The sequence below is a fragment of the Anopheles nili genome, chromosome 3, assembly GCF_943737925.1.
Source record: "Anopheles nili chromosome 3, idAnoNiliSN_F5_01, whole genome shotgun sequence".
NCBI classification, from domain to species: Eukaryota; Metazoa; Arthropoda; class Insecta; order Diptera; family Culicidae; genus Anopheles; species Anopheles nili.
In genome coordinates, this window is record NC_071292.1 from 18,638,233 (window position 1) to 18,694,844 (window position 56,612).

The 56,612-nt window shown below is 48.3% G+C and overlaps 2 protein-coding genes across 2 annotated transcripts; one reads left to right on the forward strand and one right to left on the reverse strand.

Moving 5' to 3' along the window:
* Positions 1-9,133: 9,133 nt before the first annotated feature.
* Positions 9,134-53,401, forward strand: LOC128727200 (nephrin-like). The gene is made up of 18 exons (XM_053821080.1): positions 9,134-9,245; positions 26,449-26,572; positions 26,750-26,864; positions 29,659-29,752; positions 31,279-31,392; positions 34,132-34,335; positions 34,595-34,888; positions 34,969-35,099; positions 36,133-36,292; positions 42,511-42,646; positions 45,831-45,942; positions 48,220-48,301; positions 50,340-50,481; positions 51,017-51,201; positions 51,312-51,610; positions 51,824-51,935; positions 52,591-52,649; positions 52,722-53,401. Exons 1-18 carry the CDS (start codon positions 9,149-9,151, stop codon positions 52,971-52,973), a joined length of 2,712 nt encoding a protein of 903 aa, XP_053677055.1. The 5' UTR covers positions 9,134-9,148; the 3' UTR covers positions 52,974-53,401.
* A 130-nt stretch (positions 53,402-53,531) lies between these two features.
* LOC128723830 (uncharacterized) lies at positions 53,532-54,302 on the reverse strand. The gene has a single exon (XM_053817596.1). The coding sequence runs from the start codon at positions 54,300-54,302 to the stop codon at positions 53,655-53,657; it is 648 nt and encodes a 215-aa protein (XP_053673571.1). The 3' UTR covers positions 53,532-53,654.
* Between the last annotated feature and the right edge of the window lie 2,310 nt (positions 54,303-56,612).

The following is a 56,612-nucleotide window of genomic DNA, read 5'->3' on the forward strand; positions in this document are numbered from 1 at the left end:
AAAAGATCCACCGCCCACCCCCAAAACAAGACGGAAAGCCAACCAAGTTGACGGGCTACCGAAAAGGGCGGAGAGTCAGAGCCTGGGGAGAACCAAACAGATCACCCATCCCGCCGTGGTCCCGCCGAGTGCAGTGCCAGCTCCTGGGGAAATATTTTCGCCAGAGGGCGCGCGAGAGAGCTCAAAATTTCAATCACGTAATATCGTTTGAAATAGTGTATGTGTGTGTGTGTGTGTTTTTCTTTTGCGCTCACCGTGCGGCTCGTGTCGTGTCGGTTTGCTGGCACAAAAAGCGAAAGAAGCAGCGAATAAAAAAAAACCCTTTCACCGCACACCAAAACCACCGGCTTGAAGATGTGAGGCGTGCGATCGTGTGGGCGGAGGAGGCGATGTCCTGCCGCCAATTCACTCGCTCCCCGCCACCCCTTCGATCGGTCTTTTGCGGCCCCCGGAAATATTTATTAAACCTTTTCCGAGCCAATGGTCCATTAAATATCGAACGAAATTGGTCCGAAAAGATTCCCCCACCCCCCCAAACCGACGACACACGCGCCTCTGCGGTTGCCCACCTCCACCTTTCGATAGTCCTTTCTCTTTCTGTCTCTCTCACTCTCTCTCTCTCTCTTCCCCGCAAACGCCGCTTTCCCCAGAGATCTCTACCACACCGCGGGGACCCTGCAAAGTACAGAGCAAATGACCCACAACACAGCCCAGCCCGGTCGTGGTGGCGCAAACGTGTGACGTGCGGTGGTGGCCCTTCTGCCTTTAATCGTGGGATGATGATGGCGCCAGCGAAAGTAGGTGGAAAATAGCTCCGAAAATGGCGCTAGTGGCTTGGCAGGAGCCCGTCAGCAGGGCTCCACCAGTGGGAGTGTGTCTCGTTTCTTTTTTTTTATGATGATTACTGCTGTCGTTATTTGCGGTCTCGGCTCGGTCGCTGTCGGTCGGGCTGTCGGTGAGGATCTGATTTGGCAGAATTTGATCGATCATAATGGTCGACGATGGCGGGGGTGGTCCGACGCCAGAACGGGTGGAAATCAAAGCCAGCTTGCGTTCGCTCGATTTGGCGGTATTTTTGGGCACCAGCGGACGGTTAATTAATGATTCACCCGAACGGTAACTGGCGGTGAATCTGGCTCACGGACGGCAAAACTCGTCGGCGACGGTGACGAACCTGGCACAGGGTCCTTTTTTTGGTTTTTTTTTTTGGGGGGGAGGTCGACACGGCACGTTGTTTTATGATGGGTGGAACATTTCGAGACGCTGCCCAAGGGCTCTGGGTATACACTCCATCGAGAAGGAGTAGCGTTGGTCCATTTTTCACCCGGATGGACGTGTTTGAGTATTAATTATGGCACCGCAGCGCGAGTTTGTGTTGGAGTTTCAACTTTGAATGGAGAAATTGTTCAAATTTAATTGAATTATAATGATTCTTGTGTTGATGTTGAAGGAGTGATTCGATAAAGTAGCTCGATTTATACACTTATCGCAAGAAGTTTATGAGACATTTTCTTGTGTGTCTTATCCGGTGACTATTTTCTTAAAGGTACATGAATCTTTCTACGGAATTTGTTTACAACACTTAGAGAAATCTCACAATAGGTTTTTTTGCGATTTCAAATAAGGTTCACAAGGAAAAGTCTGAATTATTCTGTTTCCTAGTAATAAAATCAAAAGATTGATTTGAAAATCAAAACAACACTGAAATTATAACAATAGCCTTTTATGTTTTCGATTTTCGATGAACTCGTAACGCTTTGATACTGGCTTTGATACACGAATAATTGAATAGTTACAGCCTGAATGTAATGAGTTGCAAGAAGTTTAATTATAATTTAAAGAAGAACAACCCTCAAGTTAAATTAAACCAGGTAAATTAAAGCAAAATTTTCCATCGATGAAATTGCTCCGTACGAGACACGATACGAGACGGTCAGGAAATATCCGATCGATAAAATCATATCACATTATCGCTCGCTGTTTCCATCCCGTTCTGCTTCACCAACCACCCCCTCGGGCCTACAATCATTCCGCTCTTCCAATTATTGCTGCGCGCTCTTCACGCATCGCCGATGGCAAATGCAAAGTTATAACAATAATACCACTAATGGTTGCCGAAAGCGAGCCCAGAGGAAAGCACCAAGGCACCGGGAAATCGGTGCGCTTCCAAGCTTCCCCATTCCACATTTCCCAGAAACAAACACACACACACACGCTGTCCGAACCCAGCTTCCACGAACGACCAGGACGGAAAATTGATTTTGAAGATTTTATTCCACGTCTGTCACCCGAACACAGAACAAACAAATGGCACGTGCTGGCGTGTTCTAGAGAATGGTCGTCCGCCGTCATGAAGGGAGTGTTCCGAAGGTAGAAGTATTTTATTTTTTCCACTTGGGGGAAATCAAACGAAATTTAAAATTTAAAAATTTAAAGCAGGACCTACTACGGTTGGGAGATATAAAAGCAGTAGCTTTATATTCTCACCTCACCAATTGAACATTTATTTTCATAGTGGCTAAGAATTTGCTATAGTCTATAATAATGAAAAGACCCACCATTTTGTCACCATTTTTTGAAGCGAGCGACACCCACCATTTTGCCTACCCAAGACATTTTGCATAAAGACAAAGTTATCTTAATGAACAAATTAAATTATAAAAAACATCATAGAAGCTGACTGAAAATTATACATCCTAGTTTATTTTATGTGATATTGCGTGACATTTGCGAAGTTTCTTCATATGACGGAGGTTTCAATTCCCAAAGAACACATGACATCCACGCACAGAATTTATAGAGGTGATCCCAGAATGCTTCCATGTAAATAATTCAACAATATTTTATGCCTTTCTACGCTAGTTTAATAAAAAAAGCCGCATTCTAACAAACATTCTACAGGAATTTAAGCGCACTTTTAGCTTTCTCTAACGACGTATTTCATATGATTGCAGGGCTTGGCCAACAGGAAAAAAATTATATTTCGAACCGAGGCAAAAATAGCCACTCTAACCGTGCATTAAAAATCGGCTTCAAGCGCCAATTGCCGGTGCCGCGTGGCGTATGCAAAATGACGGGCTTATTAACTGAGCCGATTAAGGGATTAAAGTTTGTAAGCCTCCAATATTAGCGCACGGCACCCCCAGCACACGCAAAAGAGGGAGAGAAGGAAAACAGGCAAAATGCGCCACGTGCGTGCTGTGTTTTAAGCCCGGCAAAGGGATGGTGAGTTCTAGTTACCATGGGGCAAGCTGGTTTTAAAACTGCAAGCTCACGGAAGGACGGTGCCACCAAAACACCAAAAAGAAACCCTCACACACATACACACATAAAGCGTACCACAAAGCGGTCCAATTACACTTTCGTCGATAACAATGGCCAGCGAGTGCTTTAAATATCAACACAAAACGCAACAAACTGTTGATACGTTGACGATCGACTTGTTGGTACTGTGCGCAAGATTGGAGGAGCAGGGTATCGAGACTAAAAAGCGAAAAAAAAGAGGAAAAGCTCCACGCGAGCAAGGGAAAACGTTTTGAAAAACAATATAACTCCCTCTCGAGCTTCACCCAACGGAACGGCTAAACGGGGGAAGGAAATAATCACCAACGTATCGAGACCGAAGCAACCGTGGAGGAGCAGCGAAGAGGTAGGGCAAAAAATAAATTACCACCACTTAGAGGGCCGGGCTCGGTTGTGCGTGTGCCGGTCCGGCTATTTCCGTCCCCCGGATCGATTCCGGACGGACGGTCGAATCCACTTTCAATGCGCTGCCGCGTCGACTTCAAAGCCCCGACGATCGCCAGGACGCACCGCACGGTAAACGGGCGGATGAGCAAGGGGTGGGGTGGATTGCGGGGCCAATGAGTCCACCAATCAATGTGTCCACCGGTTCCATTCCCTCCGACCGTTCCTTGCAGCGCACGGTGACCCCGGGATGTCGAGCGGCTCTTGAGAGCTGCATAAAAACAGGACCATGATGAATTCTAAGCCGTACACGACCTAATCGCCCGTGACGGCACGCAGTCGAGCGTCGTCGTCGTCGTCGTCCTCGTTCTCGTTCTCGTTCTCGCTATGGTCATCTCACTCTCCACCCCTTTTGCCGCTTGACCCTTGCCCTTTTCCCACCGTTCGAGGCCGGTAATTGATATGCCCGAAGGATGCACTTGCACCGTTCGATTGTAATGGAAATTAATCCTTTTGGGTTCGCATCCGGTCACGAGCGATGGATGGAAGGGAACACGGAACACGGAGTAGGTTAGGGTTTGTTGGGAGCGACCCATTCCCATATTGTCGTCACACACAAAAGGGCGAGCTTTGGACGCCGTTGTGACGATTGCAGCGCCCCCTGCAGGAAGCTTACGCGACTTCGCGAGCACGGATGTCGCCGCGGGAGTTTTCCGCGGAGTAAAGGAGCACGAACGCCGTGGTCAACGGGGTGTCGGACTTTTTTCGGAGCCCCCTCCTCTCCACTCACTCCCTTCCAACCCCTTCCGGCCACACACCGCATACCAGCGAAACGGTTGGTGGTAATTCGATTCGGGGAGCGATTTTCCGGCACAACCCGGCCACCGTCCGGTCACGTAGGTGGTTCATTATGATTTACAATTACCTTTGCACCTGGACTGAACCGAAACCGAGGACACGGTAGAAAGGGACCGCTTTTCCTCTACCTTCTTTCCCTCTCTTCGACTCCACGTCATTTAAATTGCCGCTCGCTGGCGAAGCCGAAGGAAATTAATCGTGGTGTCGGGAAAGAATGGTTGGCAATTTCCGGCTGGCCGAAGGTCAGCGGCCCTTACCCAACTACACCGTGGCCGGGACCGAGTCATTTAAATGCTACCGTGGTTCGAGAACCCCGAACAAGCGCAGCACGGCCAGTGGCGTGTGAATAACCGGGACGAGAAGCAGGGCAGTTGAAAAAAAAAGAGGCGGAACCTCACAAACCATTATTCGACCGAATGGGCTCCGGACCGCAATGGGCGATTAAAGCAATCCCGTGGACGACGGAGATGTGCCCCGGCAGAAGGACGAAGTGGGCGCGCTGTTTGGCGAACACGTTCTAACGAGGACGACGACAAACTACCGCTTTCTGGCTGGCTCGATACCATTAAAATCGCATCGAGAAAATAAGCTGCAGTTTTTTTTTGCTCGGAACGTTCGGAGGGCAAAGATGAACGGAGCGTTCAGTTTGCAATTTTCATTCGACGTCTGTTGAAGCGTCTCGTTGAGAGACGAAGACTAGCTAAGCGAAGACGGAAGGATATTATTTCATATCGTACTAAGCTGCCATCGCTCGACCATCGACTTCGACCATCGGCATGGCATGATCGACGTAGTGTCAGATCGGTAATCCACAGAATTGTGGACAGAAATCGAGAAGAAACATGCCGAAGGATGTTGACTTTTATTCTTCTCGTGAGAGCTGTTTGGCTACACGTGTAAATAAATATAAGTCTGATCGACAGGCAGCGCAGATAAGCGAAACTAAAAAAATAGAATATGCCCGAGAACTTGACCTGGCCTTCTATTCATTAATATGCCATTCTATGCCAGAATCTTTGTTCAAAATAGTAATTCAGCATCAAAGCTCCGTGCTCGAATAAATTGATCATTTCATCACCGGAAGAATGCCGAAATATATATTCAAAATAATACCTGGACAGCAATCCACTTTGTTCGAAATTCAAAGAAAACTAAATTGATCATTTGGACACCGAAATACTTAACGAACGCATATTTTATAGAAAATTCAGTGGAACTTTATAATTATTCAGCCTACATACCAGGTAGGTTTGTTCCTGCCAACAATAGTAAGCCACTTGGTTGCATGGAGCTAGTGATGTTAAATACAATGCACGTTATTATAAAACGGACCATAAAAACCTACAACTGCTGGAACACTGCAGCATGCATGGTGAAAAAAAAGACCATCGTTGCGACTACTAGCGCCACCGATAATTAAACAACTGTACAAAAGCCTAACTGGAAAAGCTCACCAAACCGGTTTTGTGTATTTTATAAATGTTATTGTGCCATTGCTTTACTTGTGCCGTTTTTTTTTCTTGTTTTGCTTATTGCTATCATGTTTTACTCCCCTCCACGCTGATGCTCTAATTGGCGTGTTACAACGCGCCGATCATTTGGCAGCCGTAACGAGGAAAAACAAAATAGCACAGCACAAAACCAGCGAGCAAAAAAAAAACCATCCCACCCAACCTCGCCATCAATATTGACTGTTTTTATTGTCGCTCATTTTAATCAACCAGCGCCAGGCGACAATGCAAGGCACCGACGGGGGCTGCCGACGACCAATCACAATTATCGGACCCCGGGGCATCCTGTAGGTTCCCCTGCAGGGTCGCTTCCGTTCCGGGAACGGAAAGCTCCACTCACCGATGGAATTCGATTTGCACCCGGGCGAGCAGCTTCTGAAGGCCTCGCGAGTGTGCAGCCACCGGCCTCCATCATACACACATGGTCGATTTCGCATAATGAGTAAATTTTCAATTCATGAAAATAATGAAATAATGATTTAATGCGCACCGTACACATAATCAAGCCTTTGTGCCCGTCGATCCGATCCCTAGGGCGCGTCCTGTACCGCGGCCGACCAACCGACCGTCCGCACGGCATTCGTCCTAGTTTGGGGGATTGTAAAAGTGGGATTTTCCGCCGATGCTTTTTTTTTCCTGCGCGCTCGAAGTTGCGCTTTCTACACTCCACCCAACAATCGGAGCGCTTCAGCAACTGCGCTGAATGGACACGACGCACTCGGGCGAGTTTGATCATCCTCTTGTGCGGGGGTTTTGCTTTTTTTTTTGTTCTCATCCCAACCGATGCGCTTTATCTCATGCATACCACCCCTACAAATGGCCGATTATTGGCTGCTCCATCGAGCGTACCCCAGGCGAGGTGATTTATTTTTTCCTCATTTTTTGCCCCCCATCTTTCGACATTGATTTTCCCGTCCACAGCTGCTTCCCTTCGGTGCCGCTGTGTGTTATTGCAATCAGGCATTTGTGAGCAATTGATTTCGTGTGCATGTAAATTAGTTTTGGATTAAAATATAATTTCATCCATAAATTGATGCAACCGCTGCTTCGGGCATGGTGGTGAGCGAGTGGTTAGCTGTTGATGCGAGCCTCGATTTGCCCACGATATGCCGGAGAAAATATTATTGAACGTGAATTATTAAGCGAAACATTATTTTCGAAAGCTCAGTTCATGTCTTGTGTAGCTTTCCCATGGAAATTTATTTGCACAGTGACCTTGTCGCCCTGTGGTTGCGAATGGACGATGCTGGGAATGAAATCTTCGAGCCAGGCAGGAGAGAGTGAAAAAAGCCAACAGCGCCTGGAAGTTATGCAACCAATATTTACTGCCAGAACGTGGGCCGGTGCTTGCATATCGATTGCAGCTGTGCACCGAACGGGAGCTGCATAATCGATACCATTCTCGGCATTGACCCACCGCACCCGCTGGTGGAGTGGGTTTTGCCTTCTTGATATGCTTTCCAACCCATCGGCACCGTAATTAGCCCTGGCGATAATGGCTTCGGCAGGAAACCTTCTACCCAACAGCCCCCAAACACATACACACACTCACTCGAGCTGGTTTCGTGAGAAAGATCGGTTTCCGGTCGACCAGGGATTTGATGCGAGAGGAAACGCTCAAGAGCACAGTTTTAATTAAAAGCTTCCTTTCTTTTCCTTTCAATTTTCTGCAAACACCACCCGCCCGGCAAGGACGAAGATTGTGACATCCTAGCACGATAATGGAAAGAGGCAGACGAATGCTAGCCGTCGTTACGACGTCGGGCTTAGACCGAGCAGAAAATAGATCGAACAAATGGCAATTAATTATTTTTCCACTCAGCACATGCGCTCACATGCGGTTGTAGTAGCAGGTTTTCTGCTTGAATTTACGTTGAGCTTTGTTTACGATGCAATTCGGAGCAGTCAAGGAGACCGTCAGCTGAATTGGGCGTAAAAGATTTCTCGGTTTGTGATATGAAAATACCTTTTTCTGGTATGAAATTGTAATAAAAAAGCCAGCCCAATGCGGCGCGCTTACACACTAAGGGTAGCTTTATATTCCCCACATTGCGCCACGGTGGTCATGGCACTATGAAGTGTTCTTGGCATCTGTCTCGGCATTCGCACACACACGCGCATACGAGCTATCTGTGTCCTATTGTCAAGTGTCGTTATGAATAAATTCGACGCAACTCGCTGCACGAGCTGCGCCACTAGATGCAAGTGTACCAACGCCCGGGCGGTTTAATAAAAGCCCTCACCATTGCATCGCTGGAAGCCACGAAATTTTCCATTAAATGCACCAGGCTCACACCGCACAAGGCAACGGCGGGAGTTGGCGACTGTAAAGTGCATCCCTTTGTCGTTTGTTCGCCCAGCTCTACTAGACAACACTCAACCACCGCTTTGTCGGTCTATTCCATTCCTGCATAGACTCGTCTCTCCCTCTCGCTATCTATCTCTCTCTCTCTCTCTCTCTCTCTCTCTCATTCATGTCACGGGAATGCAACCGGCCCTTCACCGCGGTTTCGGTGTACAGGCAATTGAAGATAAAATTCATGACGCCGACTCAAAAGCTCGTGCGGCTGAGAAGCACTCCGTCAACCGTACTAACCGAACCGTTTCCATCGTTCCCGTCGTTCGCAGGTAACCGCATCAGTCTTCGGCAGCATCATTCGTCTTGCAGCAAGCAAACACCGCTCGACGTCAGCCAGCCCATTAAAGCCATCACATGCGGTGGCTTCTTGGTGGTCCTTGTAGCGGAACGCGGGACATGTTGACGCAACGAGCCAACATCGGCCAACAACGACGCCGAGCGTCATTAAATTGAACAGAGCCCGGATCCCGGACCGGAAACGGCGTCCAGGATTCTGGCCCATCGACGACGGGTCCCGGGGCGATCACGCTGCCATAACACGCCGATCATTATTTTCCGGAAGAATAACAAAATCTTAGCTACGCGAGACGCTGACCGGAGTGCGTGTCAAGGAAGGAGGTGCGAAAGGATTCGAGGGGAGCAAAAGAGCACGGGCAAAAAGCCTTACAGACACACAGAAACTTGAAGAACGCTCAACCGGCGAAGAAGAAAAAACGCACAATCGCTCCTAAACATGAAAGCCGAGGGTTTCGTACGCGCGCTGTGGTGGAATTTGGTGCTAATTATAAATTTAATAGATGGAAAATCGATGCACGAAAAGGACAAACACGGTAAGTTGACGGGAGGTTGCTATTTTTTATCTTCATGTTGCAATATTCTTGAGCAGCTTTGCACCTTTCCCAAGGTGAGCTTCACAACCAGAGCTCAATCGAGCAAGGGTAATTGTATACTCCTTCCCAGAAGCTTGGCTTTGTTTGCATCGTGTGACGCAAGGTGCTGGTTCATTAAAAGTTGTAAGAGATGTACCGAGTTTCCCGAACCTGTGAAAGGCAATCGTCGGAAAGCACAACATTTCCGTTCCGTATCCTGGAAATGGTCCATTGACGGTTATCAATATTAGGATAGCTGTGCTTCATAAGCCTTTTCTATCGAAATTTGTACAATTTCTGTTACGTAGAGCCTTGTGCAAGTGGAAACAAAGCGTTTTGTTTGAACAAGCCGCTGCTGCAATGCATGCAATCTTATAAAAAGCGAGCTACTGATATTCAATAGTTAGTTATTTTAACTTCACATAACCTGCTTTGTAGTACGAGTCCGAGAATTGCTTCAACTATGTGTCAGTACATGGTTCAGATGTCTCAATGTAGGATAGGTAGACGTTTCCCAAAATACGACCACGACACGTTCAAGCAACAAAGGCGAACAAATCTAAGAACAAAATCATTAAAAAATAATAGTCGCAAGGTTGAAGCTGCACAGAAAAATACACAAATAACTCCGTCTGCAAGAATACAGCCGCATTCCAACGAATACCTTCGAATGATCGAATTCTCCCGAGACAGGGCGAAGCATGTCTTGCTTGACACAGTCGTGACTCGTCTCGTAACATCTCGCAAGTCTCGAGAGCACAGAAAATTGGACAGAATCTGGACGATTCGCTTTTTCTTACTTTGACATTTCCACTCTACTACACCTTCGCTCTCACGCCGCAATGCGATTAAGAAAGAAACCCGGACGAATTGAATGGGAATGTGTAAAAACGCGACTGAATGAGCGCGCAAGAATTTTCACCGTTTAATTGGTCGGCAAAGGTGGGTCTGCTTGCGTGGCCATGGCCGGGGGTGGATAAGGGTGAGCAGGCTTCCTGCCAAAGGGCCATTCACGAAGAAAGAGGTCAAAAAAAAATCAGCCACCCTACGCCCAGCTCCTCGCCCCCTCTTGGGCTGCTGCCCCTCGCCGATGATTATGAGATTATGCTCTTTAGAAAATGTCTTTTCAAGTCGACTGACTGGAGTCGTGAATGGGGTAGAAAAGGGAGTGTTACGCCGAAGAAGCAGCCCTCTTCTCACCTTTCTTTTTCACTCTCCCCATCTCTCATCCCCCCCCCCCTCCCCCTTCTTCCACCTGTGCACCACTTCCGGCAGCTGTGACGTGAGGCGACCCAGCCATGCTACCATAAAGTTGGTAAAATTAATGAACTCCTTGATGAGCTGTGCTTTGCTCCGGCGGTGTATCCATTACACGTCGGGGCACATCACCTGGTGCGCCGGGGTTTGATTCCCGGGCACCGGGTCTGTGCAAGCGTCCGGGTGCGATTTAACGGTCCGGGTGCCGCAAAAGTGAAACTTTTCCACAATGGCGACGGCGGTGGCAGCGGTGCTACCTAATTCAGCTAAGAGCACAACCGAAAAACCGACCCTCCAAAACCCGTACCACACGTTCTCGGGCACGCAATCCTTCATTCGTGAAGGTGGCGACCGCATTCCTTTGGCCGAGTGAGAGATCAGGCAAGTTTTCGACCCCAGGCTCGGCTTTCCGAGGAAAGATGCCAAGACGTGGAGAAGCTGGCCGGTAGCCGGATTCTTCGCTCTCCTTCACTTTTGGACCTACGGAAAGCAAAAAAGAGACGCCTTAAAACTAAATAAAGAAAGCCTACCCGGCACATGCCACCATGGTTCTTGTGGTGAGCCGTGGGGGAAAACTTTTGCGCTTCGTTCCACTGCGATCCCGATGAAAACTGTCAAGTGAGCCACACCGGGTGATCGTGCCGCTTTGTTGGCACAAGACTTGGTAAGTTTTCCCACAACTGTCCGGTTCAATTCCGACCACCGTCCGACCGGACCATTGTGCGCTCTGGGATGCTGTGGCGCTCAACAATGCACTCGTCAGCGCTGTTGACACGCCGAAAAAGGAGCCGCGTGTGTCCGTCCTGAGTGATGGAGGTCCTGCCACTCGTCGAGTGCTTTCTTGGAGCAGCTTCTTTTTTTTCTTCAAAAGCCGAGTAATACGATAAATTAAACTTTAAATATCTATGAACCGTTCGCAACAACTTTGCCAGCGTTCTTTTATTCCGCCATTGCGACAATTGTGTGAATTCTGTTTTTAAAATTACCCCTGCTTGTGCATGAAAATGACAGAAATAGGTCCCCGTTAGGTCGCGCCCACAAAAAAGGGCAACCAGCTACGATTTGAAGCGCTTTCCTCACCCGGAAACCCCGGTACACGCACATATCACACATAACGAATTAATCTTTTGTTGTAATCACATCCGCCACCCGTGTTACCAAATTGGGAGCGCGATTTTCCTCCCACCAAGCGTCTTCATCAACGGCGCAAATGTGACTTCCAGCCCTTAATTCAACCCCGTACAACAAGCGGCTAGAAACCGGATGCGGTTCGAAAGCCACGCAAAACGACGCCCACAGCAGGAGCCACAGTCTGCTGCCGTTGACTTAAGCTCCTCTCGGCTTCGAGCTTAAAACCGATGTAAACTTTCACCAAATGGCGTTCGGTGTTACATCACCCGAACACACGCGCTCGCACCCGGCGTGGAATTAGTTTCGTGGTACCACCGGGCTACCGGGAAAACCTCCTGCGCGTGTCGCGACCACGGCTTGCGACAATTGATACGCGAGGTGACCTGTGGTGGAACGCCAGGCACGGTTTAATCTCGCCGGCAATCGTTATTTACGTACCCGTATTAAAGCCCACCACTGCCGGATGCATAAATAAATCGCAATGGAATGGTAGGAAATGGGAAAAGCAGCAGAAGAAACATGAGCGCAAGAAAGCGATGAAAAAAAAAAGAAACAAGCGGTAAGGTATACACACCGAACACCGAAACACTCTGAATAATTATTAAACCATTTGGGCGTAGTGCGCGAAATTCATGCGCGAGCACTGTAACCCCTAATCTTTGGTTGGAATCTGCGGTAATATCCTGGCGGTGGGTTTCGAAAACGGGAGAAGGAAATTGTCGCACCGCGCCTGGAAATCCGGTCCCCAGCTCCAGCCACGCCATTTTGCACGGCCTCAAAATAACGACATCCATACCACGCACGCGAGAGTTACCGCCGTAATGGGTGCTCAAGATAAATAAATTTATCTCAACGTTTTCCGCTGGAATTTGTCAGCGGCTTCCCCTCTCCGGGCTGGGAAGGACACGGGAAGGTTGGGATGGGGCGAGAGAAATGACGGGAGGAGAAAACGATGGGGACGAGCGTACGGCGGAACGGAGGCGGAACCGTTTCGTTCCGTCGGGGTATGATCCTTTCGCAGGCGGAAATTGATACCATGGAGCTGGCTTTTGGGGTGGGTTGGGGGTTGTTTGTGGGTCGCGGGGAGTACGGGATGGTTTATGTTCTTCAATTTTTAAATAACACCCCGCCCGATGAAGCAATTGTAGCATTTATCATATGGCACCGCTCAACCATCTAGAGAGAAAGAGAAAGAGAGAGAGAGAGTGGCGAAAGCGTATGCGTGAAACATAAAACAGCGACAAACCTCCCTTCAAGCGGTGGCCTTTTTTTTGATCACGTTGAACAAATGTCCTGCTGTGGCTGGGCCACTTCTATTGCCAAATAAATACGACCACTTGGTGGTTGTAAACGTAACGGCGAGGTCATTGAACGAACGAGTTGAGTTGGAATGAGTCGGACGTTGAACGTACAACAAGTTTTTAAATTATTCACAAATTGGATTTTGGCACAATTTAAATCATTTAAATAGACAAAATATGATGAAAAGCATTAGATCGTGCTTTAAACACTGCTCGTAAAGCGTGTTGCATACCTTTTCTACCGAAAAGTGCGTGAAAAAGGTTTCTTGAAAGCTTTCCCACCCACAGTTCAATTGTGAACTTTCTATCGATTTCTCTCCGTGGTATTCGCGAGTAAAACAAAAAAAAATCTTTCAAATATTTCAACATTATTTCAACCTCCCCTGCAATAAATCCATTTCTTCCCACAACCACCGGTCCCGTTCAGCAGAGCCACCGTGCCTTCTCGCGCCATGATTCACGAGAGCTATGCTAATCGGCATCATCATTTTCGTCGTTAATGTTTTCTCCGCGCTTTCGCGATCGATACGAGCGTACGTTCACCGCCCCCAGCAGGGGTGGTTTGAAGCTCGAGCCACACGAGTAAAGTCCGTGGCCCACTCGTACGAATATAGAGCAGCATTGACATTGAAACACCGGTGCTGCAAAGAAGCGCGAAAGTTTTCGCAAAAATCATTCGCAAAGCGGAAAACAGCACCACCAAATGCCGTTCTACTTCGTAAGCCAAGATACGCGTGTGAGTGTGTGAGTGAGTTTGCGGGAAAATTCGCTTCACCCGAAATTGGATTCAATGTTTTTAAAGGTCGCTCCACCGGCAACGTGCGAGTATAAAACCAAAAAAAAAAAGCCCAAATTTCATCGCACCGAGCCGGCCTAATTCCGTATGACAAACTTTCCCATTAACCCACGCGAGTGCAGAACGCAAAATCGAAACGGCAACGCAAAGAGCACAAGGAAAACCGTACGCTCGTGCAGGCCGTGGATTAAATAAACCCACCACCGTAAAAGTACGAACCGTTGGAGCTGTTTTAGGAAGATTTTTGGTCGCGTGCCCGGTTCCACCCGGTGCCACTGGCCAGAAGAAGGAGGATGTGTATCTGTGCCGTGGTGCGTCGCGTGAGCCAAAAGTTTTGCCCGTGCCACCGTGGCACGATCTTTGCCGGAGTCAGAATTCATTACCGCCCCGAAGGCTGAAGGCTCGGCTTGTTCCGCAGCGGGCGTGCAACATGATACATGTCAGGACCTCGGGCGGTGGCTCGTCTCCCGGAGTTTTCCCTCGAGAGGTCGCCACGTATCGCGGCTGGGCTTGGGCTTAAGAATGATATCTTCATTAGGTAAACAGGCACTCCCCTCCCAGGAGGGGAGGCTGTCGCAAAGCGGTGTGTGGGAGCGCTTGCTTAGCCACCAGGCGCCTCCACCGGGCGTCCCCACCAGGCGTCTCCATCAGGCCAGATCCGCCGTTCCGGTGCGGGAATTTCCCACCCACTGGGGGGAGATAAGGCTTGCCGCGTCGTCCCGTCAATCGTCTAGTTATTTCTTTTAAAAGCTTCGGCAAATTAATGTCTCTGCGCTCTTATGACTTTTCGCAACTTTTCCGGCCGTCATTTTTCATTCCCCGACTGGTGTGGTAGGGTGGCGTGGCTGGTGGCGTGGCTGAGTTTCGCGAACGCATTCGAACTTGTTCCTCTGCATCGTTTTACCGGAGGATGGAGGTGACGCTTTCGAGAAGCGAAAATGACGACCCCAGAACGGATTTCAAGCGTCAGGGTGTTTAGCTATTTTCGATAAAATTAGACCCTCACGAGAGAACTCAGCGCTTGGGAAATAAGAGAACTACACTTCTCATATGTCTTATGTGGTATTGGAGTACTCGCAATTCCCTTTGCGCTAGATTAGCACAAACTCAATAGCGGTTGAAATTACAACCCCTAACAATTTTACATTTAATAAGCGATTCAATAGGGACCTTCACACGCTGCGTTTGATGTTGCACGAATAGCTTGCCCGTTAATTGAACAATGCCATCCATCATTCTAAGAATAATTCCAATCTCATATCCTAACGCATCCATCAGCTACGAGCATTAATTTAGGTGAAAATGTGTCCATCTTTTTCTCGCCCACTTGTCTGGGTTTCTAATATCTCAGAATCTTCATTAGCCCGGTTGACGCATGCAACGGACGCACGGGAAATATGTTCCTTTCTTCCCCAGCGCTTATCCAATTCCAAGGGCTGTGCTTTTCACCGGCCTGCTCCTAGAATTTTGAGGCATTTAGCGTTCCGAACATTTTTACCCGAGCTTCTTTGATGTAACTGGAAGAGCGTTTTCAATTTTCCAACCCACAAGCACACATACACACAAGAATGTGCGCATTTTGCATATGCTCGCATTACCCACGCACCGGCAACCAAATGTCACGCCTGGAAAATTCGACCGTAAAGCGTGTCACAAGCGCCCATCCATCTCGGGGATCCGCCCGGGGGCGTCTTATCTCGTTTCACTTCCACGTATAGATCGCATTAAAATGATAAGTATCGATTCGCCTTTCGTTTCGCATACCCCGGGCTGCGGATGGCTTCTCTACGGGAAGGACGACTCGGATGGGTCGGCTTTCACCGGGGACATAAATTAAGAAAAAGAAAAAAATGGAAAATAAAAAAAGAACACCATCCCACATGTGAAAAGAACTCGGGCTTGCGCGCATGTGTGTCGTGTTAAGAGCAATGATTAAATTAACATTTTGGAAAGGCATGGGATGAAAAATGAAACCGCTGCGCTGGAAACAGTATTAATTCTCGTAATTTTGCGACAAAGGCGCATCGAATGTAAGCAGATGCTGTAAACTGTTAATGAAGTTGTTTAAAATGAGCTCAAAAAATTATTGGAATAAAAGTTTGGTATATATTGTTTCACTGAATTTGATGGTTGGGTATTGCAAATATCTCAAGCAAAATTGTTACCCACAAAATTTAATTTTAAAATCTCCAGCACCTGCCTTCAGTTCTTTTGGCAGCTCCCATTGTGTACGTTAAGCATAGTTCCTACCTTTTTTGTAACTGCTCACCACAAGTGAGCATCGAAAAGCGCCTCCATTGCCCTCCTGCGAGCATTTACCAGCAACAAACATGCAAATCGATCGGCACTCCTTCCCCAGGGTATCCCCTTCTTTTTTCGAATAGATTTACGAAGCTTATGCGATGGAAATTAAAATCCTCCCACCGTCCACCGTCCATCCCAAGCCTTAATTATACCCAACTCAATTATGTCAAAACGTTAAGTGTTTGCTAGCACCGACCTGAAAACGGCGCCCGCCCAATTGAACCATTTCGGGAAGATTGTCCCATTTTAAGTTAACGCTTTAATAGCTTCCGGTGGCCACCCACACCCCCGGCTCAGTAGGGCGCTTTCCGATTCCTCCATCGATTGGCCGAGTGTAAACAAACAACCAGGTAGGAACTGCGTCCAACTGGGTGTAGTGTACGTTCTAGAAGCACCATCGGAAACGGGAAAAGCCCAGCGCGGGAACCAGAAGAGTGGGCAATAGTTTCGATTTCAACGCCTAATGAGCCCGGCATCCTGGTTCGGCCATGGACGTTCTCTGGAAGGGAAATAGTTTTTCCCCCCCACTGTCATCCGATCAAGCGGTTAGGAAATTGCTAATTAACTGCTTCTGCTTCCCGGGCTTGTAGGGGCGAGTGCCATCCGGGCGCCTTCTGCTCGCCTAATGACTTATGGGTGTGAAAATTTCCCTCCTACCTGCGCCCGTTCGCTGCCGTTCATCAAGCACTATCAGCCCACCCCATCGGTGACATAAGGGCTGGAAATGGATTAAAATAGCAAATGGCGCTGTTGGTGACCCTCTGGGCCATTGTTTAATTGGGCGTCTCATGGGAGGAGTGAAAAAAGAAGCAGACGAGGGTCTTGGTAAACAAACAGACCGGAATGGGCGCGTTGATTGGCTCGGATTTCAAAGGATAAGCCGTTTGATTATTACATAGGGCCTTTTTTTTTAATGAAAAGCAGATAATTTGATTGCTCTCTGCAATCGACAAATGACGTACGTGTCATGTATGTGTATTTTGTGGAATTTTACGCCCATAAAAACCGACATTCCGTGGGTTTGCGCGTGAATGTAATTAACGGTCCGGCCGCACATGCACATGTTCGTGGCACGACAGCTCATCATCGCACCCAATGAATAGGGTAACGCAAAAACGGACCTCCGGTTTCCCGATTTAGCTGTCGAAAGCAATTCGATTTTATTTTCCATCACGGTAAGCGCGGTAAGCTTTTCCTAGAAATATTATTTATTTCTCTTCCCGCACCACAACTCGTTCGTATTCGTTCCACCGTGCAACGGCTCGCTCTCGCAGCAGAAACGAGAAACAGAAAACAGCTCGCAAGAATGCCATTAAAACATCCATCCAGCATAATTTTCCAGCTCACGCGCGCGCTACACTGCGGCTAGCCATCCGAAAATCACCCTCCACCCGCGATAACTCGCTCGCTATCAAAGGAAACACCGGAAACGACGGTCCGTCCGGAACCAGGGCCCCGAGCCGAGCGCGGGTCGCGGTAGAAGAGTAAAATTAAAACAAAAATAAAAATTAAATAATACAGCCCGTTAAATTTTATCGCCACCACAGCGCACATCGCTTAAAAAAAACTCCTCAACACTCCTTCTCCGCACACAACTGTCCGAGCGGGCGAGCTGCCGTGAATTGATGCCGGACCGGAATTGATGGTCCATAGTTATGACAGCAGCCGCAGAATAATTAATGTGGCCCCCTCGGGTGTGAGGCTAGCTGCAGAAACCGCAACCACTCGGCACCTCGGCACCCGTTCGCAGGGTTTGGTTTCGTGGCGGAAAGTGGTTCTGCTCATCAAACCCCCTGCCTAATGCCGAACGCGTCACACCACGGTGTCTCGGAAGCTGCCCGCCGGGACCAGCCAGCCAGCCAGCCAGCGTGAGAGTGTGAGATAAAACACAAAGAAGAGGAAACGAAACAGGAAAAAAAAACACCAGCAAACTACCCCCCGGCGAGTCCGGCGGTATTATGTTGTAAAATCCGGCGCAACCGCACGCAACGTGTCGCAAAACTGCAGCATGCGTTTACCGTCGGCCTGAGGCCACGGAACCACTTCCGATCGCACCACACGGTCGACCGGGCACGTGATGATGATAAATTATCGTCACCCGTATCGGCGCCACATCTCGTCCGGCGCAACCGTTTGGCTGGCAGGATAACGGCGTTGTCCGCTTCCCGGGCGCTTCTCCGAGCCGACAGGACGCGTCGCTCAAATTTGCCAACGGATGATCTGCTCGTTATGATGACTACTACTGGCCGGTTGGTCTAGTGGCCGGTCACGCTGCGGGTCCCCATCGTTCGGTGGGGACTTTTACGAGGCAACAATTAATCACTCGGATTTTTGCCCCCGCAACGTTGCCTCGGTTGCCCGGTTCACCGTTCCGGGCGCTTTGATTGCATGTGCAGCAACGTCGTGTGTGTGTGTGTGCGTGTGTGGCGAGCTAAACCCGGTCCTCATCATCAACAGCAGTAGCAGCTGGTTGGGACCAAGCTCGGATGGATTCTCTAGCTAGGGGCGTATATTGCACGTCCCAATATTTGGCCACCGCGTGTGTGGTGAGGCTGTATTAATTGAAGTGCCACCAAATTTATCGTCGTATCTTTCCTCCAAGGAAGGACAGTAAAGCGTCTCTGATGAGCGAACTCGTTCGTTTGCCTTTGAGCGGCTTAGAAAATATCCGTTAAATACCGGCTGAAGTGCAACAAGCTTCTGGTTGTACATTTTCGGACGTCAGAATGACAGTGCTTAACCAGGATATCAACGGTAGAAGAGTTATGTAGATGGATTTATGGGGAAATATAACCGTAAACGGGACCATATTTTTCTCAAAAACGATAAAAAATAGTTTAATCGAAAATCAATCACATGAGATTCAATTGACCGTTAAATTTCAATTTTTATCAATTATGATTCTCATGAAACAGGATTTCAACACCTATGATGAGTACATAATAGATTATTAAAAACAAATTTTCTGAGCAGCTCCTTAAATGAGAAACTCAATTCGATGGAATGCATTTTTTAAACAACTTGTTGGAAAACATTAAATGGGGTCTGTATTGAATAAAATGCATTTATATCAAACAAGCAACGGTTGCACATAATAAGGCGGTGTGAATTTTCTCCAGCCCAAACCTCGTTCGCACAAGCATAAGCACCAATTGTACTACTTCAGTTACCACTCGAATGTATCTTCCGACATAATTTTAAATGCTTCCTCTTTCACATCGAACCCCACGTGCGTGTAAACAGTACCGCAATCACCCACAACCCGAATATCGGGCACTGAATAAATCATCCCGAAATCAGTGGGTTGCGCATCATGGTTGGTTGGAAGTAACAATCACACACACACACACGCTCACAGTAAAATAACATTAAACTCGATAGTTCACGAAAATAATAACATACTGCAACGGGTCGCTGCACCATCCGGCTCCGCATCGAAAGCGCTTCATAAATGCACCGAATTGTTCATAACGCCCGGTGCAACGATGGGTATTCGCGTGGGCTGGCAATTGCAGCAATAGCACATGCAATTGCAACCAGCAGATCCGACGGGAACGATCACCGAAGCCTCGAAATACGCACCGTCTTCTGCGTGCATCACGTGCCCTCCAGGGCTCCGCACGGTCGGTAGTGCTGTTTTATTTTTAATTTTATTTTCACAAGCGTTAATGAATTATTATTGAAATAATACCGTACCACCGGGGATTACCGGCAGAGTCCGCTGTCCTACTTCGATTTTCCCCGAGCGCGACCGTACTGAATCATTGATCAAAAATTAAAACCACCCCAACCAACCAAGCGGCCGTGCTTGAGAGAGATTTTCATTATACTCACGCACACACACCCGCGGCATCATCACCGGTATCATCACCGTCATCATCAGTTCGCCCACCGTGGCGGGGTCTCTTTTTTCGATTTCGATCGAGGTACGCCGAGCGATTTGGCTCCTTGCGGGATTTGGCCCGTTGTTTCGTCCCGAACAGCGTCGAGAGCGAAGGGATGAAACCGCGTGCAGAGGGAGCTTATTGTTTGGTGATTTTTCATCCCACCGGCTATGGGGCGTTTCCGTTATTTTATTGTCATGCTCATGCAAATGAAAAATGTATTTATGAAGAAGGAGAAATTGTTCGCAGCATCCGAAGCCCGCGTGGTGCCTCATAAAGAGGGCCTTAAAGCGAATGAAAACGCATCAGCATTTTACTATCATGAGGCATTGAGTGTTATTGGGGGTATTCTTTCCGTGGCGCGTTTTCATCGCAACAACCAAAAGGGGCGGAAAATGCCAGTGAAATAGTGAAAACAGGAAATGCTACTATGATTTGTGTCACACATTTCAAAGCTTTGCTGAACGAAAAATCAAGCCCCCTGCGTGTTATGGGCTTTCCCTTTGTTCTATAGTGACATAATCCGATTGGTTTATAGGCTTATCAATCCAACATCCCAGCTGCTGAATATAGGTACGAAGGAACGGGTTCGGTTGTCTACTAGACTAACAAACGCGCGCGCGTGACCGAAAAAAAAACATCATATTTTCTTCGTAACTTCATGGCCTTCAAGCACGGCAAACGGATGAAAAATGTGTGAAATAGTGAAACTAAGGCAACCTCCCCCAAAAATACCCCACAAATGCCCCTAATCGCCAAGACAAAACGTTACAATTTTCCGGCTTAATCGCGCACAATTACAGTGACGAATGGAAGCACATCCCGCACACTGCACCGTTCATAACCGCCTGCCGGGGGCCACTTCGCTCAACACAGCCAGTTGCCACGTTCCATTTTAATCCTCTTAAGAGCCACCGGTGCTAGATATTGATTAAACAATCTAAGAAATGCACACTAGCCGCATGCTCGCACACCACGCCTTTGGGCAATCGTTGCCACCCGAAGGTTCGCCTGCGGTTCTGCGCGCTCGCTGCGTGGCAGATAAATTCATTTCATTACGCCCCAACCCAACCCTGACACCGTGGCCGGCTCGCTAAGCTACTTTCCCACCGGTGGAAGGTAGAAAGTTAACAGGTGTGCTCCGGCTCGTACGCCAGCGGCGATGGCAGAAAATAATGCAGCCCACGGCTCGCTCCGGTACGCCACGGGGTTTGCCGCTTTGGCAATAAATGTAGATTGCAATGTCGTTTCCGACAATTTTCCTTCCTTTCGCGGAGAGTGGGAAAAAAAAGCGCCCGCACCGTTGCACGGTCGCTATCCGGTGCATCTTTCTAAGATGCATTTCTCTCGCACACTGCACGATGCGGGCCCGGTTTCGGTGCAACTCAGGACGGCCGGTTGGGAGAGAGGCGGCACTTCAATGAAAAATTTTACTTTTTAATATTGTAAAACACACCCAAATGTACTTGTGTATGTGTGTATGGTGTGCTTGCTTGTGTGTTCCCAGTATGCAAGCACAGGAACGCTTCATGGCGCACACTGGCCAGTTGCAGCGCGGTTGCATCGTACCGTTTGGTCGCTTCCATTTCCACGAAATGCAGCCGGCGTATTTGCAAGCACACCGTGCGTATCGGATGCACTCGCCCCCATCATCTGGCCAGCTCACGGTACGGCAGTGGATTGTGCCCGTTTGCAACCAGCGGGCCGATAACGGGGGAAGATGGTTTTCACTTGATTATAGTGCATCTTTCCTTCGGCCGTTTGTATTTGGTTTGTGTCTGTGTGTGTGTGTGTGCGTTTATGTGTGCCTGTGGCTTTTTTTCGCTCCTTAATAATCTTCCATTCTGTTTTCCCGTGCTCGGGCTTCGTTCTGTCAACATTCCGCGGAAACGAAACGCCCGCGAGTCCTGCCGCGGCCTTGAGCTCGGTGCCGTGGACTGGTCTATTGTGAGAGGTAGAGGGGGGAGGAGAGGGCGTGCCTTTCCACCGTCGTTTCGATCGGCAGTGGCAAAGTGCTAGGCAACCGAGGAAAAATGAAAATGAAACACAACCGAAACAACAAACAGCAGACCTCGAATGCATCCGTGCACTGACAATGGGGCTTCCTTGCAGGAGGAGAACGTGTTTGGTTGGAAACATAAAACCACACTCGCGCCCGCACACACACACATACACACACCCGGATCCACCATCGCCCCATAACGCGCTCGCATCCGGTGGAGAGAGCGAAAGAAGCAATACAAAAAAGGCGCACAATCCTAGTTTCAAATAATCAGACACCGGGCGCAAAGGCGCTACTGAAACAAAAGCATTGCCATGGGGGGTGGCGAAAGCGGGTGCTAAGGATGGTGGACGGCAAAAAAGGAGCTACACATCGCAACCGAAATCACGCCAGCCTTCAGCGCCACAATGGGTTGGGAGAAATTATCAACCCAAACACAGCCGGGCACATAAATCTTGGTCCCGGCATCCAATCACGGCGCGGCGGATGTGCGATGTGGCGCGTTCCGGAACATTCCGTGCAAGGCGCGTGCGGCCGCCCCTTCACATCGGGTTCGGTTTGTTTGCGGCCCTGGGCCTGCCTGCGTCTTCCGAACCAGCGCGTACTCCCGGGTGACCGCTGGAACCGGTGGTGGCAAATTAAAAACTGTCAACGGGTCGGACAGGGCGAGAACGAACCGATCCGGTGGCGCGCCGTTCATCATCGTGAGGTCGGAGCTATCGGTTGGGCCAGCCCGGAAGACATCACAGCTGGGGCCGTTTGTTTTATTATTTTTCGCTCAACTCGCGCATTGTTGCTGCTGGTTGACGGCCCGAAACCGCATCCGACACGGTGAGAACCACCAGTGGTGCTTGGGTGTTATTGGAACTTTTTTTTAATAAGTTCGCATCAGTTTGCCTCAAATATTTACGTCAAATTGAAACCTCTCCACACAGCAGATCAGTGCAGCTATGAGGTGGTTAGGAGGGGGGGGGAGCTATTCCTTAATCTTTCGATCGTAGTGTAAACAATAAGGTAATTGGTTTTTGGACTTACCAACGCATTATCGGGAGCACCACAGGCGATTGTTAAGAAAACTGGGCACAACACTAAAGTTCACTTTAAAACACTACACACAATAACTTTTCGTAGTACAAGCGTACACAATGTAAGATAAGATTACACGCGCAAAAACACTCACTTGTAGTCCAGCATTGTTTACTTTAGAAGACAGGACACAACACCACGGTTTTCTTTGCCACAACACACAAAATATCACAAAGTCTTTTCGAAACACCAGCTTAAACAACGTAAAATAAAACCACACGCACGAAAATACCATTTTGTAATCTAGAATCGTTTACTTCTGTCAACGTAGTAGCGCATGTCACTGACAGTACTCAAGAACCGGTGAAACCGGTTCGGTCAACCGGCTTAGTGAACCGGTTGTTAAGAAACCAAGAAAGCTTTCAAAACAAAGGATTTAAACAAAAACCTCACCAAAGCAAGCTTTAAGGTTTTTTAATGCATTGTAAGGTCCTTGATTTTCTCTTGTGTAGCTCTATTCTCATCCTTTTACTGTTTTAAAAGCTGTGTACATCCATTACCTTGATGAACTCTGTCGCGCTCTATTCATATCGATAGCTTTCAAGCGGTTCTAAAACTTAACCGTTGTTTCATAGGGATTGTTTCATGTTCTCATATCACAAACTATTTCCATTAAAAATTTCCCGTGTGCGGAGGTTTCTTGTCCATTGCCGACATCCCCCACCAAGCTCCGGTGAGTATTTCGAAAGCGCACCGTCGTTATAATTGGTGCCCATGCCGTGCTAACCGCGCTGGCCGAGCTGTAGTAAACATATTTCATCGTTTCTCGCTCTTTTTCTTTTTTTTTATCACATCCCTTCAACCGCAGCTGCAAAGGTGCATGAACGCACCAGGACGAGTTTTATTTTCGAAAGCCCCTCAATCACTTTCGACCCACCCCGAGGGAGGTGGGCACCGTATGGCGTGGAAACATATTTTCCAGCCCAATCACAAACAAAAGCCCTTCCAACTGCTGGGCCGCTTTCCACACCGGTGCCAGTGCTCGGGCCGACATTGAGCGCGTAGCCGAAAAAGCGCTGCATCTGCGCTGTCGAAACGGGATTGATTTGAATGTTGGTATGCCGGTGAAATTAGATTACTGTCAGCGCCAAATGCCCTATCTGCGTTTCGTCCCTGCAATCGATGGCATCCGGGCAGCGTGATAGGCACGAGGTGGGAGGAAAAATCGCATTCCCATCGACCGACGACCGGCACACAGCACCACCGTGATGACGAGCCAAACGCAAGCTCTCGTGCGGCTAGTATGTTTGGTCCTGTTTTTTTTTGTTGCTTTTTCAACCCACGAGCTGGCCCATACGCACCGGTCACGCGAACCACCATTTCATGCGCATCGATGGAACACGTGATTGCTGTTTTCGAGATCATCAAATATCTCATTCGAGGTTTTAGTGTGCTTCCTTTCTGACGCAGCTTTTCCGCAGTTGCACTCCAGTCACCCTGGCGTTCCACGATAAACGGGATTTCCACAATTTGAATGATTCCGTTGGGCTCGGATAGTCCGCAGGACTTCAACTGCAGCGAGCCGGGGTGTCCTGTTTCCGGTTCCATTCATCGTCTCTTTCTCTCACACGAAGCTGAAACGTTTTTCACCCTTTTTTAAACACTTTAACACCGGCCCGGAATCACCGGAAAGCCATCCGGCGAATGGAATGGGGACGATTTTTCGTGGCACCCTTTTTCCCGCTTTTCATCGGCATAGTCTAGGACCGTGGCACACCGACCTGGACGGGGGTTCGATTTATCGTTTTCATCATTTCGGTTTGTTTTAATCCCGGTTCCCGGGACCGGTTCGGGTGGCGTTGGTTCACCCGCCTTGTTTTTTTTTTCTTTGCTCGCTTGTTCGTCTATTTGCATGCGCGTATTTATCAAATTCACTCGCCACGATTGCGGTACCAGATCGCCGCTATGGCCCCGTTTTCAAACGCCCTCTTGCCGCATTCACACACAAAAACACACGCACGCTATCCAAAAACGTGCTGCCATGTGGTGGAGATGGCATCAAAATTCGCCCCCCACACGGTATTAGCGATCGCGCACACTAATTGGATACGTGGAATTTATTTAAACCGTCCAACGGAAAACGTGTAATCCTGGGGTTTTGCGCAAGCTCGGTGGGATAGATTTCATCCCTTTCACAAAGCAGGGAAACGAGCCGGGTGGGTGCTAATAAATATGGATATTGATGTAGGAGTGTTTGAGGTCACGCACCCGAAACCTGCCAGGAGGTTTTAGGAGTCCCAGGCAACGGGGTGGCCACCTCATTTCCACCCAATAGCGTGACCACTTTTGAGCGTGCTCCTGATGCCGATTCTTTCACCGACGTCATGGACGAAACGCGAGAGATTTAAGCACGTCATCCGGTGGCGATCCTCGGCATGGGCTTCCCACGGTAAACTCATTTTTTTTTCACTTCGCGTGCCACCCAAACTAAATCATCACCCCACTCGATGGGAGGGATGGGCACGCTACATAAACATACACACACAGACCATTGCCATGATAATGATGGTGCCACTGATAAGCACCGCTGATGAGGTGCGTGCCGAAGTGACGCGAGTAAATGGGAATGATACTTCCGGTAGATTTAAAGCCCAACCACAAACTCTAGCCCCGGGCGGGCAACAAGTTTACGGCACCCTCGATCGGTTACATCGGAAGGGCCATTAAAGGGTGACGCCTCGGTCTTCGGCGGGCGATGGCCTTCAAGCGATGGCCATAAATTTGTGACCGCACGTGGCCGACCGATTCTTAGGCGCATGGAAATGTTACCCCACATCCGAGGAAAGTTGGCCTACCGGTGATATATGGCATATGAAAAGGGTAAGCCTATAAAGGGTCACCACCATTGTGCTCTATGAATTTACAATACATCTGAAGCGGATCGATTTACTTGTACTCAAAAATGTGTAGAAGCTGCTAACGAATTTTCAACGAACCGGAATGTAGAACTGACTCTGTCGCTAATCATAGCCTGGCAAATGTCTCCCATTTTCTCAATCGTGCCTCAAAAAGCCTGTCCAGTAATGCGATTGGTTTATATTTATAAAATGTTTCAAGAAATAGACTTGAAGAGCTCTCGATTATCATAATTTTGATGAATTCTATGAACGACTCGCTTCCTAAATCGCCCATCAAAAGAAGTATCCTTTCCGAGTTCCATCGAACTGTACTTTTAACTTAAGATAAGAGACCATCTCTGATCGCTTTCAATCCACTCGCTGCCAAACTCCGCCCGATGGAAATGCTCAATCGCCATTAAGCTCACCTAATAGACCCCTTTTTTGTCGTTTTCCGCTTAAAGACTCGTTACGTTAAGAGCCCACCATTTCGGGGGCAACTTTTCCGCGATAGTAATAATAGTAATATATATCGCAATTTTCCCCCCAAAAACTTCCATTTGCAGATGTGTTCAGCGTCGAGGGCGTCGAGGGACGGAGCATCGAGCTGCAGTGTCCCATCACGGTGCCCCTGTCCCAGGTGTACATGGTCCTGTGGTTCAAGGATAAAGCCGGCATCCCTCTCTACAGGTACGGTACCACCGCTCAACTAGCCGCCACATCTCGCGGCCAGTTTATCATATCTTTTTCCCTCTTTTCCCTTTCCACGGACGCCACCGACGGAAAAACGACTACGATGACGACGGCGACGACGACGATGGCGTGGAAACGACCTTCTTCGGTTGGTACCGCACCGGTGGAAAACAGTGTCGATGTACGTGACAAAATTTCCCGCCAACCGGCGCACTGGTCAGCACCGGAGGTATTTGGATCACGTGCCAAATTCAATATTGATAAATCACCGGCGTCTTTGCTGATCAAGGTACGGTCCCGGGTGGCCCGGGTGTCTTTATCACATTCCTGTCCAAATTTTAATTGCCGTTACACGCGTCGGGGATGGTCGCGATCCTTTCGCACGATAAAGAATCCACCGGCCTGAGAAGCATGATTATTTGAGTTGGAGTGGCGTACGAGTTGGTTATTACGCAAGCCTAAGCAGTAAATAATCACGTATTATGTTTGTTCTTCGCACTTCGTTTTAGAAGTTTTTTAACTAAACGGTTGATGGAAAAACTTTTGCAATATTCTATACAAACATTCAGCGTTAGTAAACCGCTTCCAGAAGTAAAACATGTTGAATAAACATTATATTTGTTTGCTTCGCATCATGTAGCGTTGTAATGCGGCCATATTTATCGACCAGAGTGCATCGGTTGTTTGGCTATACTAATCAATTTGCTAATGGAACCACTTTCAGATCATGAATTTTAGATTACGTAAACAAAACAGTACTACCTATTTTATTCTATCTATTACGATCAAATCAGCACGATGTTACATGTAATAAATGACCCACAAAGTGAACGGTGACGGTTTAAAAAATGGGAAACAAGTTAACTATTCAAACCCCTTTTCCATAACGATGCATTTGCTAAAAATGCACAAAACAGATAACCACGTCCATGAGCAAAAGGTGAACGCGTTTCGCATCCTCCATGACGTAGAATATTTCAATTAAAATACACACCGAATCCGCTGACCAACAGCCGTGACGCAAATAGTCACAGAACAAGCGCACATTTTGCCCTTTTGCGAAACCACGCTCCACGTCACTGCAGCATGCACTTAATCATGCAACTGGCCCGGCCCAATCACCCAACCCACGCTCGCTCAATCAAACACCACGCTCCCGAAGTTTGCATGCACCTAATTCGACCCTCAACGTTCCGTGGCATAAATATCGCCCATAAATGACTCATAAACCCCCGGCATCGAGCTGGGTGAAAGTTATGACGTCTCGCAGCTGCATGGCGACGGTGGAGCGATCATGGCTTCCGGTACACCTAACCAAGACCCAACGGAACCAACCCACCGATCCACCGGTCCATGTATCACCGTTCACATGTGCCCACATGCCGTTACTGGTTTTTTTTTTCGTTTGTGGGTTTTGTTTTTACAAGACCCATAATTTGCTACAGATTGCTCACACCATTCGCAATTCGATAAGATTGTTGCCGAGGTCGAGCCGATTGGGTGAAGGACTCCACGCGACGCCTTGCGGGCTGCTAGCGCCCGCAAGAAGTTGTAAAATTAATGAGCGAAACCCGCCGGGGGAACGAGGGAGCGAATTCATTACGCCACGAATGTATATTGAAATTTTATGTCATCCCCCGGCTACAGGCCGTTGAGATTATTTCGGCCATCGGTTTTATTTGCCCCCGGTTTGGGTGGGAAAGCGTGGAAAAGCGTACGGATTGCGTGTGTGGAGCGGAGTTTTCCGACCACTGACACACACACACATGTGTGTGGGACGCACACGCCCGACATGGCGGAAACACGCTGCCAGTTCTGTCCTCACACACGCTGGCCGGACATACCCCGGAAAAGGCTCGCGGCTCGCGGCTGTAGGGGAAAATGGCCGGCATCCGGACGAGAGGTGGCGAGTAAAATCAATGTTTAACCAAAGAAAATCGTGTTTGCGGTTGTAACCCATCTGCCGGGCGCCAGGTTCTGGTGCTGGGTGTTGTAGCTGGTTTTTTTTATGTTTCATTTTCATGTTCCTTTTTCACCCACCAGCAGCCTGTCGGGCTTTGGCTTTTCGTGAGAAATATGTCGACACATGGCTTTATTTGTTGTTGGCCATGCGCCCGCGTGTATGTATCCGCCGTGTGTACACGCGTTTGTTGTTTCTTCCTTCGTCCGGCACGCTAAAAATCATTACCCACCACCGTAGCCGTGGCCATTCGCTGCGAAATGTTTTCGGAATGCGCCTCGACCTTCCCGGGGCGTACGTGCAGTAATTAGCCGCGCGCTATTCGATGGCCAAATGATGAGCCCGGGTTTTTATTTCGGTTTCCGGTGCGCGGGTTTGGCAGCTATGCGCGCTTATGTTGACCGTGGCAACGGGGGAGTATTTGCGCAGTGAAGCTTTTCTACTTAATTTAATTAAAAATACTAATTGCCGTAATGATGAGCTGGCCATTGTTGGTTTTTTTTTCTGTACCATCGGGTGTACATATTGTGTTGGAAAGTTTTTATTTCTTCCGCCATGGTTGGGAGCGATAAATGGGTGGGTTATCGTTGCATTCCATGCACTGACTAGTTCTAGGAATATACAACAAGCGCAAAACCTAAAAAACCCTTTTGTAAACGAGCCTTTGTTTTACGTAAAGCATTAGGTAAATGTGATGTTGTGTTTCTGTTAGTTCTGGATATGCTAATTATTTTAAAATAATTCGAAACAACCAGCGGTACAATGTTCGATAATTATTCAATCACTCAACAACAACAAAAGTTCCCATACAATGATCCTTTCATTCACACGACTGCAAGTCGTTAATTATGGAGCGGGTTACGTCGCTCAAACGTGAGATGATTAGCTTCGCTTCGACTTCGTTTGTGTCCACGCCAATCCGCGAAAGAACTTTTCTCAGACGAGCTTTATAAATCGCGACCGGTCGCCATTTATTATTTACATCTGATGTACTTTACCGTACTCTTCGCGTTCTCGGTACTGAATTATACACGAACGAATTGTGCTTCGCCTTCAATCATCGCTCGACCCCCATTTTGATTCGTTTTCTCGAACGCTTTTCTCGCCCGCTCTCACTCAACAGAACCTGAAGCGACACGACCAAGGCGTCTACCGGTGCCGAATCGACTTCCGTACGATCCAGACACAAACGTACCGATACAACCTGTCCGTCATCGGTAAGTAATGCATGAGATACTTCATTTCTGCTCGGTTTTGTGTTCCCCGTCAGCGTGGTTGTGATTTCGAGAAAGCGCATTTCATCGCTATCCCGTGCTCGTGTGTTTATTAACTACGCGTCGCACATCCCGACGATCTCGAGAAGAAGATGGCCGATGGGAAAGGTACTGAGAAAAATCACCACACTCGAACCGACGGAGCCAGCGAACGAGGTGCCATTGCAGGCACTTGACGTAATTGATGCACTTGCAAACAAGACAATCACCTGTCATTGGCTGCTAATGGGCGGAAATGCGCCTACCCGAGGGACGGGCATCTCATTAGGGTCTGTTCCAGCTAACGGCACCCGGCGTTAATACGTTCGAGTGGCCGTGTACCAGCGAGCCCGCGGGAAGATGAAATGAATCGTAAATCCATCGCTAACTTGCTTATTAACTATGCGGACGCCGTCGCCATCAGCAGATTGCCATCGCTGGTGCGATGATACACCTTTACCTCGCTCGGTAGCGGCATTTGTTGCTAATTGTGTTCCTTGTTGCTTCGGAATAATCACACACACACACCTAGATACGCGCCATCTTGCATTCTTGAGGGGATGAATTATTAAAATTACTCCCGCGGAAGTATCATGAAAACAAACATCCCCCAGTGGTTTAACAAGCAGGTTTTTTCCGTCTGCGTTATTTGTCTGCTGTGAAATGAGCGAGAATAGAGATTATGAAGATGGGCAGTTGTTTTAAAACATGTAATATAAATTAGAGGCATTATTTTTTTACGTTACTAATTAGTTTTAGTAGAAAAAGTATGACCACTTTTTTATAATTGAATTTTTGTTTCTATCGGTTGTTTGAATATAGACAGCTATATCTTCTATATAGCTGTATATTACACAATTTATATTATCTTTTTTGCAGTTGTGAGCATAATATGTGTATTATCCAGTTGTATTTTGTTTTGTGCAATTGTACAAAAAATTTTGTTGACCGTTAGTCGCTGGTCTCTTTTTGCTTTGTATTTTTAATTTGTTTTCATGTCTCTACGCCTTTAATTAGTTTTACGGCTTCAATCATAGGATAATATTTCCACACGTTTTCAAAACAGATGTACCTATTGCATGCCTGTAAAACATGCGATGTTTTTCATTAAATAGCATATTAATTAGCGCTGTGAATCACGCGCTTCTACCAGGAAGATTTACTTTGATCAATAAATCAATATTCCCAATCACAGGTTCGCAATAGTCTTATTGAACCGATTGGTAGTTCAGACAATTCGTCTAGAAATTTTCAATATAATTAACAATATAGTGAGCTCCAGAAAAAGGACACACATTTCCCCAACAACACGAACCCTTCGAGAGTAGTGGAAAACAGCAGCAAAAAATTAAGAAATAAAGTAAAACTCGGACACATCCATCGGCATAATGAGCCGGTGGCTTCGTCCGGTGCGTACAGACCACCGGCACCGGCAGATTAAGACACTACTTACGCCCACACTACGCTAAGCTCTCATTATCTATTTACAGTGCTGCCCGAGCAACCAGTGGTTCTGGATCGGTGGGGCCGCCACCTCAACGGTACGAAGCTGGGCCCAAAGGAGGAGGGTGACGACGTCGTCATCACCTGCCGTGTTTCGGGTGGTAAGTTCTCCCCCGCATCGTCCCACCAGCGCGTCCTCACAGGATCCCTCATCCTCCTCCGAGATGTCGCCTGGCTGTCATTAGCTGTCAAAGCCAGCGGCCAGCGGTTGGGGGATGGTTGTGTCAGCGCGGGTGCGCGGGTTCCGAGGCGTCCTTTAAATCCATTAACACCCGTCCCACCCACACCCACACGTTCAGCCTTCCCCGTCGGTCACGCGGTCGTCTCCCGGCCCGGCCATTAAGCAAATATCCGCCCCACCGGCTGCTCAGCCCATGCGACGTGCGTCCTTTGTATCAGTCAAACCTCAATCAAGGACCCGTCCGTGGCACCCGTGCATCGGGGAGGGAAAACCCGGAACACCCGGAGAGGTGGGGGCGGATGGGGTGAGGTAGCACGTAACCATGTCATAATGGACGCCACCGGAACGGTTCGCATCTGCCCGGAGACGGTGCTGCGCTTCGCTGTCTTTCTCTCTCTTTCTCTCTCTTTCTCGCTCGTCTCTGTCTTTCTCTGCATCCGCCGGAAGCTGACTAAAACCGTGCTGCAGTTCCATCCACTTCGGGGACGAGCTTTTCACTCGCTGTGGGGCCATTTTTTGTTTCTGCATTCACTTCCTCTCTTTCTTTCGCTCGCTCGCGCTCTCGTTTTTCTTCCTTTTTAATATACCGCCATCACATCGCGCCGTTCGCAGCGGAGTGTCGTGTCGAGTTGTAGCGCAGGCGAAAACGGAAAAGCTAATAATCATCACAAGACTACATCAAATATACTTCCGCTACTGCAGGCACTTTAATGCAGCCGGTCCCGGGCCCGACTGTGAGGTGAAATAAAAGCGAAACGAAAAAAAAAAACACACACACACACAGAACACGCTGCAAAACCGGAAGGCACTAAACCCCCAACCCAACCGCGCCGCAACATGCGTCAATGCGGGTCCTTGAAAGGCGCTCAGCGCTCGAAGCGCCAATCGGTTTTGAGACGTCTCCCTTACTGGATGCTGTCCCCGGTTTTCTTAGCCCACCGAAACGCTCCTTTCGCCGTCACTAGGACGAATGGGGAAGTTAAATAAACGGTGGTGCGCGGGAAACGAGTGCGAACGCGCGAGGCCAGGAACATGATGGCGAATGGGAATGGTTAATTTAAAAAGTTCGCGGATATTGGATAAGTTTGGTGCCTTTTTGCGGGTGCTGCGCTTTCGACTGCACTTCCGGTGAGTGGGGTGCGGGGTGTCGGGGGGGGTGGGGTCGAAAAACGAATGCCGGATGTGCGTTCGATTGGTGCGGTCGGCGACAGACATTTCCCGCCCGTTTGGTGATTTTCCATTTTGCTTTTGAATGATTGACAGATGGTGGGTGGATCGGGATGAAGATGTCGGGATGGTGACCAGGGCCGGGTGATGATGAATTTTTAATGGATCTTCGGCCGGATGTAGCAGTACATAATTAATTCCAACACAGCTTATCAGCGCCACGCCTTGGGGATGTGCTGCGCTTTGGCTTCGTGAAACTCATTCCTCCGGTTGTGAGCTTTCGTTCATCTCTTTTTGCGTATCAAAACTATAAAGAACCGCTTTCGTTCGGTAGGCCACATCCGGGTGTGGGTAATGGCATGAGATGGAGCAGAGATCAATATAAGAACGAATCAAATGATCCAAATTTCCGACTTCCGGTCTCAATTAGGGGGCACCGGCCGGCTTGGAAGTCGGAGGCAACACAAACTCAACTAATGGTATTTCCTTCCAATTCAAAAGAACCAAAAAACAACCAGTTACCTAATGGTAGCGTCGGGTGGTTGTGTTGAAACTTAATTAAACTTACCGCTTATGGCGATTGAATAGCTTAAACATGCAACCAGAAGGGTCTGATATAGTTCGTCTTCTTCTATTCAACTACTCCTGCGAAACGCTATGGTGGTAAAAGTTCGTTTTTTGTGCAGTTTTGATGGAGTGGTCGTAGTAAACATCTCACATAAGTTTGTGAGCGGTTAACACGAGCTGTTAGAATAATTTTCTACGCTTATAAATGCATTTTTTGATACATATTCAAAACGAGAAATAATATTCATTTGACCTATAAAAAGACACTGGTAAAAATACTAGGAATCAGTCAATTTGGATGCTTCATCAAAAAGAGTTTTTATCTACAAACAGTTCCGCCTGCTTTGTTGAGTTAAGTCATCGATACCGTGCCATTAATTTTTTTCATAAACCCAGACAGTGCTCTTGCGCAGTTGGCGGTGGAAAATGTTTCTGCATACTTTCATGCACCTGTACCTTTCGCGAACTAAGTCTACCGAACAGCTTATTCACACACCACCGGTTCCAAAACGCGCCGCACCGTAACTTCATCAAACCCCAAATTGAAGCCCCGTATCCGAGGGGCACGTACTCTGCTCGGAATACGAAACGAAACACTCACCCCTGGACATGACAGCCGACGGAATAATTAGCACCATGCTTACACAGAGCCTGGCCAGAGAGGGCAGTGAAAGAAACGTCAGGAGCACAAAAAAAGCGCTCCACCACAGGGATGAAGGTGATGAACGAGAGAGAGAGAGAGAGAGAATAGAGGTGTGCTTTCACACCGAGATGCAGATGCCTTCCGACACCGGGGGCGAAGGGTGGCAAAAAAAAACCAGGGAGCTAAGTTTTTTAATTCCATTTACCAGCTCGGCGGTTTGCCTCGGCTCATTTGTTGTGCCGGTCGGCAATTTCCTTCCCTGTTTGTTTTTTTCTCCCGCAGGCCGACCACAGCCCGAGGTGCGGTGGCTTATCAACGGTGCCATCGTCGACGACCAGTACGAGCAGAACTCGGGCGACGTCATCGAGAACCGGCTGCTCTGGCCGACGATCCAACGCAGCGACCTGAACGCCATCTTCACCTGCCAGACGATGAACACGAAGCTGGTCGAACCGAAGGAGACGAGCTACGTCCTGGACATGCACCGTAAGTATGCAGCCCTGCGGAACGGGTGATATTTATTGTAAAAATATTTGCCAAGCCCAAACCCAAGCCGCCCAAGCCTCGGGTGTAGGAAACGCGCCCAGCCTCGGGAGTGCTGTTTGTACAGCTTGTCTGACGCCCGTCCTTCTGGGTGTGTGTGGGAGAGAGCTTTAGAGAAGCTTTCCAGCTGCATTCCACCTGCCCACGTGCCACTTACCAGCACCTCCCCGTTTTCCGCTTTTTCACTCTCACACCACGCCAGTGAAACCACTGACGATAAAGGTGATCAATCCACCGGGCGCGTTGGTGGCGGACAAACGCTACGAGATCGGTTGCCAGAGCGTGGGTTCGCGCCCGAACGCCATCATCACCTGGTACAAGGGCAAACGGCAGATGCGACGAACTCGGGACGAGCTGCCGGACCACAACACCACCATGTCCACGCTCAGCTTTTCCCCGACGACCGAGGACGACGGCAAGACGCTCACCTGCCGGGCGGAAAATCCAAGCGTAAACGGGCTGTTCCTCGAGACGGACTGGAAGATGAACGTTGTGTGTAAGTCTGCTGGTGCTCCGTGCTGCCTCGCCGCTTGTCTGATCGACCTCAAACACGGCCGTTTTGTTGCTCACTTTCAGATCCACCGATAGTTTCGATCCAGCTCGGCCCAACGCTGGTCGTCGACGACATTAAGGAAGGTGACGACGTGTACTTCGAGTGTCACGTGCGAGCCAACCCGGACTGGAAGAAGCTGCAGTGGTTCCACAACGTAAGTACGCCGAGGCGTCGATCAATCAGCTGATTGTGCCATTAGCCAACGGTTTGCGGAGGAGGTGGCCTTTGGGGTTCAACTTTCTGGGCACTGATAAATGGGAGCACCAGATCGGGGATTCGGCCATCCGTTATCTGCCATCGAGGTGTCTTTTGGCTGTCGTATCACCAGCCGAACGGCGCGCATGCAAACGGGAATCGAACACACCTTAGTTCGAGTCCTTAAAGTCCTTGAATGTTACGACCGAGCGATGCAAAGTGCCGGACGGAGTGTAGGTTTTTGGACATTTCGTGGAAAGTGCTTTGGGTTGTTAAATGATGTTCCGGGGAAATATTAGCATAAGTACTAGGAAACGTTCTTTTCGTACTGTTTTTGAATTGCTGTTTGATTCTGAGGAACAGTCTATCATCTTTTTGAAGTCAAAAAAAGGGTTTTGACCTTAAAGAGTAGATAGCAATGTTCAAGCGGTCTGTTCTAGCTATTGAATTGGGTAATCTATTACAAACACACCAAAACATTAAATAGTTTAGTGTTAATATTATTTATTGAGGGATGGCTAGGCCGTATTGAGATTTATTCAATTATTTAAGGACTGAAAGGCATTTCCTCCGAACAGCCGCTGTGAGCCTTATCCCGGGCTGACTCGGTTAATAAATAGTATCTTCTATGCTTCAAAGTATATAAAAAAAGTATTACATGGGTACTATGTTTCAATTTTCTGATTTACAGATTTTTCAGTTCATTTGAGTCACTTTATGTTGCATTAAGTACGAAAGCGAAAACTGCTGCAACGGAATGCAGTAATTTGTCTTAATTGTTCGCAGAAGTAATCAAGGATTGGACATGCGAACCAAACGTTCGTGTGAAGCAATTCGATTAATTTCTTAACTTCTCAGCGCCCTTTTCTGCTCGTCTTACCACTCAAGAAAATCGCCACACACATCCACACACCCATCTAATTGCCGCTTAAACTGACCACCCGCAATCCGGTGGTTTTCTCTTCCTTTTCCGCTCGAACGCCTCACCACAGGATATCCTGCTGCAGTACAACGGATCCGCGCGCGTCATCCAAAGCGGCCAGAGCCTGGTGTTGCAGAAGGTGACGAAACAATCGGCCGGATATTACGCTTGCAGTGCAATCAACGCCGAAGGGGAAACCGTCAGCGACCAGCAGTACCTGCGAGTGAAGCGTAAGTGTGAACTTTAAGACGTTTATCGATGGCCACCGGCCGTCCCAAAAAGGACCTCCGCCACTATCGTTCGATCGCCGATTCGAGCGCCGTTCCTTTAATATGGTCCGGGTGGAAAATCGCACCGGAAATTGATAGTTGATGGATTTTTCTCAATCACCGCAACCCTTTCGGGAGGGTTGCTACCACCCCACCCCCGCAAGCACACTCCTTCCCACACTCCGAGCCACCCACCGCCCATCGAATGACCGACGGAGGCCGGCTCGTTTCTGGTTGACCGATTCCGGGAGCGGCGGAAATTGATAGTTGATAGAAATGGAATTACATTTAATTGCCGCTTCCCAAACACTTAACCAAATGGTGCGCGGGAACCGAGCAAGGCTGGCCGGAAATTTGCGGCCGGCCCATGAACGATACCCAAAGGACATCCCGTTTTTCCCCGACCCATTCGGGCGTGACGGTCCGGTGACGGTTTCCGGCTCGCTGCAAGGCTGCAGTTTGGTGCGAAAAAATGGTGGGGATGAGCTAATTTTCGAGGTACCCGTGTACCATGGTGGGAAAAGTGGGAGTCCTAGAGAGCTATAGGGGTTGATAACAATCTACCCCTCGAAACGCACACGGTCGGATCCTGCGGGCTGGGACAATAACCATTCCATAAAAGTAAATTTGCCGATGTCGAAGCAGTTTCAATTAACGAAGCACTTCGCTTCAAAGCTTTGGGAATGAAAGGAAGCTAGTAATGGGGTAATGGTTGTGTATATTTTTTTCTTCAAAAAGTGAAGACAATTTAAAACTGAATCGAATGCGATGTTTAACTATAAAGTTCGACAATGAATTTTAGTTATTACCACAGTGATTTTTCTAAGGTTGGAAGATTTATAACTAGTATTATTAGAGCCGTAGAACGAGTCACGCCGCTTTTCCTTTTAACATTCAATACAATCAAATTTAACTTCAATATTTAATCAACTCAAATGATAACATTTTAATTGTATGCGTTTTTCTCATGCATATCCGTTCCAAAAGCTCACCATTTACTAAAAGTTTGGTGTAATATTTCCCTATATTGTTCACAAACAGTAAATGACCGGATAACGATGTACGTTATGGATGACGTTACAGAGACACACTTTCTCGAAAGCAATTACTAAACGGCTCCATTTGGTTGAGAGCCCAGAGAAAAACACACTTACAAAAAAAAGCCAAACACAAAACCACCCTTCCAGATCCATCACACACAGGATCCGGGAAAGGATCTCGGCTCTCTCTTTCTCTCTCACCCTCAGGATGTCCCTTCGGGAGCCCACTGCGCCAACCGGGAAACGCGGATCTCGACACTAACGAGCGCAACCACGCTCCACGAACGAGATCCGCGCAAACACCCGCGACGATGCCGCAATAACTAATTCATTAGAAAGGCCGCTCGGTTGGGCGCTAAGCGGCGCGCCATCGCGGCACTGTTTGGAAATATGATTATACCATACGTTTTCCCGGCGATGGCTTCCCGGCGCACCCGCCCACCGACCCGGTGTTGACTGTTTACGCTCCTTCACCTCCATTCACCCAGCTGTCCCTTGGGGTGGTCCAATTACAACGCGCGAAAAACCCCGGCACAAACATATATAATTTGCGCTGCGGATTTATAATGAAACTAATTATGCATCCGAGACCGAGGCGCCCCGGAAGTGCAGCGTTTCTGGCGCGTCTCGTGTTCTAGGTTGTGAGGGGAAGAGGAAGGGTGGCGAGCTGGGGGATGCGAGGAAGGTCAGGAAGGAAGATTCCCCCGGGGATGACCTCCGGGTGGCCTCGTTTCGCGTTCGGCTGAAGCTTAAAACAAACCCGCTCTCACACCCATTTTCCGTTCATTATCCGTTTGTTCCACTTGACAGGATAATGCCCCCCCCACTGGTTTCCCACCACCCCTATCGGGGGTCCTGTTCATCCCTCGCAACCACAACCGGGAGCTGTGCGTCTTCTCGTGCCGCCACTTGAAAGCGTAGTAAATTTGACTTATCCAACAAAACGTACGATTAAATTATTTGTCAAGATAGCAAAACGCGCCATGCTGCAGTTATCCCCAGGATGCCAGGATATGCGCCTGCTGCTGCTCGAGCTGGCGTCAACGTATTGCGTGCTAATAAAGCCCCCGTTCGTTGGCATTGCGGATGATTCCAGGGGTACGCAGGTGCCGGTGTTTTCTCGGTACGTTGCGTCGGGAAAGCGACCGGGACCGTTTCGTTCCGCAAGCATGGAGAGCGGTGGTGCTTTGCGGTGACAAACGCAGAACCCCCCCCCACCCACCTTCGGGTGGTGCGCCATTTTGCAAACTAATTTGACCGCTCGCCCTACACCCTGTGACAAGGTGCAACAAATTGCGTAAATGGGGTGCTTCTCGAGAGCGAAACGGGCGCCACTAATCAAGCCGTGCGTCTGGAGCAACACAAAAAAGGGAAGTGAAAAAATCAACCCCACACAAACACACACACACCCATGCGCTAGGAGATATTACACTCCGAGTGACAGCCGGTGGACGTTTTGTTCTGGCCACGGGACACCGCAGTTGCTGCATACCTGCCGCAGTATGGACGGTGTTGCGAATCGGCACCGTGTGTGAAAACGATGCACGGAATGGGCACCTTCGCTTCGGTGCTAATATGCGGCGTTAAATTTGAGCTCGGTTGTGGTATTTTCCGGCACAATTTTGACGCCCTTTTCGAATCGGCAGCATGCCCGAGAGACTGCATCTGGCGGCGCGTGCAGCTGTCAAATGCGTGTGTACATTTTCTTTTTGGTTTATTTTTTGTTGGTGTCCTTCCTCACTCAATGGACGCAGTAGGCTGGGTGCTGCATAGTTTTAGGTCACACATTGCTCACCAACCGGCAATCCGTGGCCGGTCGAGATGCGGGATTGACTCCCCGAGTGACGAATAAAATTTGCTCCACTCGCACAAATATTTGGACGGTTTATTCGGTGCGAATATTCATGAACGTTCGCGGACCGTTTCGAGTGATTGAGCTTTTTCTATTGGGCGGTATAGGAGAGTGGCACGGGCTGCCGGTTCTCGGTTAGCGGTGTATGAAAAATGTATTGCACTTTTCGGTAAACTGTTTCGTGGCATGGAAATCGGACGGCCATTAGTTTGCGATATGAATGTTTCGCGACGGGAGAATGAAACAACTCGAAACACATTGTTAACACGCGACAGATTAGTTGAAATGCAATGTCGATTCGTTTTATGTTGCGTTTCGGTTGAATATTCATCATAAGGTCATGTTTCCGGCGATGGGATGAATTATTTTATGTTATTTTTTTTCATCTCATCATTCATTATATTCAATTTGCAAAAGGTGCGGCAGTTTTTATTTGAAAAAAATTTAAAAGCTTCGCACAATGCATTTTTAAATGGGTTTTCGCTAAAAAAATGCATTTCATGATAGTCAAGCCGATTACAATTTCCAGCCAATAAAGCTATTATTTGAATTTGCGATGGTAAAACGTATAAGCAGAAAAGCGTTTTTATTATATTTTACCGTGGTGCTGAAATTATGCTTCCACTTAAAGTACCAGCTCACAGCTTTATGACGTCGTTCTGACGGCTGGCGTTTGCCTTCGTTAAAGCAGTTTTCTCAGCACTCCACAACCATTCGCTGTTTTCGCTGCTTTCCGGTCAGCCCGATCCGATTAGTTCCAGGAGAACCGGTTCAGCAACGGTGCCGGTTAAATTCCTTGAAATATGACCATTGTGTGGGAGCTTCGGAAAGCCCTTACAGGGGCGTGCTATGAACTACTGCACGACGTTGCTGGTGCTTCAATACGGCGCCTGCACGAACAGGTCCCGACGCCATTTTGTTCAAAGCTAAGCGCAACGAAATAGCCACCCCGGAGCGGAATGGTCCAGCCACAAAAGCGCGCGAAATTTAATTCCACAACAGAGCTCCTGTAAGCCATGGGAGCGAGGAAACGGGTCGCCCCGGGTGGGCGAGAAGGAGACAGAAATATGCAAATTATATCGCGAGCGACGGGGATTTATTCTATCAAAAGTGATGAAGTGACCACTTGAATACGATAATACAAGCCGTGCAAACCGATCCGTGCTGATGAGCAGCAAAAAACATACACCAACGCACGCACACACTCAGCAAACAGCAACCCGGAGGCAGCGTTCCGATTAATTATATTTAGCATATTATTGAAATATGTCCCGGCCCGTTAGGGAAAAGCGCGCACCCCGTAATCAGATTATTGCAAATGCGCTTTTGCAATATTGTCATTTATGGTTTGGCGCACCTCCAGTGGGGTGAAAGCGGGGCCGCAAAAGGGGGGCGTAGGGGAAAAGGACGAAGCTTACGTGACCGAACGTGACCCACCGCTGCTATGTGTGTGTGTGTGTGTTCTAGTTCCGGGTGGTGGTGGGGTGGTCTGTATCGAAAAAAAAAAGAATGAAACAAAATAATTGTCCCGAAAAGTCCTTCGTCCTTCCTGCCCAGGCGCATCATTAGGCGGATGGTTGCCCGGAATGGAAAACCGAAATTTCATTCCCGATAAACGGCTTTCGCGACCAATATTGGTTTACAAATGAAAACGAACAATTGGCGTGGGCGTTTTAGATCCTGGTCAGAGGCTCAATTTTTTTGTTTGTTGTTGCTCTTGTTCTTTTTTCCACCCAACGGAACCGTGCGTTATTTAACCGGAAGACCAACCAATCACCCCTCACAGAGCCCAAAACTAATTCCGCGATTAGTTGGCCGCATACGCAACATGCCCGCGTCCGGTATCGCGTTCCGGAACCGAAATGCAATGCGGTTCGGTTTTATATTCAAACATGCACACGTTTCCTCGATACGCGAAAGTCAACGCCCGAAGCCCGTGCGGGATTGGACGCGTGGAAATGGAACCGCACGGGAATGATTGTTTTTCTCCGGTACGAAACACGAACGAAAACTAATTCCACTTTTGATGTCAAACTGACCGAACGCGATGGAATTCGTTGGTCAGCAAAGGGGTTGCTTTATTTTTCTTCATTTCTTCCTGCAAATCCCGTACCCAACGTAACCTGAACTTAAAACAAAGGGGCTGGAAAATGTGCTAAACCAGGTCAATTTCAATCATTTCTAAGCAACTGTTTGGCCATTGAATAATAGAATTCTAGATAGGTCGTGTTTAAAGAGTCGAATATTTGGTTAGTTCAAAATTAAATTTAAATTTAAAAATAATCGTTCATAACGATAGTTCAATGGATGTCACGAATGTCGATGAGAATGGAGACAGCATATTGTCTGATTTACGAATAATAAATCAGCAACATCTACAGTAAATAAGATGAATTGAGAAATTTCCTGTTTTTAATTACATACCTTTTCCATTTTATCAAAGCTCGCAAGTTTGTTCACACTAAAACTCACCAATCGACAAATTAATAGAAGGAATGTGCTTCCAACAAACGAAACTTATTTCAACAAACTTTCGATTAATTTCTGCACCTACATAGATGCCTTTCATACCAAATTTCGTGGAAACATTTGTGCCACTTCAGGAAATGCTACACCAATAAAACGTTCCGCCTCTTCAGATTAAACAGGAATAATGTACAAAACAAGCTCCAGAAACCTCCATTAGCCAAAAAACAATGCACTAACCATCTTCCCGTACTAACCAACCCACCTGGCTCCGGCAGTCGCTCCCTCATGACCGGTCATCCCTAGCCGGGTGATGCAAATAGTTTTCACCTTAAAAATCACACCCACTCGGCATGTTACCGCCCCCATTAGCCGACAGAATTAGACCCCCTCGACTGCGGCTCGATGGGCGCAATACGGAGCCACTAGCCGTGGCCAGTAAAAGAAAACTCGCACCCAAACGCTCACGCCAGGCGGCTGGGAAAATGCATACCACACGAAATGCGCACGAACTGCTCCCACAAAAAAACACACACCCACTCACCCTCACAAGCGCATACACACAACCGTGGTGCAGTGAAGTGCAGGTGCAATGATTTTTTGATTTCGTTGCGGTTCATAACCGTCCCGGATGGGTGGCCTTTTTCCCGGTGGGCTTTAATCTCTGCCCGGTGCACTTTACCTAGTGACTTTCGTCCGTCGTTCGTGCGCGCGTGTGTGTGGGTGTGCCTGAGCTCGTGTGCAAGGACGCGTGCCCGGTGGGTCGCGCGCGCGTTGATGAAAGTAATTAACGGACTCCGGTGCCGCAACTCTCATTACAGATGTTCCCGTCTGCGCCACGGATCGGGTGAACGGGAGCGAACCGGGCGGGGCCAACCGGAACGGCATACTAATTGGCGCGTCCCGGAACGAGAACGTGGAAATTCCGTGCCACATATTCGCCGACCCGCCGGCCAGGTAAGTGCATTTTATTTTCTTCCTTCCCGCATTCGACGGGGTTGCTGTTGAGGTGGACCTGAGCAGGAGGCATTCCGGGAAATGGGCATTCCCACTGCTGAGTGTGGCTGTGTGCGTGCTGTGTGCATGAAAGTGATTTTTTCTCCTTGCCGTGGCATCGGACAAGAAGCAACAAATTGTACCACGCTCCAAATGCTGCTGCTGCTGCTGGTACCGCTCGAAAGGAAGCAGATTGAAGGCGGTGCTCAGGCGGTTTACGTGTTGATGGAATAAACCAACAAACGGAGCGAAGCCAACGAAATGGCAGCACCGGCACGCGTTGGTGCTCGGGCGAGGTCATACCTGTAGCCACTCAGCCTCGCTTCCTTTCGCTCGCCCGTGTTCGTCCTCGGCGCACAGGATGCTGAAATTTTATAAACCCACACATCCGGCTGGACGCACGCCTCGGTGTGCTCGTGGTTGGAGTGACCTTATCGGGGGCAGGGATTAAGTTTATTGCGCTTGGGTGAGCTGACGAATGGGGGCAACCTTTACGCGTCCGGTGGTTGGCGTCTTAAGTGGTGCTGATGAATGGCTGTGTGGCTGCGTGACATTCGATCGAAATCGGAAAGGTAGCCTGTCTGCCTTCTTAGCAGGGAATTGGAAACACATCGCTAATTGGTGATGTAAGATGATTTTTGCCAAATGTCAAGAATAATGTGCAATAAATTTGGCAATAGGATGTATCTTGTATCACAAGCCCACATAGATTGGGTTCGTGAAATTTTGCTATTTTAAGCCACTCAGAAAGAAGGGAAAAGGAACAAATGAACAGATTTTTGTACATTTGATAGAAACACACCATAAATAATATATCATGCGTATCGTATTAAAGGTTTTTATCAGAAACTTTTACGAAATCGTAAAGAAGATTTAATACAATTTACCCATTAGGAATTTATGTTTTTTTTATGATTGAAAGCTCTAACAAATCGTTTGATTTTGTTGTTTTGGGGTTATTTTAAACATGATTGTTTTGGGGTTATTTTAAGAGTGTATCGGTCAATTTTAATATTGGTTATTCAACCCAAAGCCAATCTTTATTAGAATTTTTAATTGAAACCCCACAAACAAGAAGCTTCATTATGAAACATCATGCGCTGTACTAGTCCACCGAATGGTCCAGCCACCGAGCAAAGGTACCTTAGCACCAAATCTATTAGCACAAGCACCAAACTACTCGTAAAACTACACCAAACAAAAACCAGTTCGCTGCAAAAAACAACACAAACTAACCGAAGGAGTAGAGCATTGCCACAGAAGAGCGGCAACGAAAAAAAAATCGTCCCCAAAAAGAGCAAAACCTCCATACACACACACACACACAAATCCAGCAAATAAGCAAACTTTCATGCATCGGCTTACACGCATGATAACGTTGTTACACTGGCAGGCCCTGCAGCAAGCGGCGCGGTTGTTACCTTTTGTTTGCTACATGCCCGGCCCATTAGCCACTTGGTGGGCAACAGCGGCCTTTGGAGAAAGGGAAGGGAAAGACCGAAAATAAATAAATAAACAACAAGAATCATAATCAACCACCCGGATCATTATGAGCCCAGCGCGGGCGCTCTCGTTCGTTCTCCGGAAAGGCACCACGGCTTTTGATTCGAGTTCCACCGTCAAGCGCTCCAAAACTTGCCACCAAACTGTGCGAAGGACCTCTTTTTGCACGTGGGAAACCCCATGGCCACCCTGGGACCCCCTTCGGGAAAGCCGTCTCACCGTACAACCCAAATAATCAAAAACCGAGCCAACAAAGCAAATACCAAAACGCGTCCCTGCCACACGTGGGCTGTCGTGGCGCGATGCTGCATCTCGCGTAGCGAATCCAGCGCAGAAAAAAAAACCAAGGGCGCAAAGTAACAACCACCCAAGCAACGAAACAACAACTACAACCGGGGATGAAACACAACCAAAAAAAAAACGTAACCTTCCCCCGAACAAACCAAACTACGACGACGTACGACGTGTGGCCGCAACCGAAAGACGCGCCGGCAGTCGTCGGAAAATGCCGCCGCGCGCAAAGTTTTGCCATTTTCGCCACCGCAACCGGGTGGAAAAGCTCCCAAAAACCGACCGACCAAACGCGCGTGGTGCGAGAGTTTTCGTGTGGGAACCTCGGCACACGGCCACACGGTGATGTGCGCGCTTCCGATGGCGCGAATGCTCGTCCCAACTGCTCGGGAAAAAACCCCCCAAAAAAGGGGTTGTGGGCACGGGCTGGGCAAAGGCAAAGAAAAATCATGTATAAATAACCGAAGCGCACCGGATCCGGTGCATGTTTACTTATTAAAAAGTTGCCACATTACAAAACGGGAATGCAAACGGAAGGACGTCACGGTTCGCCGGGGGTTGCTTTCGAAGAGGGTGGTAATTTTGTTTACAATGGTCTCGTTATTTTATTAACATCCACTTTCTTTTCGTTTGCTCGCTCGCTCGCTTTGGGGTTGGCGTTTTTCTTTGCGCGATCTTCTCCGCTCGTGGCTTTTTCCCGATCGTCTACCTACTTGAGTCGCGCGTGGTTGAGTTTTCACTCGCAGAAACCCATCCCATCCCGGGGTAGAGGGTTTTTCCTGCCCCATCGAGGTCGTGGCGAACAGTCTCGCCCCAAAAACTATTTAATTATTGACCAGCTCCTATCGACAGCTTGTGACAAGGGAGGATAACAGAGATGCATATGGGCGCAAAACCGACCGACACACACACACACATACACACATGCACACGATGGAAAGTTTTCGTAAGGATGAGACACCCAAACCCGACACAGACGCTCACTTTCTTCACGTGCTTTGCGGTGTCCTTCGCATAAAAGCTTCGTAGCATCGTTCAAATCGCTAGCCTAAGTTTTCCACCAGCCAGTGTGTCCTTCTGGCATGGCAAACCAACGGGGCTAGTGGTGGTTTTAATTGCGGTGACACTTTTGAAACTCACCCGCCCCATTGTTGGAACCTCGAGACGGTTTTGAAGATCGAACCGAGACCTGGATCATGGGCACCTTGTGGTGTGGGAGATGAAATTTGCAAGAATAAATCCATGCTCCATGCTTGTCGTTTGTTTGTATCTTTGTTTATTTATTCGTGTGTTTATTCGTTGGTTTGATCACTGACTGTTTTCTTTTGCGTTTTTTATTTACCATCCCCAGATCCTTCCACTGGCGATTCAACAACTCAGCTGAAGTGCTTCAGGTCGATGCCCACCGCTTCACGAGCCATGGCAACATCAGCATACTGAACTACGCACCGGTTACGGATCAGGTGAGCACTCGTGGTGGTCGTGGCCTCTGATGTCGATTAATGTTTCACAAGGTTTACGCCGAAAAACCCACCTCACTCGACCTGGCTTCGACATTTTCCCGGCACGGTTAACCAGAAAAGGGCAAAGTTTGCATGATCGCATTTCTGTGGCACGTCGAAAATCGATTTCGCTCGTCTGCCACAAGCAGCCGGGCTGGAGAAAGTACTTCGATTGGTTCTATTTGCATACTGCAAGCATTGGTCGGGCTGCAACACATTATTCGAAACCGCGCATTGTGACGAATTTTCTTCCATCCGATGGGAACGTTTTCCACTGCATCGCATTCGCCATTTATGCAACTTTTTCGCCATTCAATCGAAGAATAGGCGCTTTCTATCGACGTTTCCACGCTAAAGCTGCTTTTCACGCAACCGGTAAAAATAAACCAATTGTACTGTGGTTCTGATTCAGCGCGTCACAACCAGGACACAACGCGTCCATCGTGCATTTAATAAAGCGAACGCGAGCGAGGAAAAACGAACCCCACGTAAGCCTTTTGCCTTTGTATTAAGAAACAGTCGCGTTAAGGTCTCGTTCTCCCCCACCGAGGTGGCGGCACTTTACGGCATCACTCATTTGGTGAAAGCACTTCGTCGAATCGAGCCCCAATCCCAACGGTGACAGTGTGTCACACAGCGCTTGAGACCGGATTTGCGGAATCCCGACCGTGTTTGTGAGCGCGTTTCATTCGCGCCCGGTGCGAAATGCGTTTGCGTACTCAACGGAGCTGTCTAGGGACAAAAAAAAAGCCGTCAAGGAAGCCCACCCCGGTTGCGCATTTGCAAGCCGTTGCGACGCGGTTCTGAATTATGTGTCCTTTTGGGGGGAAAACGGGGAGAACGGTGAATCGCAGGCAAGGCTTAACATTATCCAACCAGCACACCGAGTGCTTGAGAAATGTGAGGGAGCTGGTGAAATGAAAGAAAAAAAAAAAGCGAGAATCGACTGACACTTTTCGTTTTGAGCCAGCGTCTCTGCCACCGCAAAAGGGATGTAAATGTCCGTAAAATTGGTTTATGATGTACGGGGCAGGGGTTTTTTTTTTCGGGCAGTGCGGGTTCGTGCATAAAAGTAAACCGATTACTCTGCGGTCTCGCACGCCGGGTGTGGTGTGCCGCTTCCATCACCATCAACATCACCATCGGTGAGGGTTTCGCCGGCGGGTAAAAGCGCTGTCACTTATTTCTGTCGAACCCGTCGCGATTGCGTGGTGTTTCCTTCATTTTGTCTCTTTTGTTGTTGTTGTGGTTGTTGTTTTAGCACGGGGAAAGGGAGGATCACGTTTTGTTGCTCGGGGAAATGACGAGAAAGAGTGATTTGATATTGACGTATAAAAATATTCTACCACCGTCGCCCCGGGTAAGCCTCTCGGACCACTCGCAACCGAGGCCCTAGGCGCGTTCGCCATGCCGAGAAAATGGGAAAGGATGGCAAAGAATGCAATATTATTTATCGTTCGTCAAGGGGCTTAAAGTTGCCCCCGAGAGGCTTGATTGGAGAAGCTTATTGCATGCGAAGCGTCGTATAGTTCTGAAGAGAAGGTAAAGATAGCTTCTAGCAAAGCGTGTGCGCGACACGGCGTGTAATGAAACGTGTTTTTCTACAAACAACCAGGCGCCTCCATCAAAACGATAAAACGTCACGCCGAATGTTAGTCGTGGCCGATTTCGATGAAACCAGCTGTGAAAGTGCACACCTAAACGATGTTCTAGTACTCTTTACGACACGATCCCCACAACTTATCTGCCAACCAGTCAGATCAAACGTACCTCGTGCTTTTCCATGAGCTACCAGGCGCCTCCATGTCGCAAGAGTTCAAACATACACGAACGAATGGAGTTATAAATTAAAATCCAAATGAAGTGTTGCTCACCACTTTACTCTAGCACCTAATAGAAATGCGAAAAAACAAACCTCTCACGCCCCACATTGCACGCGTGTTTAGAGCGGTGAGCTGTTCTTGGAGCAGAACAAAAAACGTCACCTACGCCGCCTTGTGGCACAAGCGACCACCCCATGGACCACCCAAAAGCTGTGTAAATGTGCAGGCAGCTTCATCCTTTCATCGATTTGTCATCTCGAGTGCGTCACCCTTGGTCCCTGGCTGGCTGCGGTACCTGGTGCGGTGGCACTAACACGCGCCGTCTCCGGTTGCCATCGTTTATTCTCGTTTTTCTCTCGTTCCATCTCTTTCGCGCACAATCACGTCTCCTTTTCTGTCGTTTCTCTCTTTGCAGGACTACGGTACGCTGACATGCTGGGCCGTTAACGATGTTGGCCCCCAAAGTCAACCGTGCACGTTTCAGCTCGTTCTGGCAGGTAATGATTTTTTGGGGCCACCGAGAGGGAGTAGGAGGGGTGGGTGGAGGGATGGGTCAGGGTAGGGGAGGGGGGGGAAGGGGTGGTAAATGGGAAAGGAGAAAGGGTTTTCGCAAAATCAATATCATCCCGCTCGGAAACTAACCTAGATTGTGGATTCTTGCCACCTCCTTGCCGTACTGTTTCATCCTTTCTACTTCACCCCAAACCCCCCCCCCACCCCCTGCGCATTCCTCTTGCACATCCTTGCCTTGCCCCTCATCGACCTATAAACCTACCGACCCACCGGCCGATCGACCGACCGATGAAAAGGGGCTGCCAATCGAACAGCTCGTACTCACTCCAGCACACGAGCCACCCAACACAGACAGAGAACACATGCACATGCCCGCATCCCCACCCTCGACCCCCCCTTTTTCGCACCCCTTTTGACCGCCTCATCATCATCAGCAGCAGCAGCAGCATCGGGGCCACCGGCAGGGCTCGGGCACGCTGTCAAATGCATGCAGCTACGCAATGCCGCTGCGGTAGCGTGGAAATGGATCGTGAATCGTGAACGGATTAAATTGGGAAACAAAAATAACACACCCTCGCCATCACGCTACCATCCCCTCCCCCCAAGCACACCCACGCGCTCTAGCTGTGGCTGTCCTTAACGCCTTCGTACGTCGATGTCGATCTATTTTTCCACCCCACCCATCACCCACGTGGGGTGCGACATCCGACCGCAGGCCGTTAAGGCCGGCTAGAGAAACAAATACGAATCCCCCACACACCATACCACGCTCTCGCCTGTGTCCTGACCGACGAAGGACGAAGCGCCCAATAACAAATCATCCACACCGTGTGTCCATCAGCTCTATAGAGGGAACCAGGCGACCTTGTACGGTGTTACGAGCGCACACAGACACGCGTGATGGTGACAGCGGGTTTCCATCTGAGCGCAAACCGGCCGAACGAGCGCAACGGGCATCAATCATTTTGCACATCGGCGACGTATCAGCTTTTTTTCTCCTTTCTCGCTCTCTCTCTCTCTCTCTCTTTCTCTCGTTCTCTCGTTCTTTCTTTGTCTGTCCCACACTCACACTCTCACTATCAATCCAGTCCCCTCAGTGTGTGCCCCTGGATTGGTGGCATTGGAAACTGTCAGCCATCCCGACGAAAACGCTCCGAACGAGTCGAGGTTTCTCCAATTTCATCCACTCCGTTTCGGTCATTATCCTTTCGCGTGCAATGCGACACCGCCTGTCCGAGGCATCGGGCCGGACACTGGGCTAGGGCATTTTTGGTACGCTGTTTGTGGTATGATTTTTTTTTTCTCTTCGCCCCCAATTCCTTCTCGTCCACCAATGTGCACGAGTGGTCCCTTTTCTGGCCCGTTTCGTTCATCACTCGCTAACGGATGGGTCGAAAGCTGAAATCAACGTGCCAATCGGGACGAAAACGCACCCGCACGCTCGCGCCATCTACCGGTCGGCGTGGGAAAACGCTCGTTGAAACGTTTCGCGCTTTTCTTTTTCGCCGTCGTTCCGGTGCTCCGGTGACGCAAATCGCACCGATTCCAGATCGCGAAGAGGGCGTTTAGTTTCGTTTTATTTGGTTTTATTTTTCACGCGCCCGCACGCGTATGTGTGTTTGTATGCGCTGCATATCGAGAAAAAAAAATGGGAAAGAGAGAAAATCGCTTCCCGTGACATGGCATGACGCCTGCCATGCTGGTGCGTATTTCCATTTCCAATCATCGCGTTTAATCCGCCAAAGAAGATCCATTTCTCATGCAACACGCACATCCACACAAACACACGTAAGGTGACTTGGTCCTGTTTGGGTTCGGGGTGGTCGGAAAAATGTGGGTGGTCGGAAAAAGATAAAAATAAACGTCCGCTCCATACACGCACGGGAAATCCCATCAGCATCTCGCCTAGGGCAAGGCAACGAGGGCTGAGCTTTTGGGCACCGAAAACACCGATGAAAGTCGCTCTCTACAACGCACTTTCTCACTCGCTCTCTCTCTCTTTCTCGCTCTATCCTCCATCAGATCTACCGTCACCGGTAAGTAATTGCAGTCTACCGAACCGGACGCAACAGTTTGCGGAAATCCAGTGCTCGCCCGGCTACGACGGCGGCTTACCGCAAGTGTTTGTGCTGGAGCTTATATCGAAAAGGACCGGAACCCGGCGGTAAGAATTTGAGAGATTTTCCTGCTCCACCCACCGACCGCCCCCTCCCATCTTCACACATTCCTGTTTTCATTCTGCTGGGCGCTGGTGTGGCAATGATACTGTTTGCTTAGCGCAGGGGGACTTTACTTTGTATCCTTATTTTGTTTTGTGTGCTTAGTTTTTGCATTGGGATTTTTTTTTTAGTTTGATACCACCGATTCCCTGCAATATTGAGAAATGATATGTTTTATTTGTAAAAAAAGGATTAATTACCATCATAAAGGCAGTCTAAGGTGGATTAGAAGTGGTTTAAAATTAACCAAGAAAAATGACAATCCTCATAGACAAAGGTTATTAACAAAAACCTGGACATTAAATCAAAATGAGCCCATAATCAATCTATGTACATTACACATTTAATTCCACTTAGTTGAAGGTTTGATTTTAACTTTCCCACATATACGACAAGCTTCATTTTTTACGCATGTTTTAACAACGCTTTTATTCAAATAAATTTCCGTAACATTGACATGTATCAACCTTCTCCCATTAGGTTTAATTTTTCCAACAAAAGTGAACCATTTTTCGTGCTAGACCGCCTCGAAAAGCTCAGCGCCCTGATGACGCTCGAGAACAACTCGCTGTCGTGCGTGGTGTACGCGCTCAACCAGAAAGGACGCAGCGCACCCGTGCTGATACAGGACTTTGAAATTGGTCGCATTCAACCGTACCGTCCGGGTAAGTGGCCCCCTCCACGGGATTCCCAATTCATCCTCCCCCAATGGGTGTGTTGCCAGGCATGGGCATGCCGTAATTTTGCTCACATTCTGCCACATCACAATTCGCAGCGGCTGAGCACCGGGCGGAAACCGTCGAGTGGATCCCGATCGCCGGCGGCATCCTGCTCACCGTCCTAATATTGGCTCTGTCAATTTCCACCAAAACGTACCTCAACCGGTGCTGGACCGGCGGGGTTTGGTGTGGGCGCCGCAGCACCAAACGCGATCATTCCCCGGCCGGTGGAAAAGGCGAGCAGCAACAGCAACAGCAGCAGCAACAGCAACATCAACATCAACAGCAACAGCAGCAGCACACGAAAAATGTCCTGCTGCCGGACGAGTACGAGTGTGGTACGCACTGTTTAAAGGTACGTGTACCGGGTGGCGTCCGTTCGAGGACTTTCAACGTTCTCCAGCGTGCTGCGTTTGAAGATCACCTCAAACACAACCGCGCTTCCGTGGCGGAAACCGCGCGAGCGCACGCTGTTTATATTTGCGCTGCTCACTGCTTGAAATATATTTCGTTGTTTTTTTTTTCCTTTTTTTGTTTGTTCCGCAACACCACGTCCTGGCCAACGCAGCTGAAGAATGTGCAAATGTTGCGGCGGCACAGCTCGCGGAAGAAAAATTCCTCGAAGGATTCCAACGACGACGAACCGGAACCGGACGTCATACCGGCGCAGTTCAACATGGGTAAGTGCGTCACCATGGGTCAGTGGGTTGTTTGCTTTTTTTTTTTGCTCGGTGAAGGAGACTTTCCTCGGGAGGATGTTGGGAAAGTTTTGCCACCGTAAGCGCTTTCCCGGGGAAAGCTCAGGTGCCGGAATTTGTGCGTCGTGTTCCGCTGGCACGTCCGCCGGCGGGAAGTTAATTGAGATCGAGAGGCGAGCATACCGGAAGGGTTTGCGGTACCGGGTGGTTCCCGCACTTTATTGCTTTCCCGCGCGACTGTTCATGAATATTGAGCTTGTTTTTCGTAGCCACCCCTGCTGAAGTTAGCGAAACGGGCAATTTATCTGCCGCCAGTGGGCGGCTAAAGGTAATAAACATGGATGCAAACTTCAGTGCGAAAGCGATAAATACAGCAAATTTTGAGACGCTCAGCGTGTTGGGTGATTATTTTCTGCGCGAAATTGGTATTGCAATTGGACAGCGTGTGTGTGTATGTGTGTGGTGTAAGTTGTTCCCATTCGCTCGCAAAACGATGACACCGATCGCCGAAAATAGCTTCCGTGGCGTAATTGATGGCCTAACAACTTTTCGTTTTATCTATTGCGTACAAGTGGACGCGTGTAATGTTACATAAGGGAGTTTCTTAATGTGTGCTTCTGTTCCGTTTATTTCCCAGTGTCGTCCTCACCATTAATTGCAACGCCTCAGCACAGCGAGCTAGCTGCACGAGAGAAGGTACCAACTATTACATCGCATGGTTCGCATAAAACTCTAATGTTTTAATGCTTCCTTTCTCTCCTCACGCAGGACTCTCTACGGTACGGAGGCTTTGCGCCCACACCGGCAACATATCAACCGGCTGCGGTCAGCGGCTACCACGCAGTCGAATGCGACCGTCCCGGGACGGCGCAGGACACGCTCCAGTATCGATCGCAGGGCAGCATCGTAGGGATACTGCCCGCGACAAAAACCGCACTGGGTGCGGGCAGCTCCGAGCTCGACATCAACGTGATCAAGGACCGGCTGCTGACGACACGCGTTCCCGAAAGCTGCGTTTGACGTGCTGCTGCATGGCGGTGCATCGATAGGGCGTAGTCAGCGAATATAGCAACGCACATTGTGCACTTCGAGCAGTGGCCACTCGAACCAGGGCACCGGTTGTCCAAGGAGAGTGGCCGCCACTTGGAAGCCCCCGAGTGCAGCGGAACCCGCTGCAGAAGTACACTTACCAGTCTAACGCGATGTGATGCGAGTAACCTCTCCCCTGTTTTCTAATGTAACAAGAAAAAAAATGCGAAATCAAGCAAAAAAAAATAACAAAAAAATATCTGCGATGCTGAAGCGATAAACAAATTGTGAAACTATTGTGCATATCTCTGAGCTGTCTTCGAGAAGGGGCGCGTAAGAGCATGGTGGAGTTTAGCGAACTTACGAACAGATCTCAATAAATGAACGTTTTCAAGTGATTGTGCTTTATAGCGAGTTCGTGTCGAAGCCCTTCCGAGTAGTCTTTTTGTTCGCTAGCCTTTTATACGATCGATCCGTAATCAAGCGCAAGATGCAACTTGGGTGAGAACCATATATATAGAACCAGAAACCATATCACATGGCTGTGAGCAAGTTTATTGGCACTTACATTTTAATCTTAACATAACCCTTTGCGTAACAAAATAGTGCATATCCACTCTACGCGGTAATACAGTTTGCTTAAAATACGTATCCGACAGTCTAGACGTCCTGTTATTTCTTCGCCAGATTTGCCTGGCTATCTTTAGCTGCCGCAGCATCCTGTTTTATCTGTTTATACGCTTGGATCCAAGCGTCCATAGTTTCAAAGTCGTTTGTATGGGCGGGGAACGAGAAGCTCGTTTCGTAATACTTTTCCATCACATGGTTAATGGCCGTCCGAACCAACGCGATGTGTTTCATGATATTATGGTTCGATCTTAAGCTCTCCTCAGTGCTATTCATCTCGGTCGATTCGTTGCTCTGCTCGGCGGGTTCCCCCGGTGCACTGAGCTCATCCCGCTTGAAGACATGTTGGTTTTTCCTTCGGTATGTGCGTACACTTGTGGCAGGCTTCACCTGTGCGGGAGATTTGGCTTTTGGTTGAGGGCTGCCAGCTTCAGTCTCCAGCACTAATACTTCCAGCGGGTCAGAGGTCGAATTTTCTTCTCCGCTTTGAGACTCTTCTTCCATGTCTGCCATGTCGATCACCAGTTCCTTCTCACTGCCAGACGAATCATCCGACAGTGCAGCTTCGGTTTGCTGCAACACGTCAAAACAATGTTTCGACACGTCGTCGTTTATCGAGCGCACATCCAGTATTTTGAACGGCGAGTCCGTGTTGTTTTCTACGAGAGATTTGATTCGCTTTTTCGCAGCCATGGTGACGGTTCGTTTGCGTCTGTCGTTAGATGCGCAGTACGGACTGGTGTATTGGATTTGGGTCACTTTCCGTTTGCTAGCTGTTGACAACTGTTAAAATTTACAGCGAATTTTTCATCACATAGTTTTTAAGAATTTCCGATGTAACAATCTTCAACGTGACCAACTCAACGTGAAACCTCTGAAAAGAAAACATGTATCATAAAATTTCATCATGTTTATCACAAGATGCACTACCGCGTTACATACATAGCTGTCTAACTAATTGAATTCAAAACCATGAGCTACTGAAACACATTTGTTCGAATTTATCTCTAATCTAGTAATATACAGTATTCTTTTTATCAACAAACAGCCTTGAAAGCAAATAAACATTCGTTGACAACTTAAACGTCATACGCTAAAAATCATTGAAATTTCGAATCCGCTGAGGATTCCTTAGATTTCCAATAAATTTAATTTATTTCAAACTATAATATTTTGTGATTGCTTAAAACTGTTCAATTGTAATCGAAGAATTATTAAATGCGTGACTAATTATATATTAATATTAATAAATCAAAGATGCACAGTACAGCTCCGCAAAAGCCCTGAAATATTTCATATCATATGGCTGCGTTATGTGTGATATAACGCAGCCACTTCGAAAAACAGCATCCAAAATGCATCTATTTTTCAAACTACATCCTAAACGAAGAACAAAAAGAAGCAGGTGATTATAAAATGAAATCAGGACCAACAGAACGTTATTCGTTTTTATTTAATTTATTTGTCTCTTATTCACTTTACGACTTTATTAATAATAGTTAGTGTTTGTTTGTTTTTCCTTTTTTCTCGCTCGCTAATAAGGTTTCCTGTCACGCAACGCTTCTCTCCAATGCAATGCCAGTGTTTCTGTCCTGCACTGCGGCTAGCTTAAAACTCATCCTCTCGCACTCGTCTAAGTACGGGTTTGCTTTCAGCGAATAGTTTTATTTTATGTTACACTCACAATAACCTGCTCCATCGTTCTCTCCACCCGTCTTTTGCTCATTCGAGCACATCCGTTTCCGCACGGATTGCCGATCGATGCTACGCACTTCATAACATGCGCGAAACAGCGTCCATTACATTGGCCGTCGACCCTGTACCGAGACGGTGCGGCCGTGATTGATTTAGTATTTTTGGTATCGTCCGTGTGCGGATGTGTTTCGTGATTTTTATTTCAGCTCTGCCCCATTTAGGCTACAGACATTCACTCAAATGATCCAGTGGTGCGGCACCATTGCGTAGCCGACAACTTTCATTTCTAGGCCCGTTTTCCACCGCTTTGGGGAAAATTTGATGCGCAGCACAACACTCTGTGTTTCGTTTTATGATGGTTTGTTGATTCTGTTCAGATTACTAAATGTTCAGTACGATAAAACGATCCAATAAACAAAACACCTCATACCGGCTATTACCACGGCATGGTAAGCAAAAAGGATATGTAAATTAATTGTTCATAGTTATTCACTACCAGGTGTTTTTCAGCGGTTGATTTCCTGCTTTGCTTGATATTCAATCCCCATCAGCACCAACACCATTGAGGAGACTAATGGTTCTTAGTTGGAACGATGTTAATTCTCGATCGCACCGAAAAGCGACTAAAACAACCAGTTCCTCAACGGGCAGCAACGTGAAATGTACCATTTCCTGATATGGTTTTGCATTGACATCAGGTCAGGCTTCGTATCAGAGCACCCGAGCTCCTGGGACGCAGTTGGAGCTCCATCGTTCACTTTCAAACTTTTCCCAGGAATTGGACAGCTTCAAACTGTGTAGTACCCGCATTATCTGTCGCTCGCGATGCCGCATAGCTTCCGAAACAACCGAAAGCAAACCCTGACTAACTGATATGCGTGTCTAGTAGTACGTAATGTCTAGTAGTACTTCGAACGGCGGTGCCATTCCGCTTCATGATTTGTGCGTTCCGTGTCAGTCCTCTCCACATCACTGTGATGCACAACCTCGATACGACAAGACGGGAACCAAAACCATCAAAATACGCAACCTCACTCAGGTAAAACGTAACACACATCTGGCGTCGCTCTGGCGCCATGGCCGCAAGGACACAGCGCACTCTACTGACGTTCCCTTCGGAAGTGGGAATCGTCTAACCCCTTTCAAGGGCAAACACACCTTCCTGTTTGGGAGGACGTGGCTACTGCGATGATTTAACGACTGGTGGAATAGAAGTACACTGATGTGGTGCTAGTAGAAATTAAAAATGGCCTCTATGTCACATCTTTCCAGCGCTTAACTGCGTAGTGGATTGTAGTGGATGTTTGA

Coding starts and splice junctions, on each gene's coding strand:
- LOC128723830 (XM_053817596.1), bottom strand. CDS start 54,302: ATGGCTGCGAAAAAGCGAATCAAATCTCTCGTAGAAAACAACACGGAC.
- LOC128727200 (XM_053821080.1), top strand. CDS start 9,149: ATGAAAGCCGAGGGTTTCGTACGCGCGCTGTGGTGGAATTTGGTGCTA. Junction 34,336..34,594: donor CTACGTCCTGGACATGCACC/GTAAGTATGCAG, acceptor ACACCACGCCAG/TGAAACCACTGACGATAAAG. Junction 42,647..45,830: donor TTCGCCGACCCGCCGGCCAG/GTAAGTGCATTT, acceptor TACCATCCCCAG/ATCCTTCCACTGGCGATTCA.